The sequence below is a fragment of the Arachis hypogaea genome, chromosome 20 (genome assembly GCF_003086295.3).
Source record: "Arachis hypogaea cultivar Tifrunner chromosome 20, arahy.Tifrunner.gnm2.J5K5, whole genome shotgun sequence".
Taxonomy (NCBI): Eukaryota; Viridiplantae; Streptophyta; class Magnoliopsida; order Fabales; family Fabaceae; genus Arachis; species Arachis hypogaea.
Window position 1 is genome coordinate 52,612,344 of NC_092055.1, and position 72,089 is coordinate 52,684,432.

The window sequence follows — 72,089 nt, forward strand, 5'->3', positions numbered from 1 at the left end:
TCATAGGCTTTCTATCCTAGTCATGCAATGATTAATTCATCCTATTTAGTGTACTCCAACAAATAAGGAGAAAGTCAAACAAGATTACTCAATCATACCACAATTATAAACAAGAATTTATCTCATTACGTCATCTCCGACGATTGAGGAAGGTATCATGTTATTCTTATACTCGGAGAAAGTCTAATAAGACTAGCTAATCTCAATCCAAAAGTCCTAATCAACTCACTAATTTAATTAGCAAAAGATTAGCGTCGATGGAAACAATATTCCAAAAGTCCTAATCAACTCACTAATTAAATTAGCAAAAGATTAGCGTCAATGGAAACAATATTAGCTAACAACTCTAGATCACCAACATGAGTTGGGTTTTCATGACTCAAAATTGCCCAATTACTCTTTCCAAGCCAAGAATGCTCAAAATCTACTCTAAAGCCCAACCAAGCATTTTGTCAAACACTTGGTGGGTACAAAGGGAAAGCATGGTAAATAAGCAAGAATAGTAAAATCTACCAACTATAATTTGCAAGGAAACAAGAAATCAACAAAAGCAATCAAGATCAACATAAAAGAACATGGAAACATAAAAGTTGCATTAAAGAAAATTGAGATCCAACAAGGTTCATGAACATGAGAGCAACAAAATAAAGGAAATGATCAAGAGAAACTAAGAAGATTGAGATGTAATAACAAGAAATTAACAAGGGAAAACTAAATCAAAACAAGAATTGAAAGTGGATTTAAGAAAATTAAACCTAAACTATCCTAAATTCTAGAGAGAAGAGAGAGCTTCTCTCTCTAGAATTCTACCTAAAACATGATGAAAACTAAAACTATGACTACTTGGTTCATTCCCCCTTCAATCCTTGGGGTCAATAGCATCAGAAATAGGTTGGATTGGGCCCAAAATGAGCTGCAAAATCGCTGGGGGCGATTTCATTAAAGTGGACCCACGGCAGAATCGACACGTGCGCGTACATGGCGCGTGCGCGCCCCTGAACGCAAAGCAACATATGACAAAATTTATATCATTTCGAAGCCCCGGATGTTAGCTTTCCAACGCAACTAGAACCGCCTCATTTGGACCTCTGTAGCTCAAGTTATGGTCAATTGAGTGCGAAGAAGTCAGGCTTGACAGCTTTACGGTTCCTTCATTTCTTCATGAGTTCTCCCACTTTGCATGCTTTTCTCCTCACTTCTTCCATCCAATACTTGCCTTATGAACCTGAAATTACTCAACAAACATATCAAGGCATCGAATGGAATTAAAGTGAATTAAAATCACCAATTTTAGGGCCTAAAAAGCATGTTTTCACATTTAAGCACAAATCAAGGGAGAATTGCAAAACCATGCTATTTCATTGAATAAATGTGGGAAAAGTGGATAAAATCCCCCCAAAATAAGCACAAGATAAACCATAAAATCGGGGTTTATCACTTCCTCTGAAGAACAAGCCTATGACCCTGAGAATCCTGCAATGGAAGAGGTGAATTACATGGGAGAATCCTATGGAAACACCTATAATCCTTCATGGAAGAATCATCCAAGTTTCTCATGGAAAGATCAACAGAAGCCTAATCAAGGCTTCAGTAACAATAATGGTGGAAGAAATAGGTTTGGCAATAGCAAACCTTTTCCATCATCTTTTCAGCAACAGACAGAGAATTCTAAGCAGAGCCACTCTGACTTAGCAACTGTAGTCTCTAATATATCTAAGACCACTCTCAATTTTATGACTGAAGCAAGGTCCTCCATTAGAAATTTGGAGGCACAAGTGGGTCAGCTGAGTAAAAGAGTTACTGAAATCCCTCCCAGTAATACAGAAGAGAATCCAAAGAGAGAGTGCAAGGCCATCTACACGTCCAACATGGCCGAACCTGTAGAGAAAGGAAAGGCGTTGATTTCCAGTGAGGAAGACCTCAATGGATGTCCACTGGCCACTAAGGAGTTCCCTAATGAGGAATCCAAGGAATCTAAGGCTCATATAGAGACCATAGAGATTCCACTGAACTTACTGTTGCCAATCATGAGCTCAGATGAGTATTCTTCCTCTGAAGAAGATGAAGATATTATTGAAGAGCAAGTTGCTCAATATCTAGGAGCAATCATGAAGCTGAATGCCAAGTTATTTCGTAATGAGACTTGGGGGAATGAACCCCCATTGCTCATCAATGAACTAAATGATCTGGTTCAACTGAAATTACCTCAGAAGAAACAGGATCCTGGAATGTTCTTAATACCTTGTACTATAGGCACCATGACCTTTAAGAAGGATCTGTGTTACCTGGGGTCAGGGATAAACCTCATGCCCCTCTATGTAATGGAGAAACTAGGGATCTTTGAGGTGCAAGCTGCAAGAATCTCACTAGAGATGGCAGACAATTCAAGAAAACAGGCTTATGGACTTGTAGAGGATGTATTGGTGAAGGTTGAAGGCCTGTACATCCCTGCTGATTTCATAATCCTAGATACTGGGAAGGAAGAGAATGAATCCGTCATCCTTGGAAGACCCTTCCTAGCCACAACAAGAGCTGTGATTGATGTGGACAGAGGAGAGCTAGTCCTTCAATTGAATGAGCACTACCTTGTGTTTAAGGCTCAAGGATCTTCTTCTGCAACCATAGAGAGGAAGCATGAAAAGATTCTCTCAATATAGAGTCAAACAGAGCCCCCACACTCAACTTCTAAGTTTGGTGTTGGGAGGTGATGAGCGGATAATTTATACCCTTTCTGGCATTGTTGTTTATATAGTTTTTAGTATGTTTTAGTTACTTTTTACTATATTTTTATTAGATTTTATTCAAAAATCACATTTCTAGACTTTACTATGAGTTTGTGTGTTTCTCTGTAATCTTAGGTATTTTTTGGCTGAAATTGAGTGACCTGAGCAAAAATCTGATTCAGAGGCTGAAAAAGGACTGCAGATGCTGTTGGATTCTGACCCTCCTGCACTCGAAATGGATTCTCTAGAGCTACAGAAGCCCAATTGGCACGTTCTCAATTGCGTTGGAAAGTAGACATCCTGGGCTTTCCAGCAATATATAATAGTTCATACTTGGCCCGATATTTGGTAGCGCAAACTGGAGTTTAAACGCCAGCTCCTTACCCTTTTCTGGCGTTAAATGCCAGAACTGGCATAAAAGTTAGAGTTAAACGCCCAAACTGGCACAAAAGCTGGAGTTCAACGCCAAGAATAGCCTATGCACATGAAAGCTTCAGTGCTCAGCCCAAACACACACCAAGTGGGCCCCAGAAGTGGATTTCTGTACTATCTATCTTAGCTTACTCATTTTCTGTAAACCTATGTTACTAGTTGAGTATAAAAACTACTTTTAGAGATTTATTTTGTACCTCATGACATTTTACATCAGAATTTGTATTTTCTACGGCATGAGTCTCTAAACTCCATGGTTGGGGCTGAGGAGCTCTGCTGTGTCTCGATGAATTAATGCAATTACTACTGTTTTCCATTTAATCACGCTTGTTTCTATTCTAAGATATTCACTCGCACTTCAACTTGATGAATGTGATGATCCGTGACACTCATCATCATTCTCACCTATGAACGCATGCCTGACAACCACCTCCGTTCTATCTGCAATAGCTTGAGTGCATATCTCTTGGGTTTCTAATCTAAGATTAGAACCTTCGTGGTATAGGCAAGAATTATTGGCGGCCATTCCTGAGATCCAGAAAGTCTAAACCTTGTCTGTGGTATTCCGAGTAGGATCTGGGAAGGGATGATTGTGACGAGCTTCAAACTCGGGAGTGTTGGGCGTAGTGACAGATGTAAAAGGATCAATGGATCCTATTCCAACCTGAGTGAGAACCGACAAATGATTAGCCCTGCGGTGACAACGCAGCCGGTACATTTTCACTGAGAGGATGGATGGTAGCCATTGACAACGGTGATCCACCAACATACAGCTTGCCATGGAAGGAGCTTTGCGTGCGTGAAAAAGAAGACAGTAGGAAAGCAGAGATTCCAAAGACAGAGCATCTCCAAAACCTCAACCTGTTCTCCATTACTGCATAACAAGTATTTATTTCATGTTCTTTTACTTTTTACAATTAAAACTAAGAATCATTACTGATATCCTGACTAAGAATTACAAGATAACCATAGCTTGCTTCAAGCCGATAATCTCCGTGGGATCGACCCTTACTCACGTAAGGTATTACTTGGATGACCCAGTGCACTTGCTGGTTAGTTGTGCAGAATTGCAAAAGTGTGATTGTAATTTTGTGCACCAAGTTTTTGGCACCGTTGCTAGGGATTGTTTGAGTTTGGACAACTAACGGTTTATTTTGTTGCTTAGATTAGGAAAATTTTTCTTTTTGGTTTAGAGTCTTACGTTTAAGTTTAGTTTTATATTTTAAGTTTGGTGTCAATTGCATAAGTTTATTTTTCTTTTATTTTTTCGAATTTTTAGTGTTCAAAGTATAAAAATTTTCAAGTTTGGTGTCCTTTGTGTTTTAATTTTCTTAAAAAATTTTCAAAAGTTTCTTTTGGTGTTCATCTTAATATTCAAAGTTTTCCTGTTTGTTTTCTTTGTTTTGATATAAAAATTCTAAGTTTGTTGTCATTTTATTGTTTTTCTCTTTCCTCATTAAATTCAAAAATATTTTTTCTCTCTAGTTAACTGAATTTTCGAAATTTCCAAAAAATTTTTCAGATTTTTATTTTGAAATTTTTATTTTATCTTATCTAAGTTTTAAAATTTTGAAATTCAAAATCTTGTTTTTTCAAAAACCATATCCAAAGTTTTCAAAATTTTCTTAATTAGTCAATTATTTTAGTTTTTGAAACTTTTATTTTACTTTCCTGTTATTCTACTTTATTTTTTATTTAGTTAGTTGTTTTTAATTAAATAACATAAAAATAAAAATATAATTTATTTGCAATTCATATCAATCCCATTTTCTCCATCATGGACCTAAGTGGAAATGAACAGTCCAGAAGGACTCTGGGGTCATATGCTAACCCCATTACTGCTGCATACGGGAGTAGTATCTGTATACCTCCCATCAAAGCAAGCAGTTTTGAGCTAAATCCTCAGCTCATTGTCATGGTGTAGCAAAATTGCCAGTATTTCGGTCTTTCACAGGAAGAACCTACTGAGTTTATGGCACAGTTCTTGCAAATTACTGACACAGTACGTAACAAGGAAGTAGATCAGGATGTCTACAGATTATTACTGTTTCCATTTGCTGTAAAAGATCAAGCTAAGAGGTGGTTAAATAACCAACCCACAACATGCATAAGAACATGGAAACAGTTATCAGACAAGTTCCTGAATCAATATTTCCCTCCAAAAAGGATGACACAGCTAAGGCTGGACATCCAAGGCTTTAAACAAGAGGATGATGAGTCCCTTTATGATGCCTGGGAGAGGTACAGAGGAATGTTAAGGAAATGCCCATCTGAAATGTTTTCAGAGTGGGTACAGTTAGACATCTTCTACTATGGGCTTACAGTAAAAGCTCAAATGTCTATAGATCACTCGGTTGGTGGATCTATACACATGAGAAAGACAATTGAAGAGGCTCAAGAGCTCATTGATACAGTTGCTAGAAATCAACATCTGTACTCAAGCAGTGAGTCCTCCATGAAAGAAGAGGCTAAGGTAGCATCTACTGATCCTAGTCCTCAAGAACAAGTTGTTGAACTCAGTCAGCAATTGCTTCTTATGACAAAATAGTTAGCAGAATTTAAAGAGATGCTCCAAGACACTGAAAATGCTAACAAGAATATGGAAGCACAATTGAATCAGACAAGACAGCAGCTATCTAAACAGATAACAGAAGAATGCTAAGCTGTTCAACAAAGGAGTGGGAAGATGTTGAATAATTCAGCTCAAGGTAGTAGAAAGCCAAGAAAGGAACAACTGATAGAGGATGACCAAACCACCACCCAAAGTCCCTCTGAGGACAGTAAGAGCCCAGAGAGGAATAATTCTGGCGTTCAAACGCCAGAAAATGGTGAAAAATTGGCGTTAAATCCCCAGTGGATGCCCACTTCTGGCATTCAAACGCCAGAAAAGGGAGGGAATCTGGTGTTAAACACCTAATCCATGTCCTGTTCTGGCGTTCAAACGCCAGAAAAAGGTAGGAATCTGGCGTTAAACGCCTATTCATCCCCCTATCCTAGCGTTCAAACGCCAATGAGGGATCAGACACCTGCAAGTACTGATAATAACTCCCTCAAAAAGGCTTCTCAACTGGCCTCTGTAGGAAATAAACCTACAGCAACTAAGGTTGAAGAATATAAAGCCAAAATGCCTTATCCTCAGAAACTCCGCCAAGCGGAACAGGATAAACAATTTGCCCGCTTTGCAGACTATCTCAGGACTCTTGAAATAAAGATCCCGTTTGCAGAGGCACTTGAGCAAATACCTTCTTATGCTAAGTTCATGAAAGAGATCTTAAGTCATAAGAAGGATTGGAGAGAAACTGAAAAAGTTTTCCTCACTGAAGAATGCAGTGCAGTCATTCTGAATAGCTTACTAGAGAAGCTTAAAGATCCCGAAAGCTTTATGATACCATGCACATTAGAGGGTGCTTGTACCAAGACAGCTCTATGTGACCTTGGGGCAAGTATCAACCTAATACCTGCATCCACTATCAGAAAGCTTGGCTTGACTGAAGAAGTCAAACCAACCCAAATATGCCTCTAACTTGCTGATGGCTCCATTAAATATCCATCAAGCATAACTGAGGACATGATTGTCAAGGTGGGGCCATCTGCCTTTCCCACTGACTTTGTAGTGCTAGAAATGGAGGAGCATAAGAATACAACTCTTATTCTAGGAAGACCATTCCTAGCAACTGGACAAACTCTCATTGATGTACAAAAAGGGGAAGTGACCCTGAGAGTCAATGAGGATGAGTTCAAGTTAAATGCTATCAAAGCTATGCAGCATCCAGACACATCAAATGACTGCATGAGCATTGATATTATTGACTCTTTGGTGGAAGAGATCAATATGACTGAGAGTCTTAAATAAGAGCTAGAAGACATCTTTAAAGATGTTCAGCCTGATTTGGAGGAACCAGAGAAAACGGAAGAACCTCTAAAAACTCCTCAGGAACAGGAGAGGCCTCCTAAACCTGAGCTCAAACCACTACCACCATCCCTGAAATATGCGTTTCTGGATATCCTACCTATGGGTACCCAACCCGGTCCAACCCGTTCGGGTAGGGTAGGATACGCTACCCGCTGTGGGTAGGGTAGGGTACGGTCCGGGTATGCCTGCGGGTAGGGTAGGGTACGGGTTTAGCGTGTACCGTACCCTACCCTACCCGCACCTCAAATATAACACATATTTTATAAAAATTAGGTATATAGTGAAGGAAGTGAGAGTTAAACCCACAACCTCTCTTATGTAATGACTTACAATAAGTGAACAACCACTAAACTAGTTAGTTAATTTAGTAATTTAGAGCATTAGTTTGTTATTTTTTATGTTATTAATATGTATAAAATTTGATATGATTGAATTTTATATTTACTTTGAAAAATTTTTATATTTTTGCGGGTAGGGTAGGGTAGGGTAGGGTTTAGAACTTTAGGGTGTGGGTAAGGTTAGGATTGAGAGATTCTCAACCCGCGGGTAGGGTAGGGTAGAGTTTTAATAGAATTTTCAACCCGCGGGTAGGGTTAGGGTAGGGTCAAAACCCTACCCTACCCTACCCATTGCCAGCCCTAAGAGAATGACACTTTTCCTGTGATCATAAGCTCTGCCTTAGAGCCACAGGAAGAGAAAGCACTACTTCAGGTGATAAGGACACACAAGACAGCTCTTGGGTGGTCCATAAGTGACCTTAAGGGCATTAGTCCAGCCAGATGCATGCACAAGATCCTATTGGAGGATGATGCTAAGCCAGTGGTTCAGCCACAGATGCAGTTAAATCCGGCCATGAAAGAAGTGGTGCATTAAGAGGTCACTACATTACTCGAGATTGGGATTATTTATCCTATCTCTGATAGCCCCTGGGTGAGCCCTATCCAAGTCGTCCCAAAGAAGGGAGGTATGACAGTGATTCATAATGAAAAAAATGAACTAGTTCCTACAAGAACAGTTACAGGGTGGCGTATGTGTATTGACTATAGAAGGCTCAATACAGCCACCAGAAAGGATCATTTTCCTTTACCATTCCTAGACCAGATGCTAGAGAGACTAGCAGGTCATGACTATTATTGCTTTTTGGATGGCTATTCAGGTTATAACCAAATTGCAGTAAATCCTCAAGTTCAAGAAAAAACAGCATTCACATGTCCATCTGGAGGATTTGCCTACAGAAGGATGCCTTTTGGTCTGTGCAATGCACGTACAACCTTTCAGAGATGCATGCTCTCTATTTTCTCTGATATGGTGGAAAAATTTCTGGAAGTCTTCATGGATGACTTCTCAGTATTTGGAGACTCTTTTAGCTCCTGTCTTGACCATTTAGCACTTGTTCTGAAAAGGTGCCAAGAGACTAACCTAGTTTTAAACTGGGAAAAATGTCACTTTATGGTGACTGAAGGAATTGTCCTTGACATAAAATTTCGAACAAAGAAATAGAGGTGGATCAAGCTAAGGTAGAGGTAATTGAAAAATTACCACCACCCACCAATGTTAAGGCAATCAGAAGCTTTCTGGGACATGCAGGATTATATAGGAAGTTTATAAAGGATTTTTCAAAAATTGCAAAACCTCTGAGCAATCTGCTAGCTCCTGACATGCCATTTATCTTTGATACAGAGTGTCTGCAGGCGTTTGAAACTCTGAAAGCTAAGTTGGTCACAGCACCTGTCATTTCTGCACCAGACTGGACATTACCATTCGAATTAATGTGTGATGCCAGTGACCATGCTATTGGTGCAGTATTAGGACAAAGGCATAACAAGCTTCTGCACATCATTTACTATGCCAGTCGTGTTCTAAATAATGCACAGAAGAATTACACAACCACAGAAAAAGAGCTGCTTGCAGTTGTTTATGCCATTGACAAGTTTAGATCCTATTTAGTAGGGTCAAAAGTGATTGTGTACACTGACCATACTGCTCTTAAATATCTACTCACAAAGTAGGATTCAAAACCCAGGCTCATAAGATGGGTGTTGCTTATGCAAGAGTTTGATATAGAAATAAGAGACAGAAAAGAGACAGAGAACCAGGTAGCTGATCACCTGTCCCGGATAGAACCAGTAGTAGGAGCATCCCTCCCTCTTACTGAGATCTCTGAGACCTTTCCGGATGAGCAACTCTTTGCCATTCAGAAAGTACCATGGTTTGCAGACATTGCAAACTATAAGGCTGTGAGATTCATACCCAAAGAGTACAGTAGATAGCAAACGAAAAAATTAATTTCTGATGCAAAGTACTACTTGTGGGATGAACCATATCTCTTTAAGAGATGTGCAGATGGAATGATCCGCAGATGCGTGCCTAGAGAAGAGGCACAGAAGATCCTATGGCATTGCCAAGGATCACAATATGGAGGACATTTCGGAGGTGAGCGAACAGCCACAAAAGTCCTCCAATGTGGCTTCTACTGGCCTACCCTCTATAGAGACTCCCGAGAGTTTGTATGTAACTGTGATAGTTGCCAGAGAGCTGGTAATCTGCCTCATGGTTATGCCATGCCTCAGCAAGGGATCTTAGAGATTGAGTTGTTTGATGTATGGGGTATTGACTTCATGGGGACTTTCCCACCATCATACTCAAACACTTACATCCTGGTGGCAGTGGACTATGTATCTAAATGGGTAGAGGCAATTACCACACCCACTAACGATACTAAGACAGTGCTGAAGTTCCTCAAGAAGCATATCTTCAGCAAATTTGGTGTCCCTAGAATACTAATCAGTGATGGAGGGACTCATTTCTGCAATAAACAGCTTGACTCTGCTCTGACCCGATATGGAATTAACCACAAAATGGCAACTCCATATCATCCACAGACAAATGGGCAGGCTGAATTCTCAAATAAAGAACTAAAACGAATCCTGGAATGGACTGTAAGTACCCATAGAAAGGATTGGGCAAGGAGTCTGGATGATGCTCTATGGGCATACAGAACTGCATTCAAAACTCCTATAGGGACCTTTCCATACCTGCTTGTTTATGGAAAAGCCTGTCACTTGCCAGTGGAACTGGAACACAGGGCCTACTGGGCAACCAGATTCCTAAACCTTGATGCCAGGTTAGCTGGAGAGAAAAGATTGCTCCAGTTGAATGAGCTAGAGGAATTCAGACTCAATGCTTTCGAAAATGCAAAAATTTACAAGGAGAAAGCAAAAAATTGTCATCTAGAGTCTTTGAGCCAGGACAGAAGGTTCTGCTGTTTAACTCTAGGCTCAGATTATTCCTTGGAAAATTAAAATCTCGGTGGAAGGGACCATATGTGATCACAAGTGTGTCACCATATGGATATGTAGAGCTTCAGGATATTGACTCTGACAAAAAGTTCATTGTTAATGGACAGAGAGTAAAGCATTATCTTGAAAGCAATATTGAGCAGGAATGCTCAAAACTGAGACTAGATTAAAGCTCAGTAAAGTCCAGCTAAAGACAATAAAGAAGCGCTTGCTGGGAGGCAACCCAGCCATTAGAAAAGTTTATTTGTTATTTAAATAATAATTATAGGAGTTTGATATAAATTATCTTCAAGGTTAATTATCAATTACAGGAGTTCACAGAGTTACAGAAGGATTCAGAGCATAAAGTAGAGAAAAGGAGCTCACTGGCACGAAAACGCCACTAAAGGGTATTTTGGGCGTTAAACACCAAAATGGGTACCATTCTGGGCGTTTAACGCCAGTAAAGATACCATTCTGGGTGTTTAACGCCAGAGTTGCAACATCCTGGGCGTTTAGAAAAATGCCCAGTGATAAAGGATTTCTGGCGTTTAACGCCAGCCAGGGTACCTGGCTGGGCGTTAAACCCCAAAAATGGCCAATATATGAGCGTTTAACACCAGAAAGGACAGGGGGAGGAGATTTTGTTTCCACTTCAAATTTTTTCAAACTTTCATGTTTTAATTCATAATTTTCTGCATAAACATGTTACAAATTTTCATCGCTCACACTCAATCTTCAAAAATTCAATAATATTCTAAATCCCTTTTCAATTTTCTTTCAAATCCTTTCCAAATATTTTTCAAAAACTCATTTATCTTTTCAATTCCTTTCCAAATCTTTTCCAACTCATCATATCTTCTTTTAATTCTTGGATGCATCAACAAATTTTCAGATTTAACTTCCTTGTATCTTTTTCATATCTTTTGAATTTTAAAATCTTATCTTTTTCATATCATGATTTATTTTTTTCAATCTTATCTTTCTATCATATCTTTTTCAAAATTTTCGAAAACCCCTCCCCTCCACTTTTAAATACACATTCGGCCATCCCATACCTCCACCATTTGAATTTGATACTCCAAAACCACTTTGGAATCAAGAGAGGTTCTTAACCAAAGAACATGCAGACCATTATCACAAAATAATGAGTTTGAGGTCAGTGATCCCGGAAGTTAAGTTCGATCTGAAAGAAGACGAATATCCGGAGATCCAAGAACATATTCGAAACAGATGTTGGGAAATTTTAACCAATCCTGAAACAAAGGTTAGAAGAAACATAGTTCAGGAATTCTACTCAAATCTGTGGCTGATAGATAAGCAGAGAATGACTGGAATTGCCTTACATACCTTTCGAACTATGGTCAGAAGGAGGATTATTTACTTCCACCTTGACAAAATAAGAGAGGTCTTCAAACTGCCTCAACTACAAGATGATCCAGAATCCTTTAATAGGAGAATGGTGAGAGTAGATAAGCGTTTAAACCAAGTTCTAGAGGACATATGCCTCCCTGGAACTAAGTGGATAACCAACTCAAAAGGTGTCCCAAACCAACCAAGAGAGGAGATCTCAAACCAGTCGCTAGGGGCTGGCTGGACTTCATTGGGCATTCTATACTGCCCACTAGCAACCGCTCTGAAGTCACTGTCAAAAGAGCAGTGATGATTCATTGCATCATGCTGGGAAATGAAGTGGAGATTCATCATCTGATTTCTTGTGAGATCTATACAATTGCAAATAAGAACTCCACTGAAGCCAAATTGGCTTACCCAAGCTTAATCTCTCTGCTATGTAAAGATGCTGGGGTGAAGATGGGAGTAGATGAGTTCATCCCAGTCGAGCATCCAATCACTAAAAAGTCAATGGAGGGACAACAAGTGCAAGATAACTCCATCAAAAGGAGGGCGCAGGAGTTCCTCCCAAAAATCCCTCAGATTGACTACTGGACCCGCCTAGAAGCATCTGTCACCAAGCTGCAAGAAGCTATGGATCAACTTAAGGAAGAACAACAAAATCAAAATAGCATGCTTTGCAAGCTGCTTAAGGAACAGGAGAAGCAAGGGCGTGAGCTACAGGAGCTGAAGCGCCAGAAGCTCTCCCTTGAAGAGCCAGGCATCCCACAAATTGAAGGAGCATTTGCCTCTCCTAATGCAGGTTGTTAAGTCCTAATTCTGTGATAACTTTTGTTATTAGAGACCCATTTTAAGAGTCACATGAGCATTAGTATTAGAATCATTTATTTTTATGTCTTTAATTTCCTTTCTTTTATTATTGTCTGTCTGCTTTTATGCTTATTTCATGTCTTATTTCTATTCCATAACCAATAAAATTTAGAGTATATGTCTTAAAGCTATGAATAATCCCATAAATCCCTCACCTTTCTTAAAAGAAAAATGTTTTTATTTGCAAAAGAATAAGAAGTATATGAATTTCGAATTATATCTTGAAAATAATCTAATTATTTTGATGTGGTGGCAATATTTTTTGTTTTTTGGATGAATGCTTGAACAATTCATATTTTTTATATTGTTGTTTATGAATGTTAAAACTGTTGGCTCTTGAAAGAATAATGAAAAAGGAGAAATGTTATTGATAATTTGAAAAATTATAAAATTGATTCTTGAAGCAAGAAAAAGCAGTGAATATAAAGCTTGCGAAAAAAAAATTTTGGGAAAAAATAAAAGAAAAAAAGGAAAAAAAGAGAAAGCAAGCAGAAAAATCCAATAACCCTTTAAAACAAAAGGCAAGGGTGAAAAGGATCCAAGGCTTTAAGCATTAATGGATAGGAGGGCCCACAGGAATAAAATCCTGGCCTAAGCGGCTAAACCAAGCTGTCCCTAACCATGTGCTTGTGGAATGAAGGTCCAAGTGAAAAGCTTGAGACTGAGTAGTTAAAGTCGTGGTCCAAAGCAAAAAGAGTGTGCTTAAGAGCTTTGGGCACCTCTAATTGGGGACTCTAGCAAAGCTGAGTCACAATCTGAAAAGGTTCACCCAGTTATGTGTCTGTGGCATTTATGTATCCGGTGGTAATACTGGAAAACAAAGTGCTTAGGGTCACGGTCAAGACTCATAAAGTAACTGTGTTCAAGAATCAACACACTGAACTAGGAGAATCAATAACACTATCTAAATTCTGAGTTCCTATAGATGCCAATCATTCTAAACTTCAAAGGATAAAGTGAGATGCCAAAACTGTTCAGAAGCAAAAAGGCTACAAGTTCTGCTTATCTAATTGAAGCTAATCTTCATTGATAAGTATGGAATTTATTGTATATTCTCTTCTTTTTATCCTAATTTGTTTTTAGTTGCTTAGGGACAAGCAACAATTTAAGTTTGGTGTTGTGATGAGCAGATAATTTATACCCTTTTTGACATTGTTTTTTATATAATTTTTAGTATGTTTTTGTTACTTTTTATTATATTTTTATTAGTTTTTATTCACAAATCACATTTCTGGACTTTACTATGAGTTTCTGTATTTTTTTGTAATTTCAGGTATTTTCTGGCTGAAATTGAGGGACCTGAGCAAAAATCTGATTCAGAGGCTGAAAAAAGACTGCAGATGCTGTTGGATTCTGACCCTCATGCACTCGAAATGGATTCTCTAGAGCTACAGATGCCCAATTGGTACATTCTCAATTACGTTGGAACGTAGACATCCTGGGATTTTCAGCAATATATAATAGTCTATACTTGGCCCGAGATTTGGTAGCGCAAACTGGAGTTTAAACGCCAGCTCCTTACCATTTTCTGGCGTTAAACGGCAGAACTGGAATAAAAGTTGGAGTTAAATGCCCAAACTAGCACAAAAGCTGGAGTTCAATGCCAGGAATAGCCTATGCACGTGAAAGCTTCAGTGCTCAGCCCAAACACACACCAAGTGGGCCCCAGAAGTGGATTTCTGCTCTATCTATCTTAGCTTACTCATTTTCTGTAAAACTAGGTTACTAGTTGAGTATAAAAACTAATTTTAGAGATTTATTTTGTACCTCATGACATTTTACATCAGAATTTGTATTTTCTACAGTATGAGTCTCTAAACTCCATGGTTGGGGTTGAGGAGCTCTGCTGTGTCTCAATGAATTAATGCAATTACTACTGTTTTTCATTCAATCATGCTTGTTTCTATTCTAAGATATTCACTCGCACTTCAACCTGATAAATGTGATGATCCGTGACACTCATCATCATTCTCACCTATGAATGCGTGCCTGACAACCACCTCCATTCTATCTGCAATAGCTTGAGTGCATATCTCTTGGATTTCTAATCTAAGATTAGAACCTTCGTGGTATAGGCTAGAATTATTGACGACCATTCCTGAGATCCGAAAAGTCTAAACCTTGTCTGTGGTATTCCAAGTAGGATCTAGGAAGGGATGACTGTGACGAGCTTCAAACTCGCAAGTGTTGGGCGTAGTGACAGACGCAAAAGGATCAAAGGATCCTATTCCAACCTGAGTGAGAACCGACAGATGATTAGACCTGTGGTGACAGCACAGCCGGACCATTTTCACTGAGAGGATGGATGGTAGCCATTGACAACGGTGATCCACCAACATACAGCTTGCCATGGAAGGAGCTTTGCGTGCGTGAAAAAGAAGACAGTAGGAAAGCAGAGATTTTGAGGACAGAGCATCTCCAAAACCTTAACCTGTTCTCCATTACTACATAACAAGTATTTATTTCATGTTCTTTTACTTTTTACAATTAAAACTAAGAATCATTACTGATATCCGGACTAAGAATTACAAGATAACCATAGCTTGCTTCAAGCCGACAATCTCCGTGGGATCGACCCTTACTCACGTAAGGTATTACTTGGACGACCCAGTGCACTTGCTGGTTAGTTGTGCGGAATTGCAAAAGTGTGATTGTAATTTCGTGCACCGGAGGCTAACACTAAGCTCTGAATCACTGTGAAGCTCTTTAAGAGCTTCACCACAAGCTATTGACATTAAAGAAGCACTTATTGGGAGGCAACCCAATGTTATTTAATTATATTTGTTTATTTTCCATTGCTATTTTATGTTTTCTTTAGGTTGATGATCATGTGAAGTCACAAAAACAACTGAAAAGTCAAAAACAGAATGAAAAACAACATTAAAAATAGCACACCCTGGAGGACAAGCTTACTGGCGTTTAAACGCCAGTAAGGATAGCAGAATGGGCGTTTAACGCCCAGCCTGGCAGCATTCTGGGCGTTTAACGCCAGAAAGAGCTGACTGGCATCTGGCTGGCGTTAAACGCCAGAAATGGGCATCTGGCTGGCATTTAACGCCAGAAATGGGCATCTGGCTGGCGTTTAACGCCAGAAATGGGCAGCAGACTGGCGTTTAATGCCAGGAAAGGTAGCAGAGCTGGCATTAAATGCCAGAATTGACACACAATGGGTGTTTGAACTCCAGAATGGTGCAGGGACTCAAATTCCTTGACAGCTCAAGATCTGTAGACCCCACAGAATCCCCACCTACTGTAACAACCCTGATTTTCGAGTATATCATCAAGCATCTAAATCCTCATTATCATTATGTCATCCTTAAGTTAGAACCTCCTCTGAGGCAAGCTCGATAATGCAATCGCGAAGAACCTTATTTTTGAACCGTATTAGTTGGCAGTTTTGATTCTGATTTTCGTAAATAGTCTCTGTTTGACGAACCGGACTCGACTCATGAGAGGAGAGAGATAATAGTATAATATTATCATTATATTAGTATTATAAAATGCTTGAATGATATTATAAGGTTACCTGGTCTGTTTTAGTTAAAAACAGAAAATCGGTTTAACCGGGTTCACAATTTACTGGTGCAGCTTAGCACCAGCACTCTCTGATGACTTTAGCAATGATAAGGCCTCATTATTCATGTTTTATTCTCATAATAAATATGTTACTAGTGTCATTTATGCTAGTAGCTCAGAAAATAATTTTTAGAGATGTTTTTTCAAGTGTTCCGATACATCTAGTTTTAGTAGTTATACACCTGAGATATTTTAATATTATTTTAATCCACCTCCAAGCCAACCAATCACAACTCACCCTACACCCCCAAAACCCCCAAGGCTGGTTCATTTTCATCTTGTGGCCGAAATTCTCAAGAGAGAAAAAGAGAGAAAAGTTCTTAGTTCCAAATCTTCAAAGCTTGATTTCTGCTGAACTAAAACTCAAATCAAAATTCCAATCCGACCAAAATGATCCTCTCTTCTTTCTCTACATGATCATATGACTTATCAAGGCTGGAATCAAGGTGAGTTGGCTGCACCATCTCTCTTTTGATTTGGTTTCAAGAAAACATGGTTAAATATGTGTTTTCTTGATGTGATTTAGGAGGAAAAAGTGCTTAAGGACCACCTGAAAGTTTAATCGAATTAGGAGCAGCAAAACCAGGTAGGGTGTCCCGAAATTAATCTTGATTATTTGTGTTTGAGTTGTGTAAATGTTGTATGATTTGGCTGTGCTAAAAATTGGTTGCATATATGATTGATTCTTGGTGAAAATTTGGTGAAATTTTGATAAAATTTGATGAAATTCAAGCTTTAAAGTTCATGTTCTTGGGCAGCTGGAAAAACGAAACCCTAAGCTTAAATTGAGGTTCAATTTTTGTTAAAATCATGTAGAAAAGATGGGGTTTTAGTAGCTTCTAATTTATTATGAATTATAGTAAAAATCGGTTGCTGAAAAACGGGTAAAAATAGAGAAGGAATCTGAAGGATTTATGAAGAACATGAAGAACAATTTGAGTGTGATGAAGAATAATGAAGAACACCTTTTTGATTCATAAAAGGGCAAGGAAGTAATTAATTTGGTGTTTGGGGGGTTATTTGATAATTTCTGAAAGTTAGGGTGGTAAAAGTAGAAATATTAAAAGTTACGGGTGGTAAAAAGTGAATTTTAAAGGTTAAAAGTAAAAGTAAGTTAATTTTCGAACATTTAATGATAAAATAATAAAAAATAATAAAATATTGCGGAAAAGGCAGTTTTCTGTAAAAGCTTTAGAAAGACAACTTTAAGCGCAGAATTTCATAATTACCTTCATAAAACACTTAGGGAGTGGTAATAACATGATAGTGAGGCAAAGATAAAGAAAAGATAAAAAGTTGAAGAAAAGATAAAAATCGAAGAAAAAGTCTGTAAAGTCTTAACGACAGAAAAACAGACATAGACTAGTGAACGAACTAGGGCAACTTAGTTAGTACTTGAGTTACGACTATGGTTAGGTATTATATGAAAAATTAAACTGTTTCAGTATAAATTTAATGAAACTATACTTGGGACAGACTAACTATTCATACCGAAATTTACATAAGCTGTAAATATATACGTTAAATAGAGAAATCAGAGCAGAGTAGAGAAACACAGAAAACAGAGTAACCAGAGTAAAGTAAAGAGATAAAGAGAAAAAGAATAATATAGATACAGATGAAAAGAGTAATCGGAGAAGAGAAAAGGGATACAGATAACAGAGTAATTAAAACAGAGTAAAGAGATACAAAGGAAAGAGAAACCAGAACAGAGTAAAGAGATATAAAGAGAAGAGTATAAGAATAAAGAGTTAAGCCTTGTAGCATGATGTTCTGTTGGATGTTCATCTGCTGCTTTTCCATTGGCCCTAGAGGTCCTGTAGGCCCAAGTTCACCTACAGTGAGTTGTTATTCCTGTAGGCCGAAGTTCACCTACAGTGAATATCAATTGTGTATCTCAGGGTGTTGCTCCTGTAGGCCGAAGTTCACCTACAGAGAGTTGTGATACCTGTAAGCCGAAGTTCACTTACAGGGGCACTATTTCTGTAAGCCAAAGTTCACTTACAGAGGTGTTATTTCCGTAGGCCAAAGTTTACCTACAGAAAGTTGTTGTGTTGTGTTTAGACTATCCCTGTAAGCTGAAGTTCACTTACGGGAGTGCTATTTCTGTAGGCCCAAGAAATGTGTTTATTCATTTGTTGCGCTAAGGCAACGCCGGATATACTTGTATGATGATCTACTGCGTGAAGGCAGTCAAATAGATAGTGGTGCGACCACTGAGAACGCTTTCCTACGGTACAGATCCATATTTTATTTCTGTAAGGCAGAGGGGTTATTTCCTGCTACCGAAGTACCGTGACCACCTGTTCCATTTCTGTAGTGGCAGAGGGGTTATTTCCTGTATACAGAAGGTGTGTCGGCTTACATCCTGCAGTGGCAGATGTGTTATTTCCTGCGTGCAGTGGACCCTGTGATGGCAGAGGGGTTATTTCCTGTACACAGGGGTATACCCAATAGGAAGCCTTATCCAGACAGAGGTTGTTGGATAACGTCGGGAGCGGGTTAGTAACCGATAGATGAGATCATTACCTGCGCTAGTGCTAGACATGCATCATACTTGGCTGTGCATTTTCCTTTGTTATGATTGTTGTATGAATGTATGCTTTCCTTGTTTGTATTCTATTCTCTGTGTCTGTGTTGTATTTTCTTGTATTTTTCTGTTTGGGTTCTGTTTTTTATTTTCTCTATTTCCTCTAATTATATGTATCTTCTATTTACTGCTTCTTGTATTCTGCTATTGGTCTGCTAAACAACATGGAGTTAATGAACTTAACTAATAACCCCGACCCTACTAAGAACTCCCCAGTTCTTACCCCTTCTCTCTCCATTCCCCCTTCAGATGGAAGCATGAGTACCCTTCCGTATTTGCTGATGACTGTTCTGCAAAGAGAATTCCGCTCTAGGTAGTCTTCTGAGTCTAGAGTGAACTCTGTTACCTGTTTATATGTATATACTGTGAGGCCAGCCAACGTCTGCACCCTGCTTATCTACAAACTTTAACCTAAGTCCTCCGTACGATGTTGCTGTTATGTGGCCACTCGATGAAGTACTTGAGAGACGTTCTTTGATGACATATGATCATGCAGAGGATTAGTAGACAACCTTCCACCTTTTGATGACGATCCACCTGACTTGAGTTTTGAAGACCTAGAACGTACTTTCTCTCGCTTTAGTAGTTTAGAGGGACTAGGTGAGTATAGAGTCTAGGCTAGCTTGGGTGCCAGCTTAGGGACTTCTTGAACAGGTCAGGACCTGGGATGTTGTATGTATATATGTATATAGTTATTATCTAGCTATGTCTAGGGGTGTTCTAACTAAAAGTCTATACTCAAATAAAGGATGGATCACCGAATATTGTGAACTGCTTGTGATGTATTTATGTGTGGTTGTTTATAATTGTTTTATATATTATCTGTTGTGAATTGATTATGAATGATACAGTTTGCTAATCCAAACGTTTTTTTAAAAAAAAGTACCTCGTAAAATAACTACGCTTTTAACAACGAATAAGGCTCATATAATAAATATTAGATAATAATTAGGTAGACAAGTTGGTAGCGCTCAGTTTCTAGTATGATCATGACGTACCGGAAATTGGGTCATTTCAATTTGGTATCAGAGCAGTTCGTTCCCAGTAGAGCATGGGGAGTGGACTGACTATGCTTCATTGCATACTCTGTTGTGTGTCTCACGCTGTTAGGGTATCTTCAAGATACATTTGGCATGAATATCTATGAGTGCTCATTTTGGGAATGTTCGTACTTAACTTGAGATATTAAGACTGATCACCTTAATGTTGATTGTTTGGTGCGGATAAGACCTCAATGACTGTGAATAGGCATGGTTTAATCGAGATCCGAACGACGAATCGATGTGAGACCAACTATCCTAATAGCTGTTATGATATACATGGCAATGACTATGTTAGATTTGGATGCTATAAGGAACGGACCTATCTCTTCGTCAGGATGGCTTGAAGAACATAGATTGTTTGAAAATAGATTCTGCACCTGGCTGATATTTTGAGGGCCAAATTTTCTTTTAGGAGGGTAGAATGTAACAACCCTGATTTTCGAGTACATGAGATCTTTTCTGAAAGTACGGATTTCTCCGGAAGATCAGTAAAGGGAACACCTCTGTTATATCATCAAGCATCTAAATCCTCATTATCATTATGTCATCCTTAAGTTAGAACCTCCTCTGAGGCAAGCTCGATAATGCAATCGCGAAGAACCTTATTTTTGAACCGTATTAGTTGGCAGTTTTGATTCTGATTTTTGTAAATAGTCTCTGTTTGACGAACCGGACTCGATTCATGAGAGGAGAGAGATAATAGTATAATATTATCATTATATTAGTATTACAAAATGCTTGAATGATATTATAAGGTTACCTGGTCTATTTTAGTTAAAAACAGAAAACTGGTTTAACCGGGTCCACAATTTACTGGTGCAGCTTAGCACCAGCACTCTCTGATGAATTTAGCAATGATAAGGCCTCATTATTCATGTTTTATTCTCATAATAAATATGTTACTAGTGTCATTTATGCTAGTAGCTCAGAAAATAATTTTTAGAGATGTTTTTACAAGTGTTCCGATACATCTAGTTTTAGTAGTTATACACCTGAGATATTTTAATATTATTTTAATCCACCTCCAAGCCAACCAATCACAACTCACCCTACACCCCCAAAACCCCCAAGGCTGGTTCATTTTCACCTTGTGTCCGAAATTCTCAAGAGAGAAAAAGAGAGAAAAGTTCTTAGTTCCAAATCTTCAAAGCTTGATTTCTGCTGAACTAAAACTCAAATCAAAATTCCAATCCGACCAAAATGATCCTCTCTTCTTTCTCTACATGATCATATGACTTATCAAGGCTGGAATCAATGTGAGTTGGCTGCACCATCTCTCTTTTGATTCGGTTTCAAGAAAACATGGTTAAATATGTGTTTTCTTGATGTGATTTAGGAGGAAAAAGTGCTTAAGGACCACCTGAAAGTTTAATCGAATTAGGAGCAGCAAAACCAGGTAGGGTGTCACAAAATTAATCTTGATTATTTGTGTTTGAGTTGTGTGAATGTTGTATGATTTGGCTGTGCTAAAACTTGGTTGCATATATGATTGATTCTTGGTGAAAATTTGGTGAAATTTTGATGAAATTTAATAAAATTCAAGCTTTAAAGTTCATGTTCTTGGGCAGCTGGAAAAACGAAATCCTAAGCTTACATTGAGGTTCAATTTGTGTTGAAATCATGTAGAAAAGATGGGGTTTTAGTGGCTGCTAATTTATTATGAATTATAGTAAAAATCAGTTGCTGAAAAGACTGAAAAACGGGTAAAAACAGAGAAGGAATCTGAAGGATTTATGAAGAACATGAAGAACAATTTGAGTGTGATGAAGAAAAATGAAGAACACCTTTTTGATTCATAAAAGGGCAAGAAAGTAATTAATTTAGTGTTTGGGGGGTTATTTGATAATTTCTGAAAGTTAGGGTGGTAAAAGTAGAAATATTAAAAGTTACGGGTGGTAAAAAGTGAATTTTAAAGGTTAAAAGTAAAAGTAAGTTAATTTTCGAACATTTAATGATAAAATAATAAAAAAATAAAAAAATATTAAATAATAATATTTAATTAAAAATAATATTTTAATAAAAATAATAAAATAATGCGGAAAAGGCAGTTTTCTGTAAAGCTTTAGAAAGACAACTTTAAGCGCAGAATCTCATAATTACCTTCATAAAACACTTAGGGAGTGGTAATAACATGATAGTGAGGCAAAGATAAAGAAAAGATAAAAAGTTGAAGAAAAGATAAAAATCGAAGAAAAAGTCTGTAAAGTCTTAACGACAGAAAAACAGACATAGACTAGTGAACGAACTAGGGCAACTTAGTTAGTACTTGAGTTGCGACTAGGGTTAGGTATTATATGAAAAATTAAACTGTTTCAGTATTGACTTAATGAACCTATACTTGGGACAAACAAACTATTCATACCGAAATTTACATAAGTTGTAAATATATACGTTAAACAGAGAAATCAGACTAGAGTAGAGAAACACAGAAAACAGAGTAACCAGAGTAAAGTAAAGAGATAAAGAGAAAAAGAATAATATAGATACAGATGAAAAGAGTAATCAGAGAAGAGAAAAGGGATACAGATAACAGAGTAATTAAAACAGAGTAAAGAGATACAGAGGAAAGAGAAACCAGAACAGAGTAAAGAGTTATAAAGAGAAGAGTATAAGAATAAAGAGTTAAGCCTTGTAGCATGATGTTCTGTTGGATGTTCATCTGCTGCTTTTCCATTGGCCCTAGAGGTCCTGTAGGCCCAAGTTCACCTACAGTGAGTTGTTATTCCTGTAGGCCGAAGTTCACCTGCAGTGAATATCAATTGTGTATCTCAGGGTGTTGCTCCTGTAGGCCGAAGTTCACCTACAGAGAGTTGTGATACCTATAAGCCGAAGTTCACTTACAGGGGCACTATTTCTGTAAGCCAAAGTTCACTTACAGAGGTGTTATTTCTGTAGGCCGAAGTTCAACTACAGAAAATTGTTGTGTTGTGTTTAGACTATCCCTGTAAGCTGAAGTTCACTTACGGGAGTTCTATTTCTGTAGGCCCAAGAAATGTGTTTATTCATTTGTTGCGCTAAGGCAACGCCGGATATACTTGTATGATGATCTACTGCGTGAAGGTAGTCAGATAGATAGTGGTGCGACCACTGAGAACGCTTTCCTACGATACAGATCCATATTTTATTTCTATAAGGCAGAGGGGTTATTTCCTGCTACAGAAGTATCGTGACCACCTGTTCCATTTCTGTAGTGGCAGAGGGGTTATTTCCTGTATACAGAAGGTGTGTCGGCTTACATCCCTGCAGTGGCAGATGTGTTATTTCCTACGTGCAGTGGACCCTGTGATGGCAGAGGGGTTATTTCCTGTACACAGGGGTATAGCCAATAGGAAAGCCTTATCCAGACAGAGGTTGCTGGATAACGTCGGGAGCGGGTTAGTAACCGACAGATGAGCTCATTACCTGCGCTAGTGCTAGACATGCATCATACTTGGCTGTGCATTTTCCTTTGTTATGATTGTTGTATGAATGTATGCTTTCCTTGTTTGTATTCTATTCTCTGTGTCTGTGTTGTATTTTCTTGTATTTTTCTGTTTGTGTTCTGTTTTCTATTTTCTCTATTTCCTCTATTTATATGTATCTTCTATTTACTGCTTCTTGTATTCTGCTATTGGTCTGCTAAACAACATGGAGTTAATGAACTTAACTAATAACCCCGACCCTACTAAGAACTCCACAGTTCTTACCCCTTCTCTCTCCCTTCCCCCTTCAGATGGAAGCATGAGTACCCTTCCGTAGTTTGCTGATGACTGTTCTGCAAAGAGAATTCCGCTCTAGGTAGTCTTCTGAGTCTAGAGTGAACTCCGTTACCTGTTTATATGAATATACTGTGAGGCCAGCCAACGTCTGCATCCTGCTTATCTACAAATTTTAACCTAAGTCCTCCGTACGATGTTGCTGTTATGTGGCCACTCGATGAAGTACTTGAGAGACATTCTTTGATGACATATGATCATGCAGAGGATTAGTAGACGACCTTCCACCTTTTGATGACGATCCACCTGACTTGAGTTTTGAAGACCTAGAACATACTTTCCCTCGCTTTAGTAGTTTAGAGGGACTTCTTGAACAGGTCAGGACCTGGGATGTTGTATGTATATATGTATATAGTTATTATCTAGCTATGTCTACGGGTGTTCTAACTAAAAGTCTATACTCTAATAAAGGCTGGATCACCGAATATTGTCAACTGCTTGTGATGTATTTATGTGTGGTTGTTTATAATTGTTTTATATATTATCTGTTGTGAATTGATTATGAATGATACTGTTTGCTAATCCAAACGTTTTTTTAAAAAAAAGTACCTCATAAAATAACTACGCTTTTAACAATGAATAAGGCTCATATAATAAATAATAGATAATAATTAGGTAGACAAGTTGGTAGCGCTCAGTTTCTAGTATGATCATGACGTACCAGAAATTGGGTCGTTACACCTACCCCACCTCTTCTTCTCTCCTCTTCACACCTTTCCATAACACTTCCCCAAACACCCTTGACCAATCCCTCAAAACCTCTTCCCCAAACACCCCTCACCTATCAAATCCTACCCTCTTCCCCACAACCTCTTCACCACTCACATCCATCCATCATTAAACCCCACCTACCTGACCATTCAAATTCAAACCATTTCCCTCCCAAACCCAACCCCTCATACACGGGTACCCTCTCTCCCTTACCCTATAAATACCCCTCCTTACCACCTTCATCTTCACACAATATACACACTACTACCCCCTTGGCCGAATTCACACCCCCTCCATCTCCTCCATTTCTACTTCTTCTACTCCTTTCTTTCTTCTTTTTTGCTCGAGGACGAGCAACCATTCTAAGTTTGGTGTGGAAAAAGCTAAAGCTTTTTATTTTCCATAACCACTAATGGCACCTAAGGCCGGAGAAACCTCTAGAAAGAGGAAAGGGAAGACAATTGCTTCCACCTCTGAGTCATGGAAGATGGAGAGATTCTTCTCAAAGGTCCATCAAGACCACTTCTATGAAGTTGTGGCCAAGAAAAAGAAGATCTCCGAGGTCCCCTTCAAGCTCAAAAGGAGTGAATATCCGGAGATCCAACATGAGATTCGAAGAAGAGGTTGGGAAATTCTCACAAACCCCATTCAACAAGTCGGGATCTTAATGGTTCAAGAGTTCTATGCTAATGCATAGATCACTAAGAACCACGACCAAAGTGTGAACCCGAACCCAAAGAATTGGCTCACAATGGTTCGGGGGAATTACTTGGATTTTAGTCCAAAAAATGTGAGGTTGGCATTCAACTTGCCTATGATACAAGGAGATCCTCACCCTTTTACTAGAAGGGTCAACTTTGATCAAAGGTTGGACTAAGTCCTCATGGACATTTGTGTGGAAGGAGCTCAATGGAAGAGAGACTCAAGAGGCAAGCCGGTTCAACTAAGAAGGCTTGACCTCAAACCCGTGGCTAGGGGATGGTTGGAGTTCATCCAACGCTCTATCATTCCTACAAGTAACCGGTCTGAAGTTATAATAGACCAGGCTATCATGATCAATAGTATCATGAATGGAGAGGAAGTAGAAGTTCATGAGATCATATCCCTAGAACTCTACAATGTGACAGATAAGCCCTCTACTTTGGCAAGGTTAGCCTTCCCTCATCTCATTTGTCACCTATGCAATTCAGCTGGAATTGTCATAGAGGAAGACATCCTCATTGAAGAGGACAAGCCCATCACTAAGAAAAGGATGGAGCAAACAAGAGAGTCCACTCATGGACCACAACAAGAGCATAAGGAAATTCTTCATCATGAAATCCCTGAGATGCCTCAAGGGATGTATTTTCCTCTACAAAACTATTGGGAGCAAATCAACACCTCCCTAGGAGAATTAAGTTCCAACATGGGACAACTAAGGATGGAGCACCAAGAGCATTCCATCCTCCTCCATGAAATTAGAGAAGACCAAAGAGCCATAAGGGAGGATCAACAAAGGCAAGGAAGAGACATAGAGGTGCTCAAGCACTCCATAAGATCTTCAAGAGGAAGGACTAGCCGCCATCAATAAGGTGGACCCATTCTTTAATTTCCTTGTTCTTATTTTTTCTGTTTTTCGAAAATTATGCTTTATGTTTTGTCTATGTTTGTGTTCTTATTACATGATTATTAGTGTCTAGTGTCTATGTTTTAAAGCTATGAATGTCCTATGAATCCTTCACCTTTCTTAAAATGAAAAATGTTTTTAATTGCAAAATAACAAGAAGTACATGATTTCGAATTATATCTTGAAATTAGTTCAATTATTTTGAAGTGGTGGCAATACTTTTTGTTTTCTGAATGAATGCTTGAACAATGCATATTTTTGAATTTGTTGTTTATGAATGTTAAAATTGTTGGCTCTTGAAAGAATGATGAAAAAGGAGAAATGTTATTAATAATCTAAAAAATCATAAAATTGATTCTTGAAGAAAGAAAAAGCAGTGAATAGACAAAGCTTGCAAAAAAAATGGCGAAAAAATAAAAAAAGAAAAAGAAAGAAAAAGAAAAAGCAAGCAGAAAAAGCCAATAGCCCTTTAAACCAAAAGGCAAGGGTAGAAAAAAGATCCAAGGCTTTGAGCATTAATGGATAGGAGGGCCCACAGGAATAAAATCCTGGCCTAAACGGCTAAACCAAGCTGTCCCTAACCATGTGCTTGTGGCGTGAAGGTGTCAAGTGAAAAGCTTGAGACTGAGCGGTTAAATTCATGGTCCAAAGCAAAAAGAGTGTGCTTAAGAGCTCTAGGCACCTCTAACTGAGGACTCTAGAAAAGCTGAGTCACAATCTGAAAAGGTTCACCCAGTTATGTGTCTGTGGCATTTATGTATCCGGTGTTAATACTGGAAAATAAAATTCTTAGGGTCACGGCCAAGACTCATAAAGTGGCTGTGTTCAAGAATCAACATACTGAAATAGGAGAATCAATAGCACTATCTGAATTCTAAGTTCCTATGGAAGCCAATCATTCTGAACTTCAAAGGATAAAGTGAGATGCCAAAACTGTTCAGAAGCAAAAAGGCTACGAGTCCCGCTCATCTAAGGGGAACTAAGTTCATTGATAAGTTTGAAATTCATTGTATATTCTCTTCTTTTTATCCTATTTTGTTTTCAGTTGCTTAGGGACAAGCAACAATTTAAGTTTGGTGTTGTGATGAGCGGATAATTTATACCCTTTTGGCATTGTTTTTACATAGTTTTTAGTATGTTTTAGTTACTTTTTATTATATTTTTATTAGATTTTATTCAAAAACCACATTTCTAGACTTTACAAGGAATTTGTGTGTTTTTCTGTGATTTCAGGTATTTTCTGGCTGAAATTGAGGGACCTGAGCAAAAATCTAATTTAGAGGCTAAAAAAGGACTGCAGATGCTGTTGGATTCTGACCTCCCTGCACCCTGACTTTGACGAGCTTCAAACTTGCGAATGTTGGGCGCATTGACAGTGTGCAAAAGGACAATGGTCCTATTCCGATGCTAGCAGGAACTGACAGATGATTAGCCGTGCGGTGACAGTGCATATGGATTTGTTTTCATCCGAGAGGATCATACAGCTTGCCATGGAAGGAGGTAATGCATGGTTAGAAGAAGGCAGTAGGAAAGCAGAAGTTCAGAAGCAACAAAGCATCTCCAGACGCTTATCTGAAATTTCCACCAATGAATTACATAAGTATCTCTATCTTATTTTCTATTTTATTTATATTTTAATTATTAAAACCTCATAACCAATTGAATCCACCTGACTGAGATTTATAAGGATGACCATAGCTTGCTTCAAGCCAACAATCTCCGTGGGATCGACCCTTACTCACGTAAGGTTTATTACTTAGACGATCCAGTGCACTTGTTAGTTAGTTGTGCGAAGTTGTGAAAAGTGTGAATCACGATTTCATCGCACCATACCTCGCAGTAGAAAATTGGTGCATGAATTGTGAATAACACTTTTCACAACTCGTACCACTAACCAGCAAGTGCACTGGGTCGTCCAAGTAATACCTTACGTGAGTAAGGGTCGATCCCACGGAGATTGTTGGTTTGAAGCAAGCTATGGTTATCTTACAACTCTTAGTCAGGATATTAATTAGTGGTTATCAATTGACTTGCAAATGAACAAGAGAGCATGAAGTAAAGGTTACTTGTTATGCAGTAATGGAGAATATGTTGGGGTTTTGGAGATGCTTTGTCTTCTGAATTTCAGCTTTTCTCTTGTATTCCTCTTCCCTCATGCATGCAAAAGTGCAAAGTTCCTTCCATGGAAAGCTGTGTGTTGGTGGATCACCGTTGTCAATGGCTACCATCTGTCCTCTCAGTGAAAAGGGTCCACGTGCGCTGTCACTACACGACTAATCATCTGTCGGTTCCCACTCATGCTGGAATAGGATCCATTGATCCTTTTGCGTCTATCACTACGCCCAACACTCGCGAGTTTGAAGCTCGTCACAGCCATCCAGTCCCAGAATCCTACTCGGAATACCACAGACAAGGTTTAGAGTTTCCGGATTCTCATGAATGCTGCCATCAATCTAGCTTATACCACAAAGATTCTGATTAAGGAATCTAAGAGATACTCATTCAATCTGATGTAGAACAGAGGTGGTTGTCAGAAACACGTTCATGAATTGAGGAAGGTGATGAGTGTCACGGATCATCACCTTCTCTATAATTAAGCGCGAATGAATATCTTAGATAGGAACACGCATGTTTGAATGGAAAACAGAAATAGTTGCATTAATTCATCGGAACACAGCAGAGCTCCTCACCCCTAACAATGGAGTTTAGAGACTCATTCTGTTAGAGATTACAAAGTTCAGATCTAAAATGTCATGAGATACAAAATAGATCTCTAAAAGTTGTTTAAATACTAAACCAGTAGCCTAGCTTTACAGAAAATGAGTAAACTATGATAGATAGTGCAGAAATCCACTTTTGGAGCCCACTTGGTGTGTGCTGGGGCTGAGACTTAAGCTTCTCACATGCCTGGGCTGTTTTGGGCGTTCAACTCCAGGTTGTAACCTGTTTCTGGCGTTGAACTCTAACTTGTAACCTATTTCTGGCGCTGGACGCCAGACTGCAACATGGAACTGGCGTTGAACGCCAGTTTATGTCATCTATCCTTGAGCAAAGTATGGTTTATTATATATTGCTGGAAAGCCCTGGATGTCTACTTTTCAACGCAATTGGAAGCACGCCAATTGGACTTCTGTAGCTCTAGAAAATTCATTCCGAGTGTAGAGAGGTCAGAATCCAACAGCATCAGCAGTCCTTTTTCAGCCCGAATCAGATTTTTGCTCAGCTCCCTCAATTTCAGCCAGAAAATACCTGAAATTATAGAAAAACACACAAACTCATAGTAAAGTCCAGAGATATGAATTTTTCCTAGAAACTAATGAAAATATACTAAAAACTTAACTAAAACATCCTAAAAACTACATGAAATTAACCCCAAAAAGCGTATAAAATATCCGCTCATCACAACACCAAACTTAAACTATTGCTTGTCCCCAAGCAACTAGACAAATAAAATAGAATACAGATAAGTCACGAAGCAATAATATCTCAGAGTTCTTGAGTGAAGCTCAGATTCTAATTAGATGAGTGGGACTAGTATCTTTTTGCTTCCGAACAGTTTTGGCATCTCACTTTATCCATTGAAGCTCAGAATGATTGGCATCTATAGGAACTTAGAATTCAGATAATGTTATTGATTCTCCTAGTTCAGTATGTTGATTCTTGAACACAGCTACTTTATGAGTCTTGGCCGTGGCCCTAAGCACTTTGTTTTCCAGTATTACCACCGGATACATAAATGCCACAGACACATAATTGGGTGAATCTTTTCAGATTGTGACTCAGCTTTGCTAAAGTCCCCAATTAGAGGTGTCCAGAGTTCTTAAGCACACTTTTCTTTTTGCTTTGGACCTCGACTTTAACCACTCAGTCTCAAGTTTTCACTTGACACCTTCACGCCACAAGCACATGGTTAGGGACAGCTTGATTTAGCCGCTTAGACCAGGATTTGATTCCCTTAGGTCCTCCTATCCACTGATGCTCAAAGCTTTGGATCCTTTTTATTACCCTTGCCTTTTGGTTTTAAGGGCTATTGGCTTTTTCTGCTTGCTCTTTTCTTTTTTTTTTTTTTTTGCAAGCTTTGTGTTCACTGCTTTTTCTTGCTTCAAGAATCATTTTTATGATTTTTCAGATTATCAATAACATGTCTCATGTTCATCATTCTTTCAAGAGCCAACATATTTAACATTCAAGAACATCAAATTTCAAAGACATATGCTCTGTTCAGGCATTCATTCAGAAGGCAGAAAGCATTGCCACCACATGTAAACAATTAGAATTTGTTTTATTAAAGACTCGAAAAATATTGCCTCCTTATTCTAAAGAAAATCTTCTATTTTATTCATGTTTAATGATGATGAGAAAAATAAATTATAGCTTAATTGGAGATAAAATCACTACTAATTACTACTATAACTTCTAAGGTAAAACTCAAATAAGAACAATTATCACAGAGTTAAGGCTAAGATTAGAACTCAACAACCTTGAGTTTGGGATGTGGATGTTCCTCTAGTCTGTGGGGTGCTTGGTCCTTCAAGAGATAACTTCTGACGCTTCAGTTCTTTTAAGTCACGCCCTTGCTCTTCTTGTTCCCTGAGCAGTTTGCAGAGCATACTATTTTGATTTTGCTATTCTTCCTTTATTTGGTCCATAGATTCTTGCAACTTGGTAACAGATGCTTCAAGCTGTTCCTAATATTCAAATTGAGGGACTTTCGGGAGAAATTCTTGCGCCCTCCTCTTGATGGGGTCATCCTGCACTTGTTGTTTTTCCATTGTGGTTTTAGTGATTGGTTGCTCCACTGAGATGTACTCCGTTATTCCCATCCTTACTCCAGCATCCTTGCAGAGCATAGAGATTAGGCTTAGATAAGCCAACCTGGCATCCTTGGAGTTTTTGTTTGCAAGTATGTAAAATTCAGATGGAATCAATTGATGAACTTCCACTTCTTTTTCCAACATAATGCAATGGATCATCACTGCTCTTTTAACGGTGACTTCAGAACGGTTGCTAGTGGGCAATATAGAACGCCCAATGAAGTCCAGCCATCCTCTGGCGACTGGTTTGAGATCTTCTCTCTTGAGTTGATTTGGGACACCCTTGCTGCTGGTGGTCCACTTGGCTCCAGGGATGCATATATCCTCTAGAATCTTATCCAGGCCCTTGTTTATTCTCATCATTCTCCTATTGAAGGAGTCTGGGTCATCTTTCAGCTGAGGTAGCTTAAAGATCTCCCTGATTTTGTCAGGATGGATGTGAACAATCTTTTCTCTGACCATAGTCTGATAGTCATAGAGGACAGTTCCAGATATTCTCTGCCTGTCTGTTTGCTACAAATTAGCGTAGAATTCCTGAACCATATTCCTTCCCACTTTTGTTTCAGGATTAGCTAGGACTTCCCAGTTCCTGTTTCGAATCTGCTCTTGGATATCCGGATATTCATCTTCCTTCAGATCGAACTTGACTTCCGGGATCACTGATCTTAGACCCATTATTTTGTAGTAATGGTCTGAATGTTCTTTGGTTAAGAACTTCCCTTGATTCCAAAGTGGTTTTGGAATACTCTCTTTCTTGCCTCTTGGAGTGGTTTGTTTTCCTTTAGGAGCCATGATCTTAGTGGGTATAATTTAGTGATCACGGATAAACACACCAAACTTAGAGGTTTGCTTGTCCTCAAGCAAAAGAAAAGAAAGGAGAGGGATAGAAGTAGATCTAGTATCGAATGGTGGATGAGAGGAGGGAGGCCGAATGTTGATTTAAAAGGAAAGGGGGTGGGTTTTCGAAAATTTTAAAAAAGATAAGATAGAAGATATGATTTATAAAAAAAATTAAGTATGATATGAAAAGATGTGATTTAAAATTGAAAAGATATGAAAGATATTTGAAAAAGATAAATTTGGATTTTGAAAAAAATAATGTGGAGATTTGAAAAAGATATTGATGAGTTGAAAGGATTTTAGAAGGAAAAAAGATAGATTTGTTTTGGAAATTTTGAAAAAGAGTTGGATTGGATTGAAAAAGAATTTGTGTTTATGGATTAAGATACATTTGATATTTTTAAAGTAGGGTTTTTAGAAATTAGGGATTTTAGAAATCAGGGTTTATAACATGTTTATGCAAGAAATCATGAATTGAAACATGAAAATTAAAATTAAAATGAAAAATATGAAGTAAAACGAATTTACCTCCTCCCCACCATCCTGGCGTTAAACGCCTAAACGCTGCATGTTTGGGCGTTTAACGCCCAATTGCTGCTTCTCCTGGGCGTTCAACGCCCAGCTATTGCTTCTTTCTAGCGTTGAACGCCAGGAACTCCTTTGTCACTGGGTATTTTTCTAAACACCCAGGACGCTGTAAATCTGGCGTTAAACGCCCAGAAGGAGCTTCTTTCTGGCGTTCAACGCCCAGAAGATGCTTCTTTCTGGCGTTTAACACCCAGATAGCTATCCTTACTGGCGTTCAACGCCCAGTGGGTGCTTCTTTTGGGCGTTGAACGCCCAAAACAGGCTTTTACTGGCGTTTTCTTGCCAGTGAGCTCTCTGACGTTGGGATTTTTACCAGTAAAGAATTTCATAAAAATAGTCGCATTGTAGATATAGTCTCTAAACCGACAGAAATCCCTTTGTACAAACGTTTTGGTTGTCACAAGTAACAAACCCCTTTAAAATTGATAACCGAGTATTTAAACCTCAGGTCGTCTTCTCAAGGAATTGTAGGGAAGTATGTTCTTATTATTGGTTATGCAAAGGTATGTTTTGGGGTTTTTGGATTAAGGTAAAAAGTTAGAAAAGCAATGGCAGAGGGAATAAAATAATAACAATAAACATAAACTCTTGGCAAGGTATTAGAAATTGGAAGTCCAGACCAAGTTATCCTTATCAATGATAATGAAAATTGAATCTTAATTTCACTTAGTTAACCCTTACTTAAAGCAGAGGAAGGTCAAGTGACTAATTAGTTTGATCTTCAAATCCTAGTTAATTCCTAAGAAAAGATTGGGATTATTGAAGTTCAATTCAATTGGTAAGATAACAATTATCAATTATGCTGTTGAGTTGGATAACTCTTGAGTTACTGATTTCTTAACCAAAACCAAAAGGGAAAAAGTAATCCACTGGAATAAAAATGCCTTCAGATGGGAAGCAATAATCATGTAAATAAAAGAAAGCAATAATAACTGAAATACTTCAAATAATATTAACTCAAAGAAAATCATAACATGAATGCCATAAGCCAATTACTCAAAAGATAAATATCAATTAAAGTACTAAGGTGAATAATAATAGAAATGAAATTAAATAGAAAGGAACATTAAACCTGGGATCGAGAGTCACTCTTAAAACTAAGAGAAGTCCTAAATCCTAATCCTAAGAGAGAGAGAGGAGAGAACCTCTCTCTCTAAAACTACATCTAAAACATGAAAAATGAATTATGAGAGCCTCTCATGAATGGATGCATTCCCCCACTTTATAGCCTCTAATCTGTATTTTCTGGGCCGCAAACTGGGTCAGAAATAGCCCAGAATTCGCTGGTTGCGAATTCAAATGCGCTGATTTCCGTCACTGCAACGCGGCCACATGAATCACGCAATCGGGTCACCTAGCGTCAGGGGAACTATAGTATATTATATATCAAATTGAAGCCCCAGACGTTAGCTTTCCAACGCAACTAGAACCGCGTCGTTTGGACCTCTGTAGCTAAAGTTATAGCCGTTTGAGTGCGAAGAGGTCAGGCTGGACAGCTTAGCAACTTCTTCATCTTCTTGTATTCCTTCTACTTTTGCATGCTTCCTTTCCATCCTCCAAGTCATTCCTGCCCTATAATATCTGAAAACACTTAACACACATATCAAGGCATCTAATGGTGATAAGAGAGGATTAATAATAAGCAAATATAAGATCAAAGAAGCATGTTTTCAATCAAAGCACATAATTAGGAAGGCAAATGTAAAACCATGCAAATAGTATGAATAAGTGGGTAAAGAGTAGATAAAAACCACTCAAATGAGCACAAGATAAACCATGAAATAGAGGTTTATCAACCTCCCCACACTTAAACAATAGCATGTCCTCATGCTAAGCTCAAGAAAAACTATAAAGGTGAAGAGGAATGATAGAATGTATGAAATGCAACCTACCTATATGAATGCAACTACATGCAAAAATGTTTCTACCCTACTTGGTTAAAAGCAAATAAGTTCTCCAAGACAAACATAAATCAGATTTCACTAATTCAAATCATACAATAAGAGACAAGTAAACTTGTAAGAAGATAGCTCATGAAAGCAAGGAACATAGAATTAAGCACTGAACCCTTACTGGTAGTGTATATCACTCTAATCTCTCAAGTGTATAGGGTTAATCACTCTACTCTTCTCTAATCATGCTTTCTAAACCTTGTTCTTCATCTAACCAATCAACAAATATTTAATGTACCAATGCAAACATCATGAGGTCTTTTCTAGGTTGTAATGGGGCTGAGGTAAAGGTAAGGATATATGTATGGCCAAGTGAGCTATAATATGAATCTTTAATTAACCTAAGCTCTCACCTAATATACATATACTCTATATACTTTTAAATTCATGCCTAGCTACCCATAATTCCCACTTTTGTATAATTCCCATACTCATGTACCAAATTTTTGATATTTCTTTACTTTTGTCACATGTGCATTGATATTTTTATTAACTTAGCATTGGGGTAATTTTGTCCCCTTTATTTATTTATTTATATTATATATTTTTTTCTTTTTTTCTTTTTCTTTTTCTTTTTTTTCTCTTTTTCTTTTTTTTTCTTTTTTTTTTGTAGAGAAATAAATATAACTTATCAATACACATGGATTTTCTATTATTTTTCTATTTTGGTTTTTCATGAGTAGATTCCCAAATTCTCAATATTCAAATAAATTAGAAACATGATACATTTCCTTATTAACCCATGTTCCCACAGTTTCCCCACACTTAATTGTTACACAATCCCTATCTTAAGCTAACCAAAGATTCAATTGGGATATTTAATTGTTTTTCTGTTTTAAGGCTAGTGATGTGGTAAAATACAAAACAAATGGGGATTAAAATAGCTCAAAGTGGCTGACAAGGGTGATTTAAAGGGTAGGCTTATTTGGGATAAGTGAGCTAAAATCAAACAATGGCCTCAATCATATGCAAGCATGTAAATACACTAAATAATGGACATATAGATTAGAACAAAATATAGATTACAATCATAGAGAAGGAAACACACAGGAAAAAATTTATGGTTAAATAATGTAACCATGTAAATAAGCTCAAAATCTCATAGGTTATGTGTTCTTTGGCTCAAAAATCATGTTCCAAATACAACTTCAAACAAGTTTTATCACAAAAAAATTTTAATAATTGATTTAAATTAGTGGAAATTTTCAAAAATAGGGTCTTAAAAAAAATTATTATTTTAACCAAGCAGTGGCTAAATGCATAAAATCAAATAAACATGCAATTAAATATGCAAATGCAATAATGAAAATAGAATAAAACAATGGTGTTGAGATAGAAGAGTGACTAACCCATGGAGATCGGTATCGACCTCCCTACACTTAAAAATTGCACCGTCCTCGGTGCATGCTGAGATTTGCAGGTGGATGGGTTGTTTCAACTGTGGCTCTTTTTGTTCCTTTCCTTGCCGGTGATTTGGAAGTAGCTTTCTCTTTACCCTTCTTGGTGGCCATCCTGAAAAGGGAAAAAGAAAGTGACTTTTAAAGCTAAGGGTTAGAGCAAGGAAGAGAGCGGGAAAGGTGGTAATCAATGCACAATAAAGAAGAATGACATTGACATACGCTCATGAGTACATGTTAAAAGTCATCAATGGAAAATAGCTAGTACATATGATGACAAGTGAATGCAAGGTGTTTATTGGCATGCTGGCAAAGGCATGAGTAGTATAGATCCAGCATTCAATGTCCAAGTTAGATTACCAAGTCTTTCAAACTATCAACATGTTTGTAATAACAATTATATGTAATCAATAAAACATGAAAGGGGTTTTGTGAAAAACAACAGGCATTAATAGTAGAATAATTTAAAATAGTGTTCCATGCCATACGGGCTTTTTCACAAATACATAGCATGCATGGTAAATAAGTTATTGAATATATTAAATTGAACATGCAAGCAACCCTTTAAAAAGTAATATATAATTGTCAAACCATTTTAATAATCCACAAAAATAAGACCCAAATAAATTTCCAACACCAATGAGAATAATGCAATGAATGAAATACGCAAATAAATGAAGTAAAATAAAATGAAAGATAAGAAGAATGAGAAGGGAAAGAAATAAAGTAAGAAAGAAAGAAGAAAGAAGAAAAGATAGAAGAAATTAGGATTAGAGAAGAAAAGATAAGAAAATTGGCACCAATCTGGATAGGTTGTGTGACGCTGGCGACGCGGTCGCGTGGGTGACGCAGTCGCGTGGTGCGCAATAAGGTCAGGCGATGCGGACGCGTAGGGCACGCGATCGCGTGACTTGATTTGTGCTAGTGGCGCGAGTGCAGCCTTGCGATCGCACAACTCTCTGTTCGAAACTTGGTATTGCCAAAATCCAGGGTGACGCAGTCGCGTGGTCGACGCGACGCGTGAATGGCCTTATTTCCAATATGACGCGGACGCGTGGGTGACGCGTTCACGTGGCAGGGTTTATGCTGCTAGCACGGGTCCAGCCCAATTCCAGCTCAACTTTCGGCCATACACCCTTGTTACGTCGATTTATAGGGCCACGCGGTCGCGTGGGAGACGTAGACGCGTGGGGAAGCTATTTTGCAAATGACGCGGCCGCATCAGCGACGCGGTCGCGTGGATCAATTTGTGCCATTAGCGCGCCTCCAGCCACACTTTCGCGTGAGTCTCTGTTCAACCTTATTTTCTTCCAAACGCACATACGACGCGGACGCGTCGGCGACGCTGTCGCGTCGCGTGCGAAAATCCCTTTTTTTTTATCTGAAAGAAAAAAATGAAGAATGCAGTGTTAATATGAATGTGATGCAAAACTCCAGGTTCAATATAATAAAATAAAATAAAGCTCGAAAACAAATGAAACTAAATAAAAATGAAAAAGGAATGATCCTACCATGGTGGGTTGTCTCCCACCTAGCACTTTTAGTTAAAGTCCTTAAGTTGGACATTTGAAGAGCCTCCTGTTATGGTGGTTTATGCTTGTACTGATCCAGGAATCTCCACCAATGTTTGTGATTCCAATGGCCTCCGGGGTCCCAAACTAGGCGCAGAAAGCCTTCAAGTAAGTTAAAGCAAGTGACAAGGCCCCAAGAGTGTTGATTGTTGGAATGAATTCCGGGGTCCCAAACCTTGCTTTTGTACCCGTCTTCGAGTTGATTATCATGATTCCATCCGGGTGGCAAGCAATCTGAATTCTCACTAAAGCGGCCAACCAACTTCCTAGACCCATTCAGTTGAGCTTTACACCAACCTTTGCATTTAAACTTTAAGTATACAACCATGTTGAACCTTGCAGGACAGTTCTTACCACTGACCATCTTCCTCTTACTCTTAATGCCACAAAGAGTTCTAAGTTGACCATCCGTCTCCAGTAGCCCATATTCAAGTGGGGTTAGAAAGCTAAGGGATATGAATTTTACCCACTTGAATATTGTGAAGGATGATGGCAACTTAGGGGGAGGCATCTTTAATGGAATCGCAAGCTCCACTCCCTTGTGCTCTTTTCTGATAACCACCACCTCTTTGCAAGCTTCTTCAATTTCAACCTCTTCCTCTTGGTAGCTCTCTTCCAATTCAATCTCCTCTTCATTGCTTTCCAAGGGCATGGGAGGTTGTGCTTCTTCTTCTTGAATCTCCATCACTTGATCAACCTCTTCCAAGTCTTCAATTGTGATATGCCTTGGAGGTTGTACACCCTCCTCAACGTCAATTGCAATCATCTTGGAAGGAGGCTCTATGTTTTGACTTTTCCAAGGAGGTTCAGCATCTCCTAAGTCTTCAACCAATTCTTCTTCTTCAATAATTCTGGCTTCCTCTACTTGTTCCAGTACAAAGTCATGCTCCGTACTGTTCACTGGAGTTTCTAGTATCTCCTTCATACTACGTTCTTCATTAGATTGTCCACATGAAGCCATGGGGGTTCCTTGAGTGTCCGAACATCGGGAAGCTAATTGACTCATTATTGCTTGCCCCAATTGATGAATGGTTGCCTGAAATCGATCCACTATTTCTGTGAAACGATCCTTTGTCTCTTGATGTACTCGGCTTTAATAAATAGGATCATAGTGCTCTTGGATTGATGGATATGGAGATGATGAATATTGAAGTGGTGGTTCTTGTGAGTAATTGGGTTGGAATTGGGGTGGTTCTATATATGGTTCATATGGCTCATAAGGTGGTTGGTATGGTAGTTGAGGGTTAGGGTCATATGGAGGTGAATGGCGGAAAGGGGCTTGTGAGTTTGGTGGTCCAAAGTTATGTTAATGAGAGGGTTCATAGGCATATGGTGGTGGTTGTTGATAATCAAAAGATTGCTCACCATAGCCATTGCCTTGATATGCATCATAGAATGGTTGTTGATAGTCCATTGGAGGTGGTTGTTGCCATGAGGGTTGATCAAATCCTTGTGGCTCCTCCCATCTTTGATTGTTCCAACCTTGATGCCTATTTTCATTATAGTTTCCATTCCTAACAACAACATTGGAATCAAACTTGAAGCGAGAGGGGTGAGAATTCATAGTAGCTAATAAAAAAATTAAAAACAAAAATAAATTTAAATTTAAATTAAAGGGTTATTTAAATTTTGAATTTGAAAATTAAATTTTGAAATTTTGAATTTTAAATTTTGAAATTTGAATTTTTGAAATTTGAGATTTGAAAATTTTTAAATTTGAATCTTGAAAATTTTTAAATTTGAATTTTGAAATTTGATTTTTGAAATAAGATAAGATAAAATAAAAATTTTAAAATAAAAATCAATAACCCCTTAACTTAAGAAAAAGCAAAAATAAAAATAAAAAACAAATAAACAAGAAAAAATAAAATATTTACAATAACCAATAATAAGGCACACGTTTGCAATTCCCCGGCAACGACGCCATTTTGACGTTGGGATTTTTGCCAGTAAAGAATTTCATAAAAACAGTCGCGTTGTAGACATAGTCTCTAAACCGACAGAAATCCCTTCGTACAAATGTTTTGGTTGTCACAAGTAACAAACCCCTTTAAAATTGATAACCGAGTATTTAAACCTCGGGTCGTCTTCTCAAGGAATTGCAGGGACGTATGTTCTTATTATTGGTTATGCAAAGGTATATTTTGGGGTTTTTGGATCAAGGTAAAAAGTTAGAAAAGCAATGGCAGAGGGAATAAAATAATAACAATAAACATAAACTCTTGGCAAGGTATTAGAAATTGGAAGTCCAGACCAAGTTATCCTTATCAATGATAATGAAAATTGAATCTTAATTTCACTTAGTTAACCCTTACTTAAAGCAGAGGAAGGTCAAGTGACTAATTAGTTTGATCTTCAAATCCTAGTTAATTCCTAAGAAAAGATTGGGATTATTGAAGTTTAATTCAATTGGTAAGATAACAATTATCAATTATGCTGTTGAGTTGGATAACTCCTGAGTTACTGATTTCTTAACCAAAACCAAAACGGAAAAAGTAAATCCACTGGAATAAAAATGCCTTCAGATGGGAAGCAATAATCATGTAAATAAAAGAAAGCAATAATAACTGAAATACTTCAAATAATATTAACTCAAAGAAAATCATAACATGAATGCCATAAGCCAATTACTCAAAAAATAAATATCAATTAAAGTACTAAGGTGAATAATAATAGAAATGAAATTAAATAGAAAGGAACATTAAACCTGGGATCGAGAGTCACTCTTAAAACTAAGAGAAGTCCTAAATCCTAATCCTAAGAGAGAGAGAGGAGAGAACCTCTCTCTCTAAAACTACATCTAAAACATGAAAAATGAATTATGAGAGCCTCTCATGAATGGATGCATTCCCCCACTTTATAGCCTCTAATCTGTATTTTCTGGGCCGCAAACTGGGTCAGAAATAGCCCAGAATTCGCTGGTTGCGAATTCAAATGCGCTGATTTCCGTCACTGCAACGCGGCCACATGAATCACGCAATCGGGTCACCTAGCGTCAGGGGAACTATAGCATATTATATATCAAATTGAAGCCCTGGACGTTAGCTTTCCAACGCAACTGAAACCGCGTCGTTTGGATCTCTGTAGCTAAAGTTATAGCCGTTTGAGTGCGAAGAGGTCAGGCTGGACAGCTTAGCAACTTCTTCATCTTCTTGTATTCCTTCCACTTTTGCATGCTTCCTTTCCATCCTCCAAGTCATTCCTACCCTATAATATCTGAAAACACTTTACACACATATCAAGGCATCTAATGGTGATAAGAGAGGATTAATAATAAGCAAATATAAGATCAAAGAAGCATATTTTCAATCAAAGCACATAATTAGGAAGGCAAATGTAAAACCATGCAAATAGTATGAATAAGTGGGTAAAGAGTAGATAAAAACCACTCAAATGAGCACAAGATAAACCATGAAATAGAGGTTTATCACTCTCTTTCTCTGTTTTGTGTGCTGAATCCTTCTGTAACCCTGTGAACTTATACAATTGATTCTTTACCTTAGTAGCAATGAACTTTATATAAACAAATAAAATTAAGATTAGGGCAAAATAACAGAAAAAGTCTTCCCAATGGCTGGGTTGCCTCCCAGCAAGCGCTTCTTTATTGTCTTTAGCTGGACCTTGCTAAGCTTTTAATCTAGCTTCAGCCTTGAGCACTCTTGCTCAACATTGCCTTCAAGATAGTGCTTGATTCTCTGTCCATTAACAATGAACTTCTTATCAGAATCAATGTCTTGAAGCTCCACATAACCATATGGTGATACACTTGTAATCATATATGGTCCCCTTCACCGGGATTTCAGTTTTCCTGGGAATAGCCTGAGCCTAGAGTTAAACAACAGAACCTTTTGTCCTGGTTCAAAGATTCTAGATGACGGTTTTCTGTCATACCACCTTTTAGATTTCTCTTTATAAAGCTTGGCATTTTTGAAAGCAGTGAATCTGAATTCCTCTAGCTCATTCAGCTGGAGCAATCTTTTTTCTCCAACTAATTTGGCATCAAAGTTTAGGAATCTGGTTGCCCAGTAGGCCTTATGTTCCAGTTCCACGGGCAGATGACAGGCCTTACCATACACAAGCTGGTATGGAGAGGTTCCTATAGGAGTCTTGAATGCTGTTCTGTAAGCCCACAGAGCATCATCCAACCCTCTTGCCCAATCCTTTCTACGGGTACTGACAGTCCATTCCAGGATTCTTTTTAGTTCTCTTTTAGAGACTTCAGCTTGCCCATTTGTCTGTGGATGATATGGAGTGGCCACCTTGTGGCTAATCCCATACCGGACCATGGCAGAGTAAAGCTGTTTGTTGCAGAAGTGAGTGTCCCTATCACTGATTAGTACTCTAGGGACACCAAACCTGCTGAAGATATGTTTCTGGAGGAATTTCAGCACTGTTTTAGTATCATTAGTGGGTGTGGCAATGGCCTCTACCCATTTTGATACATAATCGACTGCCACCAGAATATAAGTGTTTGAGTATGATGGTGGGAAAGGCCCCATGAAGTCAATTCCCCATACATCAAACAACTCAATCTCCAAGATCCCTTGTTGAGGCATGGCGTAACCATGAGGCAGATTACCAGCTCTCTGGCAACTGTCACAGTTACGTACAAACTCTCGGGAATCTCTATAGAGGGTAGGTCAGTAGAAGCCACATTGGAGGACCTTGGTGGCTGTTCGCTCACCTCCGAAATAGCCTCCATATTGTGATCCATGGCAATGCCATAAGATCCTCTGTGCTTCTTCTCTAGGCACACACCTACGAATTATTCCGTCTGCACATCTCTTAAAGAGGTAGGGTTCATCCCACAAGTAGTACTTTGCATCAGTAATTAATTTTTTCTTTTGTTGCCTACTGTACTCCTTGGGTATGAACCTTGCAGCTTTATAGTTTGCTATGTCTGCAAACCATGGTGTTTCCTGAATGGCGAATAAATGCTCATCCGGAAAGGTTTCAGAGATCTCAAAAGAGTGGGGAGATGCCCCTTCTATTGGCTCTATCCGGGACAGATGATCAGCCACTTGGTTCTCTGTCCCTTTTCTGTCTCTTATTTCTATATCAAACTCTTGCAGCAGCAACACCCATCTTATAAGCCTGGGTTTTGAATCCTACTTTGTGAGTAGATATTTAAGAGCAGCATGGTTAGTGTACACAATCACTTTTGATCCTACCAAGTTTGATCTAAACTTGTCAATGGCATAGACCACTGCAAGTAATTCATTTTCTGTGGTTGTGTAATTTTTTTGGGCATCATTTAAAACACGGCTAGCATAATAAATGACATGCAGAGGCTTGTCATGCCTCTGCCCCAGTACTGCACCAATGGCGGGATCACTGGCATCACACATTAATTCGAATGGTAATGTCCAGTCTGGTGCAGAGATAACTGGTGCTGTGACCAGCTTAGCTTTCAAAGTTTCAAATGCCTGCAGGCATTCTATGTCAAACACAAATGGCATGTCAGCAGCTAGCAGGTTGCTTAGAGGTATTGCAATTTTTGGAAAATCCTTTATAAACCTCCTATAGAATCCTGCATGCCCCAGAAAGCTTTTGATTGCCTTAACATTGGCAGGTGGTGGTAATTTTTCAATTACCTCTATTTTAGCTTGATCCACCTCTATTCCCTTGTTTAAAATTTTATGCCCAAGGACAATCCCTTCAGTCACCATAAAGTGACATTTTTCCCAGTTTAAAACCAGGTTGGTCTCTTGGCATCTTTTCAAAACCAATGTCAAGTGATCAAGACAGGAGCTGAATGAGTCTCCTTATACTGAGAAGTCATCCATGAAGACTTCAAGAAATTTTTCCACCATATCAGAGAAAATAGAGAGCATGCATCTCTGAAAGGTTACAGGCGCATTGCACAGCCCAAATGGCATCCTTCTATAAGCAAACACTCTAGATGGACATGTGAATGCTGTTTACTCTTGATCCTGGGGGTCTACTGCAATTTGGTTGTAGCCTGAATAGCCATCCAAAAAATAGTAATAATCATGACCTGCTAGTCTTTCTAGCATCTGGTCTATGAATGGTAAAGGAAAATGATCCTTTCTGGTGGCTGTATTGAGCCTTCTGTAGTCAATACACATGCGCCACCCTGTAACTGTTCTTGTAGGAACCAGTTCATTTTTTTCATTATGAACCACTGTCATGCCTCCCTTTTTGGGGACAACTTGGACAGGGCTCACCCAGGGGCTATCAGAAATAGGATAAATAATCCCAGCCTCCAGTAATTTGGTGACCTCTTTCTGCACCACTTCCTTCATGGCTGGATTTAGCCGCCTCTGTGGTTGAACCACTGGCTTAGCATTGTCCTCCAATAAGATCTTGTGCATGCATCTAGCTGGGCTTATGCCCTTAAGGTCACCTATGGACCACCCAAGAGCTGTCTTGTGTGTCCTTAGCACTTGAATTAGTGCTTCCTCTTCCTGTGGATTTAAAGCAGAGCTTATGATCACTGGAAAAGTGTCACCTTCTCCCAGAAATGCATATTTCAGGGATGGTGGTAATGGTTTGAGCTCGGGTTTAGGAGGTTTTTCCTCTTCCTGAGGAAATTTCAGAGGCTCTTTCAATTCCTCTGAATCCACAAAATCAGGCTGAACATGTTTAAAGATATCTTCCAACTCTGATTCGATACTTTCAGCCATGTTGATCTCCTCTACCAAAGAGTCAATAAGATCAACTTTCATGCAGTCTTTTGGTGTGTCTGAATGCTGCATGGCATTGACAGCATTCAACTTAAACTCATCCTCATTAACTCTCAGGGTGACTTCCCCCTTTTGGACATCAATGAGAGTTCGTCCAGTTGCTAGGAAAGGTCTTCCTAGGATGCGAGTAGCACTCTTGTGCTCCTCCATTTCCAGCACTACAAAGTCATTCGCCCTGACAATCATGTCCTCAATCACGCCTAATGGATATTTAATGGAGCCATCAGCAAGTTGGAGACATATCCGGGTTGGTTTGACTTCTTCAGTTAAACCAAGCTTTCTGATAGTGGATGCAGGTATTAGATTGATGCTTGCTCCAAGATCACATAAAGCTGTCTTGGTTCAATTACCCTCTAGTGTGCATGGTATCAGAAAGCTCCTGGGATACTTAAGCTTTTCTGGAAAGCTTTTCAGAATGACTGCACTACATTCTTCAGTGAGGAAAACTCTTTCAGTTTCTCTCCAATCCTTCTTATGACTCAAGATTTCTTTCATGAACTTGGCATAAGAAGGTATTTGCTCAAGTGCCTCTGCAAACGAAATTTTTATTTCAAGAGTCCGAAGATAGTCTGCAAAGGGAGCAAATTGCTTATCCTGCTCCTCTTTGTGGAGTTTTTGAGGATAAGGCATCTTGGCTTTGTATTCCTCAACCATAGTTCCTGCATGTTTACTTCCTACAGAGGTGGTTGGAGAAGCCTTTTTAGAGGGGTTGTTATTAGCACTGGTGTGTGTCTGATCCCTCACTGGCATTTGATTGCCAGAGTCAGAAGCTGGAGTGGCGTTGGACGCCAACTCCTTACTTGTTCCTGGCATTTGAACGCCAAAACTGTGCTTCTTTTTGGCGTTCAACGCCAATTCCTTGCTTGTTTCTGGCGTTGAACGCCAGGACTGAGCATGGTTTGGGCATTCAACGCCAGCTTTCCACCCAATTTCTGGCGTTTGATTGCCAGAATTATTCCTCTCCGGGCTCTTACTATCCTTAGATGGATTTTGGGTAGTTTGCTCATTTCTTGGCTTCCTTCTACCTTGAGGTGGGGCATCTAATGTTTTCCCACTTCTCAATTAAACTGCTTGGCACTCTTCTGTTATTTGTTTTGACAGCTGCTGCTTTGTTTGCTTTAATTGTAATTCCATATTTATATTAGCCATTCTTGTCTCTTGTAGTCTCTCCTTGAATTCGGCTAACTTTTTTTTTAGAAAATCCAATTGCTGATTGAATTTAGTAGCTTGTTCTGCAGGACTCAGTTCAGAAGTGACTATTCTAGCCTCTTCTTTCATAGAAGGTTCACTGCTTAGGTACAGATGCTGATTTCTGGCAACTGTATCAATGAGCTCTTGAGCTTCTTCAATTGTCTTTCTCATATGTATAGACCCACCGGCTGAGTGGTCTAGAGAAGTATGAGCTCTCTCTGTAAGCCCATAATAGAAGATGTCTAACTGCACCCATTCTAAAAACATTTCAGAGGGGCATTTTCTTAGCATCTCTCTGTATCTCTCCCAAGCATCATAAAGAGATTCATTATCTCCTTGTTTAAAGCCTTGGATGTCCAGTCTTAGCTGTGTCATCTGTTTGGGAGGGAAGTATTGATTCAGGAATTTTTCTGACAGCTGCTTCCATGTCTTTATGCTAGCTTTAGGTTGGTTATTTAACCACCTCTTAGCTTGATCTTTTACAGCAAATGGAAACAGTAATAGTCTGTAGACATCCTGATCTACTTCCTTGTCATGTACTGTGTCAGCAATCTGTAAAACCTGTGCCAGAAACTCTGTAGGTTCTTCCTGTGGAAGACCGAAATACTGGCAACTTTGCTGCACCATGATAACGAGCTGAGGATTTAACTCAAAGCTACTGACTCCAATGGAGGGTATACTGATTCATGATGGAGAAAGGGAGATGATGTAAAATAAAAAAAATATTTTTATTTATATATTTATTTCAAAAATAAAATAAATTAAAATAAAATAAATAAAAAATGGGTGAGGATTTTCGAAAAGTGAAGAGAGAGAAAGAAAAAAATTATGGTTGGGAAGTTTTGAAAAAGATATGATTGAAAGGATTTGATTGGAAAAGATTTGACTTGAAAAAGATATGATTTTTAAATTTGATGACTAATTTAATGCTAATTTTTTCGAAATTTATGAGTGGAATGAAGAAAAGATATTTTTTTGATTTTTGAATTTTATGATGAAAGAGAAAAACACACAAAAGACACACAACTTAAAATTTTTAAATCTAAAGCTCCTTGTTTTCGAAAATTTTTGGAGGGAAAACACCAAGGAATACCAAACTTAAAAATTTTAAGATCAAAACACAAGAAAGACTCAAGAACACCTTGAAGAATCACAAGAACAACAAGAATATGAAGGTAGAACACCAAACTTAAAATTTTTAGAAAACCAAAATAAAATTTTCAAAAACCAAAGAGAAATCAACAAGAAAACACCAAACTTAAAGTTTGGCACAAGATTTAATAGAAAAATTATTTTTGAAAAAAGAATTTAAAAAGAAGATTCCCAATTACCAAGAACATAGACCAACGCTCTAGCCAATTGGGCAGTAAATGTAACACTTGTTTTGAAGAAGTATTTTTAATAACTAAGAATAAAATTTTTTTGAAAACTAATATTTTGAAAAGGCACACGAAAACAAGAAAAGAAACAGAAAAGGAAAAACTAAAGATCAAACAAGAAAAATAAATAAGAACAACTTGAAGATGAAGGAAGAACAAAGAACACAAATTTCGAAAATTTTAAAAAGAAAATTTTTTTCCTAATCTAAGCAACAAAATAAACCGTCAGTTGTCCAAACTCCGGCAACGGCGCCAAAAACTTGGTGCACGAATTGTGAATCACACTTTTCACAACTCGTACCACTAACCAGCAAGTGCACTGGGTCGTCCAAGTAATACCTTACGTGAGTAAGGGTCGATCCCACGGAGATTGTTGGTTTGAAGCAAGCTATGGTTATCTTACAACTCTTAGTCAGGATATTAATTAGTGGTTATCAATTGACTTGCAAATGAACAAGAGAGCATGAAGTAAAGGTTACTTTTTATGCAGTAATGGAGAATATGTTGGGGTTTTGGAGATGCTTTGTCTTCTGAATTTCAGCTTTTCTCTTGTATTCCTCTTCCCTCATGCATGCAAAAGTGCAAAGTTCCTTCCATGGCAAGCTGTGTGTTGGTGGATCACCGTTGTCAATGGCTACCATCTGTCCTCTCAGTGAAAAGGGTCCACGTGCGCTGTCACCACATGGCTAATCATCTGTCGGTTCCCACTCATGCTGGAATAGGATTCTCATGAATGCTGCCATCAATCTAGCTTATACCACAAAGATTCTAATTAAGGAATCTAAGAGATACTCATTCAATCTGATGTAGAACGGAGGTGGTTGTCAGACACACGTTCATGAATTGAGGAAGGTGATGAGTGTCACAGATCATCACCTTCTATATACTTAAACGCGAATGAATATCTTAGATAGGAACACGCATGTTTGAATGGAAAACAGAAATAGTTGCATTAATTCATCGGAACACAGCAGAGCACCTCACCCCCAACAATGGAGTTTAGAGACTCATGCCATCAGAGATTACAAAGTTCAGATCTAAAATATCATGAGATACAAAATAGATCTCTAAAAGTTGTTTAAATACTAAACCAGTAGCCTAGGTTTATAGAAAATGAATAAACTATGATAGATAGTGCAGAAATCCACTTCTGGGGCCCACTTGGTGTGTGCTGGGGCTGAGACTTAAGCTTCTCACGTGCCTGGGCTGTTTTGGGCGTTCAACTCCAGGTTGTAACCTGTTTCTGGCGTTGAACTCCAACTTGTAACTTGTTTCTGGCGCTGGACGCCAGACTACAACATGGAACTGGCGTTGAACGCCAGTTTACATCGTCTATCCTTGAGCAAAGTATGGACTATTATATATTTCTGAAAAGTCCTGGATGTCTACTTTCCAACGCAATTGGAAGTGCGCCAATTAGACTTCTGTAGCTCCAGAAAATCCATTCCGAGTGCAGAGAGGTCAGAATCCAACAGCATCAGCAGTCCTTTTTCAGCCCGAATCAGATTTTTGCTCAGCTCCCTCAATTTCAGCCAGAAAATACCTGAAATTACAAAAAAACACACAAACTCATAGTAAAGTCCAGAGATATGAATTTTTCCTAGAAACTAATGAAAATATACTAAAAACTTAACTAAAACATCCTAAAAACTACATGAAATTAACCCCAAAAAGCGTATAAAATATCCGCTCATCAGAAATCAGGCAGTAGCCTTAGCACTGGTCAGGGAGGACGAAAGTGGACAACAACCTATATACTTCATCAGCAAAGCACTACAAGGGTCCGAACTGAACTACCAAAAAATAGAAAAATTTGCTTATGCTCCCATACCCAAAGGTAGGCTATTTGAGTAAGTAAGCTATATGAAATGATGGCCTTAATCATATAAATGCATGTATACATGGAATAATGGACATAAAGAATCAAACAAATCAAAGATTACAATCATAAAAAGAGAATAATACACACAAGAATGAAAATAAGTGGTTATAAGATGTAACCACACAATTAGGCTCAAAGCTCACATGCTTGTGTTCTTGGCTCAAAAACCATGTTCCAAAATAAATTCTTCAAGCAAGTTTGTCACAAAATTTTTTTTTTTTTTCAAATTGGTAGAGTGCCCTAAAAATAATTTTTCTTGGAAAAGAAATCATCACCCTAACCAAGTAGTCCTAACATAAAAAGAGGTGGTAAAATATGTATAAATTCTAACTAACATGCAACCTATCATGCAATGCAACAACTAACTAACAAAGACAAAAATTAAGAATTGGTGTTGAAAAAGGAAGTTGTTACCCATGGAGATCGGTCGGACGACCTCCCCACACTTAGAAATTTGTACCGTCCTCGGTGCATGCAAAGAAGAGCAAGGTGGATGGGTTGCTACAATTGATGAGTTTCTTCAAAGGGTTGTGCGGGTGAACTTGTTTGTTGCCCCATTTGAAGCTTTTCCATTCCTTTCCTTCTTGGTGGCCAACCTCAAAGGAGAGAAAAGAAAGAAAATTAAGCCTACAACAAAGATATGAAAGCAATTAGAACATAGGCGGCGGCTAATGCCAAATAAAAGTAAGGTTCTCACCATATGTTAGCTACGCATGTAAGTGAGAAAATAATACAGGCAAAGGGCATATCAATTAATACTTGATGCAAGAAGAAAGTCAAAGCATAAGTGAATAACATGAAGAGCATGTCGAGCATCAAGTTCAAACAACAATTAACACAAACAAGATTAGTGATAAGCATGAGACCATTTGGTCCCATCCTAACTCAATGATGATGAGGTATAAAAACAAGGAATCATGAGTTAGGAAGGACTAAAAGCACTAATCTTGTGTGTAGAGCGAATATTACAATTAATGCAACAAGTCACAGAGCACCAATACTGACCAAGAAAGTCTCAACAATTGAGTAAGAGAATTCAACATCATTATTAAAATAAGAAACTTAGAAAAGAAAATAAGAACAAGTTATAAAAACAAAATTAAAATGCAATGAATGATAATATGCAAATGTAACATATAAAAGAAGATGAAAATAAGAAAAATAAAGAGTGAAAATTTTGAAAAGAAAGTAAGAAAGGAAGAAAGAAGAAGAAAGAAAGAGGAAGAAACTAGAAGGAAAAGAAGAGAAGAAGGGAAAAGGAAAACAGGGCAGAACAGGGGAAAAAACAGGGCGCGGAGGCCGACGCGAACGCGTCACGCACGCGTGTGCATGGGTGGACAGGCGAGACAGGCGACGCGGACGTGCATAGCATGCATACGCGTGGATGTGAAGTTGGCGACCGACGCGGACGTGTCATGTACGCTTGCGCGTCAGGTCGCAGGCTCAGAATATGAACAACTTTAGCACAACTCTCTGGTTTTTGTACCAGGAGTGTGAGATGCACCACCGGCACACGCGCGCACAGTGCGCTCGCGCGCAGATGCCTTTTTTTTTACCGGTGCGGACGTGTCATGCATGCTTACGTGCTGATGCGCAGTTGGCCAAAGGACGCATACGCACCAGGTGCGCGCACGCGTGGGTTGCAGGCACAGAATAAGCACAAAATGGGCATAACTCTCTGGAACATGTACCAGGAGGGCAGGTGGCGCTATCGGCGCACACGCCCACAGCGCGCGTGTGTGCGCATTGCGCGATTAGCTTGAAGGGCTCGTACGCGACAAGTGTGCGTACGCGCGGGTGGTTTGTACTTCAGGCATGGTGCTGGCGCAGTGTAGGCGCAATTCTCGGGTCAATGTATGGAGGGGTGAGATTTTTTTAATCCATGCGTCCGCGCACACGGTGAGCCCGCGTGGATGGTCGAAAATGCTTGAGGCACGCGTACGCACCAGGTGCGCGCACGCGTGGATTGGTGCTCTGTTTTTCAATTTTTTTCCAAGTTCTTACACCAAATCAAGCATTCCAAACCTCCAAACAGCTACCCAAACACCATAAAACCTTATTTAACCTAATCTACTACCAAATATACTCAAGAAACTCAACAAAACATGAAATTAAACTAATTACCAATATGTACAAAAGGGAAAAATGAAAAGAATTTACCATGGTGGGGTGTCTCCCACCTAGCACTTTTGTTTATTGTCCTTAAGTTGGTCTTACGGGGAGCTCCTCTTAAGGTGGCTTGTGCTTGAAGCTATCCTTGAACATCCACCAATGCTTGAATCTCCAATAAGCCTTAGTCTTCAAAGATGATAACTCCAAGCCTTGATGGAGTTCCACACAAGCCATGGGCTCCCAAATTTGATTCTCCTTGTGCGATCCGGGATCCCACACTTTATTTTGACACCCATCTTTAAATTGATCATCATGATTCCAATTGAGTGGAATGACCTTAAAATTCTCAATTAAGCATCCAAACATTTTCCTAGACCCATGCAATTTGGTTCTACACCAACCATTGCTATTCAACTTTGAGCATGCAACCATCATGAACTTAGAGTGATGTTTCCAACCATTACACAACTCTCTCTTACTCTTAACTCCACAAAGAGCTCTAAGTTGACCATCATTTTCAATCAAACCATATTCAAGTGAGAAAGCAAAGCTTAGGGATAAGAATTTTACCTACTTGAATGTTGTATTGGATGGTGACTTAGGAAGGGGTGGTCCTAATGATCTTGTAAGTTCCACTCCCTTGTGCTCTTCTTTGATTATCTCCACCTCTTTACAAGCTTCTTCAACTTCAACCTCTTCCTCTTGGTGGCTCACTTCCAATTCAATTTCTTCTTCATTGCTCACCAAGGGCATGAGAGGTTGTGCATCTCCTTCTTTGACTTCAATTTCAAGCCCAATGGGAGAGGATTCAATTGTAGATAGGAACTCCTCAATGATTGAATCCATCTCTTGGTCAACCTCTTCAAAGTCTTCACCCATGATATGTCTTGGAGGTTGTACACCCTTCTCAACATCAATGTCAAGCTTCTTGGAAGCGGGCTCTATGACTTTATATTCCCATGGACTTCCAACATCTCCTAAGACTTTAACCACTTCTTCCAGCTCAATTACCTTAACTTCCTCCCCTTGTGGCAATTCTTGCTTCAACTCCTCTTCTTCACCTTGAAGCTGTAAACTTACTCCCTCACTATGCTCCTTGATTGCTTCTCCACATTCAACAATGGGAGGGCCTTGGTTTCTTAGGCTTAGTTGGGAGGAGACCATATTGCTAACGGCTTCTGCTAGGATAGCCATCTTGGCTCCTAGCTCCTTAAACTCCTTTTCCGTCCCCTCTTGTTGCCTTAGAATATGAAACTCAAGATCTCTTAGTTCTTACGTGAGGGCTTTATCGGGGGGCAGTGGTGGAAGAGAGGGTTCATTGTTTGAAGGGAAGGCATTATAGTTGGAAGGTGGTTCATTTTGGTAAGGGTCTGGAGTTGGTGTATATTGAGGTGGTTCTTGAGAGTAGTTCTGTTGGGATGGTGGTGGTTCCATGTATGGTTTATATGGTTCATAAGGTGGTTGGTATGGTGGATAAGGATTAGGGTCATAATGGGGTGTTTGGTGGTAGGGTGCTTGGTGCACGAAATTGTGATCATCAACAATGGCGCCAAAGGACTTGGAGCTCTCAAACGTGAATCACACTTTGTCACAATTCCGCACAACTAACCAGCAAGTGCACTAGGTCGTCCAAGTAATAAACCTTACGTGAGTAAGGGTCGATCCCACGGAGACTGTCGGCTTGAAGCAAGCTATGGTCACCTTGTAAATCTCAGTCAGGCGAATTCAGATGGTGATGGAGAATTGATAATTAAAAGATAAATAAAACATAAAATAAAGATAGAGATACTTATGTAATTCTTTGGTTGGAATTTCAGATAAGCGTACGAAGATGCTTTGTTCCTCCTGAACCTTTGCTTTCCTATTGCCTTCTTCCAATCATTCATACTCCTTTCCATGGCAAGCTTTATGTTGGGCATCACCGTTGTCAATGGCTACTTCCCGTCCTCTCAGTGAAAATGTTCTACGCACGCTGTCACCGCACGGCTAATCATCTGTCGGTTCTCGATCATGTTGGAATAGGATCCATTGATCCTTTTGCGTCTGTCACACGCCCAACAATCGCGAGTTTGAAGCTCGTCACAGTCATCCCTTCTCAGATCCTACTCAGAATACCATAGACAAGGTTTAGACGTTCCGGATCTCAGGAATGGCCACCAAATATTCTAGCCTATACCACGAAGGTTCTAATCTTAGATTAGAAACCCAAGAGATACACATTCAAGCTTGTTTGCATGTAGAACGGAAGTGGTTGTCAGTCACGCGTTCATAGGTGAGAATGGTGATGAGTGTCACATAATCATCACATTCATCATGTTTTTGGGTGCGAATGAATATCTTGGAGAAGAAATAGACTTGAGTTGAATAGAAAAATAATAGTACTTGTATTAATTCATGAAGAACAGCAAAGCTCCACACCTTAATCTATGGTGTGTAGAAACTCCACCATTGAAAATACAAAAGTGATAGTGGTGTAAGCATGGCTGAATGGCCAGCTTCCAAGGTCTAGGGACTAAACGTCCAAAGATGAAAATACAATAGTATAAGGTCCTATTTATAGAGAACTAGTAGCCTAGGGTTTACAAAAATCAGTAATTAATGCAGAAATCTTCTTCCGGGCCCACTTGGTGTGTGCTTGGGCTGAGCATTGAAGCTTCCATGTGTAGAGACTTTTCTTGGAGTTAAACGCCAGCTTTTGTGCCAGTTTGGGCATTTAACTCCAGGTTTTGTGCCAGTTCCGGCATTAAACGCCAGAATTCTTGAGCTGACTTGGAACACCTGTTTAGGCCATCAAATCTCAAGCAAAGTATGGAGTATTATATATTGCTGGAAGGCCCAGGATGTCTACTTTCCAACGCAATTAAGAGCACACCAATTGGGCTTCTGTAGCTCTAGAAAATCCACTTCGAGTGCAGGGAAGTTAGAATCCAACAGCATCTGCAGTCCTTTTTCAGCCTCTGAATCAGATTTTTGCTCAGGTCCCTCAATTTCAGCCAGAAAATACCTGAAATCACAGAAAAATACACAAACTCTTAGTGAAGTCCAAAAAAGTGATTTTTAAATAAAAACTAATAAAAATATAATAAAAACTAACTAAAATATACTAAAAACATACTAAAAACAATGCCAAAAAGTGTATAAATTATCCGCTCATCAGTGCTTGTGAGTAAGGTAGTTTAAAATCATGTTGAGGGGGTGGTTCATAGGCATGTGGTGGTGGTTGTTGACAATCACAATAAGGGTCACCACATCCATTAGATTAATATGCATTAGGATTAGAGTTATACCCATAAGAGTCCGGAGGTTGTTGTTGCCAAGAAGGGTGATCAATCCCTTGAGGCTCCTCCCATCATTGATTGTTCCATCCTTGATGCATGTTGTCATTGTAACTCCCATTTCCTACAACATAATTTGAACCAAACATAACAAAAGGCAAATATATTCACATATTCACAATAGCCAACAATATAACACCATTGCAATTCCCCGGCAACGGCGCCATTTTGATTTAAGAAAGTTGTCGTGTCGGTCTAGATTTTCTTCTTATAGAAAGAATTACTTCGTTGTAAGCATAGCTCCAAACCGACAAACAATTCTCCCAATCAAAAATAATGAGTTGTCACAAGTACAAACCCCAATGAATTTATAACCGAAGTATTTGAACTCCGGGTCGTCTCACAAGGAATTGCAATGAAGTGATTAATTATTGGCTATGAAATATTTTGATGCTTTTTGGGATAAGAGACATGAAATGTAAATAGCAATGAAAATAAACTAACAACTAAAAAGGTCTTGGCAAAGGTTGGCGGTCAAGGATCTATATCCTTATCACTAACCACAACATGAGAATTGGCAAGGATCAACCCCATTAAGTCATCCTCTAACTAATAAAGGAAAGTCAAATGAGCTATGTCAATCCAAGTCCATAAGTCCTAATTCTACACCAAATCAATTAGAGAGATCTAGCGTTAATGGCTCCCAATCGTCAATCACTTGGACATTAGTAACTCAAGAGTTCCTAAGTTACCTTCCCAAGTCAAGAGCATAAAATTCTACTCTAAAATCCAACCAAACATTTTATCAAACACTTGGAAGGCAAAAAAGGAAAGCATGGTAAAAGTGCAAGAATAATAAATCTACCAACTATCAATGCAAGGAAAGTAAATTCACAACTCAAATCAACAATTAAAAGAACATCAAACATAAATTTCATAAAAGAAAATATCCAATTCCAACAAGAGTTCATGAACATAAAAGAGGTATAAAGATAAAATTAACACTACAAATCTTGATAATGAAAGAGTAGAAGTAAGAAATCATAAAGGAAACAAGATAAAAACATGTAATTAAACCTAAATCTAGAAGAAATTAACCTAACCTAATTCTAGAGAGAAGAGGGAGCTTATCTCTCTAGAAACTAATCTACATGATGCTAATGCTACAAACAATTGCTCCCCCTTGCCCAAGCTTGAATTCTATAAGAAATAGCATCAGAAATGAGTTGGGTTGGGCCCAAAGTGCTTTAGAAATAGTTGGGGGCGATTTCACTTTAGTGGGCCATGAGTAGCATCGGTGCGCACGCATACATGGCACGTGCGCACTACTATATGTGAAGCAACATATGAAAAAATTTATATAATTTCGAATCCCTGGATGTTAGCTTTCTAACGCAGCTTGAACCGCCCCATTTGGACTTCTGTAGCTCAAGTTATGGTGGATTGAGTGCAAAGAGGTCAGGCTTGACAGCTTTACGGTTCCTTCATTTCTTCATGAGTTCTCCCACTTTGCATGCTTTTCTCCTCACTTCTTCCATCCAATACTTGCCTTATGAACCTGAAATCACTTAACAAACATATCAAGGCATTGAATGGAATTAAATTGAATTAAATTTAGCTATTTTAAGGCCTAAAAAGCATGTTTTCACATTTAAGCACAAATCAAGGGAGAATTGCAAAACCTTTCATTGAATAAATGTGGGAAAAGGTGATAAAATCCCCCAAATTAAGCACAAGATAAACCACAAAATTGGGGTTTATCAACCAGCACAGATGATCTCGTCCGAGATCGACCTACAGTTTCAGGTAACCCTCGGAACAGAATCCTTGCACGAATCTTCTTAATGTTCTCAGTAGTCTCTGCTATCACATCAGGACCCAAAACGCTTGCTTCACCGGATTCATACCAACAAAGTGGAGATTGGCACTTTCGTCCATACAAGGCTTCATACGGAGCCATCCCAATGGTCGCATGAAAGCTGTTGTTGTACGCAAACTCTACCAATGGCATGTAATGATCCTAACTCCCGGGTTGATCCAAAACACATGCTCTCAGCATATCCTCCAACATTTGAATAGTCCTTTCCGACTGTCCATCGGTTTGTGGATGATATGTGGTACTAAGACATAGCTTCGTACCAAAATCTCTTTGAAAAGCTCTCCAAAACCTTGAAGTGAATCGGGGATCACGGTCCGATACTATGCTCGACGGCACACCATGCAACCTTACTATCTCCTTTATATACAACCTTGCTAACTCCTCCATAGAACAGTTCACTCGAATAGGCAGAAAATGAGCAGATTTGGTTAAGCGATCCACGATCACCCAAATCGCATCAAATCCCGACCTAGTCCTCGGTAAACTGGTCACAAAATCCATCGCGATTCCTTCCCACTTCCACTAAGGAATCTCAAGAGGTTGTAGCATTTCTGACGGCTTCTGATGCTCTATCTTCACTTTCTAACACGTTAGGCACTTGGATACCACTGTTGCTACATTACCTTTCATCCCCGGCCACCAGAACATCCTCTTCAAGTCATAATACATCTTTGTGCTTCCGGGATGAATAGAAAATCCACTGTTGTGAGCTTCCAACAATAAATCTTGTCTCAAACTTCCGACATCAGGTATACAAATTCTTTTCTTGTATCTCCATAATCCTTCACCATCCTTAGTGAGTTCTTCACGCCTCTTCTCACCAACTGGTTCAAACAATTGCTAAAGCTTATGCTCATCTTCTTGGGCCCTTTGTATCTCTGATTTAAACGTGCTTGAGATTTATAGCTGGTTCAAACAAGCCCTTCCGGCAACTTCACCAATATCCAGCTTAAGATCCACAAACTTATCTACTAGCTCTTCTTCCTTAATCCTCATCCAAGCTATTGTTAAAGATTTCTGATTCAACACGTCTGCCACCACATTTGCCTTTCCAGGGTGATAACTCAACTCGAAATCATAATTTTTAAGCAACTCCATCCACCTCCTCTGACGCATGTTAAGCTCCTTCCGATCGAAGATGTACTTGAGACTCTTATGATCAGAAAAGATGCTAAACTTTACTCCGTACAAGTGGTGCCTCCAAATCTTCAAGGCAAACACAATCGCTGCTAATTCTAGGTCATGAGTGGGGTAATTCACCTTATGCGGTCTCAGCTGACGCGATACGTAAGCCACTATATTCTGATGTTGCATCAACACGCAACCCAAACCTTTTAGTGACGCATCACAATATACTTCAAACGGTTCATGTGGTTCTGGTAAGGTTAGAACAGGTGCTGAAGTTAATCTCTGCTTTAAAGTCTAAAAACTCTCTTTGCACTCCGACGTCCACACAAATGGCACCTCTTTCCTCGTTAATTTCGTCATCGGTAGCACAATCTAGGAGAATCCTTCGATAAATCTCCGGTAATATCCGGCTTAACCCAAAAAGCTCCTGACTTCTGTCACAGTCGTCGGTCTTTCCCATTCCATCACCGCTTCTACCTTCGAAGGGTCTACGGCTATTCCTCCTTTGCTCACCACATGACCTAAGAACTTCACTTCCTCCTTCCAAAACTCACACTTTGACAACTTAGCATACAACTTTCGCTCATTTAAGATTTGCAACACAATCCTCAAGTGTTCCTCATACTCCTTTGCCATCTTAGAGTAAACCAAGATGTCATCTATGAAACCCACCACGAATTTATCCAAAAAGGGACAAAAGACTCTGTCCATGTAATCCAAGAAAATAGCAGGTGCATTCGTTAACCCAAAGGACATTACCGCAAACTCGTAGTGTCCATAGCACGTCCTGAATGCAGTCTTAGGGATATCATCCTCTTTCACCCTTATTTGATGGTAACCGGATCTCAGATCTATCTTAGAAAGAACTCCATCTCCTTGCAATTGATCCATCATGTCATCTATTCTTGGCAGCGGGTACTTGTTCTTCACAGTCACTTTATTCAACTGTCGGTAATCCACATACAGTCGCATTCCTCCATCCTTCTTCTTTACCAATAAAACTGGCACTCCCCACAGTGATACGCTCGGTCGAATAAACCTCTTTATCAGAAGCTCTTCCAACTGAGTCTTTAATTCTGCCAGCTCTATCGGAGACATTCTATACGGCGCAATCGACACTAGTCCGGCTCCTGGTACCAATTCAATCACGAATTCAATTTCCCTTTGAGGTGGGAACTCAAGGATATCTTCTGGGAACATTTCTGGAAAATCTTTAACCACCGGTATCTGATCTAAGTTCTGGGCATCCCCCAACGCATTAGCAGCCAACAGGATATAACCCTGACACTCCTCACCACTACAATGCACTATTACAGAGTTCAAGTAGTACCCCGTAGCTACCACTGCTCCATTCTCTCCTCCCGGCATAAATCGAATTGTCCGTTCAAAGCAATCCAACAAAACCCAATTCCTCGACAACCAATCAAACCCCAAAATTATTTCCAATCCAATCATTGGTAAACAGATTAAATCATGCACAAAGTCTCTACCCTCAAGTTTGAAACCTACTTGTCTACAACCTGACCTAGTCATAACTGTTTGATGCAGAGTATGTACATGCAGATCAAATGGTAACTCTGACACTTTCAAGCCTAATTCCTCAACTTTAGCAAATGAAATAAACGAATGCGATGCTCCAGTATCATATAATGCAACTAAGGACTTATCACCAATTAGACATATACCTCTTATCAACATATCCGCCTTGGAAGCATTTATGAACAGATTTTTGCTAGTAAGGAATTCACAAATAAATCCTCGTTGCAAGTATTGTTTCTAAACTAACAATAATTCTTTCATACAAAAAATTGTTTGTCACTAAACAAACCCAATGAAATTAAACCGAAATATTGAAACCTCAGGTCGTCTCTCAAGAAATTGCAGGGAGGTGTTCTTGTTATTGGTTATGAATTTTCTGAGAAATTTTTGAATGAGGAATGGAAAAATAAATGATTATAAATTAAAGCAATGAAAATAAATAAGAGGTTTTATGCAATTGAAATAAAAAGCCTTGGCTAGGAAAAGATTAATCGGATGTTCTATCCTTGTTGGATTTCCCAAGATTAATAGTAATAGGCTGTTGTTTCTACTTAGTTATCCTTTACTAATAAAGGAAAGTCAAGTTGGCAGCCAACTTCTATTCACAAGTCCTAATCCTCTCCCTTGGGAAGGATTAGCGTTAGTGGCCAGAGAGCCAATCACAAATTAACTCTTGAGTCTTCCAACTCAAGGGTCTCCAAATATTAATCAACTCCAAAGCCAAGTTGGAAAAATCTAACATAAATTGAAAGCATCAATAAATTGAAGAAAGAAATCATAAATATGAAATACCTCAAATTGCATTAAATAGAAAATCAAATTAAACATGAGAATTCATAAACCAAATTGGGAAAATAAATAAACTAGAATACTAGAACAAATAAAAGTAGAAGAGAAACTAAATCAAAAGAATATTGAACCTGAACCAAAGGGAAAATTGAAAGAAGAAATCCTAAATCCTAAAACCTAAGAGAGAGGAGAGAGCCTCTCTCTCTCTCTAGAAACTAAAATTGTGAATAATGGGAAGTATTGTCCTTGATTCCTCCACTCTGTAGCCTCTAATATGTATTTTCTGGGCCAAAAATGGGTCAAAAACAGCCCAGAAATTGCCCCCAGCGATTTCTGCAGTTGCAGTACGTCGTGCATGTCGCGCGTACGCGACAGCTGCGTGTGCGCATCGCCTAGCTGCATGGCCAATATGGAATAGTATATATCATTTCTAAGCCCCGGATGTTAGCTTTCTAATGCAACTAGAACCGCCTCATTTGGACCTTTGTAGCTCAAGTTATGATCGATTGAGTGCGAAGAGGTCAGGGCTGACAACATTAGCAATTCCTTCAACTTCTTGTATTCTTTCCACTTTTGCATGCTTCCTTTCCATCCTCTAAGCCATTCTTGTCCTATAATCTCTGAAAATACTTAACACACATATCATGGCATCGAATGGTAACAAGAGAGGATTAAAATTAGCTAAATTATGACCAAAGAAACATGTTTTCAATCATAGCACAAAATCAGGAAGGAAAATGTAAAACATGCAATTTACATGAATAAGTGTGAGAATAGTGGATAAAATCCACTCAATTAAGCACAAGATGTACTACAAAATAGTGGTGCATCAAGCATCCTTGGCATTCACAGCAAAAACTCGCCCCTGGTGCTGACCTTGACCCGCAGTTGGGTTCTTCCCACGTGTACAATCCCTCGTAAAATGACTAGGCAAGCCACAGTTGAAGCACCCACCTATACCAATCTTGCAAGAATCATATAGATGAAAACATCCACAACGATCACAAGCTAAATCCGAAGAACTCTTTCTCTGATTTCCTCTCCCTTTTCCACGCTGAATCTGATCATGGGTGTTCTTTCTAAAGCCTCCCTGACCTTGAGGCGCATATCCTCCTCTCTTGAAGCTTTGCCCTCTCGGATGAAAATACTTGCCATGCCCCCGACTAGAGCTCCCTCCATGAGTGTCCTTGGATGCTGCCATGGTCTTGGCATACTCTTCCACTACTCTAGCCTTGTTCACTAAGTCAGAGAAGACACGAATTTCCATATGAGCCACAGTAGTCATAATGCTATCCTTTAAACCCCTCTGGTACTTAATGCACTTCCAGCTCTCGTAAGTCTCCGGGGCACCTTGACAAACCCTAGAAAACCTACAGAGCTCCTCAAACTTGTTGGTGTCATCCGCCACAGATAAGGAACCTTGCTTCAGCTACATTAGTTCCATCTCCTTTGCTTCCCTCGCAGACTCAGGGAAATATTTCTTGTAGAAGGCCGTTTGGAACACCTCCCATGGAATATTGGCGTTCTGAAGTTGTAGCAAGCGATACTTTGCTTGCCACCAGGGCTGGGCCTCTCCCGCTAGCTGATAAGCGGCAAACTCAACATATTGATTGAGGGGAACATACTGCACCTGTAAAGCACGCTCCATAGCCTGAGACTAGTGATCCGCTTCAGTAGGATTAGTGGACCCTCAGAAAGTTGCCGGATGAACCTTGAGGAACGTCGCCAAGGTCATCGGAACACCTCCCGTGTTATCGCCATTTCCCTCAGCATTATCATTGGCGTTTCCTTCTCCGTTTCCATTGCCATTCCCCACCGGTGGGCCTAACCTCTGCATAGCTTGCAGAGTCACAGCAGCATTAGCTTCCATAGTATTAGCGAGATTCTCCATTTCCGCCATGAATTCGGCATGATTGTCAGCTGGTTGCTCATTCCTACTTTCTCGGGTACGTGTTCGACCTCGCCCACGAGTGGCCATGTAGGGTTCCTATCTACACCAAACATTCGATATCAAGGTGATCAGTCTCAATATCAAAAGTCTAATGCTTCAATTATCCCAAACAGGCACTCACAAACAAGCATGCTATGCATATATCAAGTAGATAACCTAATAGCATCAAAGAAAAAAACACACAGAGTATGCAAAGAAGCACAATCGGTCCATCCCTCAGGCTCACGAGGACGAACCGCTCTGATACCACTAAATGTAATACCCTAATTAGCCTAAGCTTTACCTCGCGTCGTAAACCGAGCGTTAATCAGAGATTACGACAGTTCTAAGCTCATACATAATATATATATATATATATATATATATATATATATATATATATATATATATATATATATATAAGGAATAGTATAATCTAGAAGGCCGATGAAGGACATAGCTCAAATTTTGGATTTGAAAAGCGCAAAATGTACTAACGAAGCTACTAGCTTAAAACACAAGGTACAGATAAGATATATCAAAAGATAGTAGTATAATATCATAAGAATCTAGTCACGGCTCGTGGAGTTTAAGCCGGCTAGCCATATACAAGTATACAGAACCATATAGTGAAAATAGCTTATACAAGTTTTGTTCTCTCAAATGTAAGCCTCTAGGAAAAACAAAATAGAAAAGGAGAGATGTATAAACAAATTAAACCAAAAAAAAGACTGCAAAAGAATCCAAGATCCTCCGCTTCTGTCACCATCCAAAGCAACTCACCGAGGTGGGTTGTGACCTGCATCTGAAAAATACAACAGAAATATGGTATGATAACCGGGGGTTCTCACTATGGTAACAGTGCCCAGTGATGTAGGATATAAGATCCCGGGATGCCAAAGGCAATCCTGAGCTCCATATCCATCACATGATTCATCTTAAAGCATTCTAAAATAAATAAGCATAATTATATGAAACCTTAACATAACTAAACAGGGTACTCTATCTTAGGGGAATACTATTCTAACAGAACACCGCTGTCCCACAGCCTTCACCAACCTATCCTCCGTGCGATCCCATCGCCACCGCCTTCCCAACCTCCTCAATCATAGTAGAAAGCACAATTAATAACAATGCAAGTAATTCACAAGTAAAAGAATACAGGGCAAGTAGATCAAGTAAGCAAATAGGCATGTTATTCAATTAGGCATACAATTACAAGTCGGAAAAGCAAACAAACAAATAGAAAATGCATATGATGAATGCCTGCCCTACTGGCTGTGATATCACATTGTCGGTTCAACTGCCAACCCGACACATCTCCATGGAGACGTCGCCCTTCGGATTTTCTCATATGGGAAGCCCCGAGATATAGTGCCCGGATCACTGTCCAGGTACCAGCGCCTGCACGCTCTATTGATCCGAAGGGGTGTGAGCGGGATACTCTTGTTACAGACCTCACATCTCAACGCATGCGGGATGAACCACCACCCTTACGCTGCCGCCGCTACCTCGACAGGCAGGATCCAATCGCCGTCCCTGCCGGTCGCATAGCGTCTCATATTCTCAGTAAAAATAATATTTCAGTGGTTTTCAGAAAACATATTCAGTATACATGGATCCATCATCTCATTCAGAGTTCGCGACCCACCTCAACCACTGCCCATTCATAACTCAGTTTCCAAATATCAACAATTCATCACCCCTCATCTCATATATCAATCATCCTTCACCTAACGTCAAACCATTCTCAGCACGCCAGAAACATAGGCCTCCATTTTCTAATTTATCATAAAATCATCTACTAGAACCCTTAGGTTATATCCCATGTTCTAATACTCAAAACTAGGCCCAAAAGTCTTAAAATGGTGTTATAGAAGCTTAAAACCTTGTTAGGAAGGTAAAATAGTTGAAAACAAGTAAAATTTGAGAAACGGGGCGTGTGCGGCCACACAAGGGTGTGTGCGTGTGCACGCCCAGGAGATTTTAAAATGTGTGTGTACACACAGGGGTGTGCGTACGCACAGGTGGAAAAACTTACAGAATCTGTTCACTCGCACAACCTGTGCCAGCGCCCCTAACAAACTGGCCTTCCCAACGTGTGCGTTCGCACAGGCCTGTGCGTCCGCACAGGTTGAAATTCTTCCTTAGATATGTGCGCGCACAAGCTGTGCTAGCACTGCAAACAGAATGCATTTCCCTACCTGTGCGTGCACACAGGTGTGTGCATCTGCATAGGTCAAAATTTTCGCAGGGTGTGCGTCCACATAAGAGTGTGCGCTCGCACATATCAGAAATCATGAAATTCTGCAACCTTGTAGAATTTCAGATTTTTAACACCAACTTTGAATGATCATAACTTCCTCTACAAAATTCCAATTTTCATAAACTTTATATCGATTTAAAGAGTTTTCAATGATCTTAAATCTAAACAAATTTCAATCAATTTCTAAAACTAAGGTAAAAGTTATGATCGAACAAAGTTCACTAAAAACCCAAATTTTACCAAACTTCACAATTACCAACATTTCTTACCATACACATTCCAACCTATACCAAACCATTCAAAACTCCATTTCTCATCAAATTCCACACTCTAAGACATATTACACCATTTTTACTACTCTTTCCTTTACATTTCAACATTCTCAACCTTGAAAAGTTCCAATAGCTCCTAAAGCCATAATAATCAAACTATATGCATACAAATCACCTCAAATCAACCTAGCGTTCCAATTAAACATAAATTCACAAGGGTTTAGTGGCTCTTATCTTTTTCAACCGATTTGGATGTCAAAACCCAAAGCTAAGCAAAGATTATAGTGAACCTAAACATCCAAAATCACAAAAACTCACTTAATCACAAACCCTATGAACCGAAATTTTGGAGAGAAGAATAGAAAAGATTTCGTGGTTACCTCTCCAATTTCTTGTATGGGTTTTATAGATCTATTCACAAGGAATGTGTAGCCGCAAACGGTGCGGCGATCGAAGCTCTATAGCTCAAGATATGAGCTTCGGATGATAATGATGAATAGTGTGAATGGAGTCTCTCTTCTCCTTCTCTTCTCAGCTGGTAGTGTGTGTTAGTGAGTGTGGTGTGGCTGATGGGTTCACTTAATGAACCCTTTTATATGTTAGGCTTGGGCCCCACTTGGGCCCGGTCTAATCCGTTAGCGTTTTTAGCTCGTTTGGCCTAACTTCGGGCCAAACCTCTAAAATTAACGCCCGACTTTCCATTTATAATGTTTTTCTAAGATTTTTGACGGTTTTCACTTTTTCTTGTGCGGTACTCGGTAGACTTGAACCAGTTCAACCGGTTCAACGGCTGGTTTGTGGTTTTTTGCAGTTTTTCACAGAAGGCACATTTTCTGACTCAGAAAGACCCACTGAATCCAAAAATCACCCTTAAATCCTCAAATTTTCACTCTAAATTTTTGGAGTCTAATTTGGGCAATATTAATTACGTAATTAATCGGTTGATTAGTTACAATTCTTACAGGAAGCATGCAGTCATGCGTATGCACAACTCTTTGTGCGTGCGCACAAGTGGAAAAATCATGTGTGTGTACGCACACATCTGTGCATACGCACGAGTGCCAGCACGTGACCTCATTTAATGCAATTCACTGGCAGCAAATTTTGGGCTTCCAGAACCCAATCCAACTCATTTCTGAAGCTATTTCAACCCTAATTCAAGAGGAGGCAAGAGGACGGCAATTAGGTTTAGCTTTAGTATCATGTTTTAGGTTATTCTAGAGAGAGAAGCCTTCTTTTCTCTATAGAATTAGGATAGGTTTAGTTAATTTTCTCTTAGATTGATGCTTTAATTCTTGTCTTGATTTAGTTTCTTTACTAATTCTTCTTCTAGCTTCTTACTTCTTTTAGTTTTACTTGTCATTTCTTTTATTTAGTTATTTTATTCTTAATGAACTCTTGTTAATATGAATTTCTATTAATGCAATCTAATGTTTCTTTGTTTATTGTTATTTAATTGAGTTGTTATTATTATTTGCTTGCATTTAGTAGCTTTAGAATTTATTATTATTGCAATTTAATATGATTTTATTTTCATGCACACCAAGTGTTTGATAAAATGCTTGGCTTAGTTTTTGCTTAGTTTTTCCTCACTCTTGGCTTGGAATTGAGGACTTTGGTGACCTTTAGTCATTGATGTCCATTCTTGATTAATATATTAGGGTAGTTAGTTAATTTGGTTTCCATTAACGCTAGTCTTTCACTAAGTTAATTAGTGAGTTGACTAGCACTTATGGATTGAGATTAATTATGCCTATTTGACTTATCCTCAATGTTTGGGTTGACTAAGTAGGATTGACTCTTCATAATCATCAGATGTTTGTGGTCAATGGCTAGGATAGGTAACCTTGACTCTTAATCCTTGCCAAGAGGTTTCTTAGCAATTGAATTTTCCTTTCTCTTGATTAATTGCCTTGAGTTAAATTGCTTTAATATTTAGTTATTGCACGCTTAATTAATTTCTTGCTATTTTTACATTTCTTGCTTCTTGCCATCAACCCCCATTCCCTCAAAGCCAATAATGGAGCACTTCATTGAAATTCATAGGGAGAATGACCCGGGACTTAAAACTCGCGGTTATTTTGTGTTGATTGTGACATCTTTTAAGTAAACTTTGATGTTGGGATTCCATTGTCGGTTTGGACTATGCTATAAACGAAGAAGTTATCTTTTCTGGAGTGAAATTCTAAACCGGCACAAATCCTACTGATCAAGTTTTTGGCGCCGTTGCCAGGGAGTTGTAATGGTGTTATGTTATTGACTATTGTAAATCTGTTAATATGTAAATATCTTGCTTCTTTTTGGTTGTTTGCTTGATTTTGTTAGTTGTTAGGAGTTTGTTTTAGTTTTCCTTATTAGCTTTTGTTTTTATTTTCTCTTTTCTCTATGAATTCTCACACCTTTGGCTTGGAGTTTGGTTGTTACGGTGTTGTAGGAAGTGAGAACCTCAATGATGGAATGCATCATGGATTGTGGGATAAATTGTGTGAGGAGCCATATGCTTCTAGGCAACCCTCTTGGCAAGAACCTCTCCCATATCCTTCTAGCTACTATCCACCTCTTGATGCATACCAATACCAATCAAACCCTCAACATTATAATCAATCTTACTTACAAGCCACATCACACTATCACCAAACACCTCCACATGAGCATACCCTATACCCACCATACCATCAACCTTATGTACCTCATGAACAACCTATTGAACCACAGTTAGAACCACCACAATTCCAACACCAATACCCCACACCACCTCAACAATCTTACCAATTGATGCACCGCTATTTGATGGTGCATCCTATGCTGAATTTAGGGGATTTTATCACCTTTTCCCATATTTATCCACTAGAATATCATGGTTTTATGATTGTCTCCCTAATTTGCGCTTAAGAGTGAAAACATGCTTTTTAGGCCCTTAATTGCTAATTTTGATTCACCTTTGATTTCACTAGATGCCTTGATATGTTTGTTACTGAATTCAGGATGGGAAGTCTAGGAATGGATCAAAGGCATGGAGAGGAAAAGCATGCAAGTGGAGAACTCATGAAGAAACAAGGATTTGGGATGCTGAGATCGACGCGCATGCGTGAATTTGTGAGGTCGCATGGCGACGCGCACGCGTACATGACGCGTACGCGTGGATAGCAATTTGTCAAGCGACGCGTATGCATGACCTATGCGTGCGCATCGGTGATCGCACGTGACCCACTTAAAGTGAATCCGCTGGGGGCGATTTCTGGGCTTACCAGGCCCAAATCTAACTCATCTCTGATGCTATTTAACCCAAGGACTAAAGGGGAATCAACAGACATTACACATTACATCACATTAGTTTAGATTAGTTTAGTTTTGGAGGAAAAGTTAGTTTCTAGAGAGAGAAGCTCTATCTTCTCTCTAGATATAGGATTAGGTTAGGTTAGAAGTTCTTAGATCTAGATCTACTTCTTCTCTTGCTTCAACTTTCCTTTTGCTTTATGAATTCTTATGTAGATTTCTATTTCTCTTTCAATACAATTTATGATTTCCATATCTTTTCCTGTTGCTTTGATTTTCTATTATGAATCTATTGCCTTTGTAGTTAGATCTCTCTTTAATTCTTGCAATTCATGTTGTCTACCTTTATTGCCTTCTATGTGTTTGTTGAAATGCCCCTTTTAGTTATGAGTTAGGTTTTGTTCTTCTTGGCCTAGGTAGAGTAATTGGTGACTCTTGAGTTATCAAACTCCTTTGTTGATTGATAATTAGAAGTTGCTAATTGACTTGAATGCCACTGGTGCACGAAATTGTGATTCACAACTCCGCACAGCTAACCAGCAAGTGCACTGGGTCGTCCAAGTAATACCTTACGTGAGTAAGGGTCGATCCCATGGAGATTGTTGGCTTGAACCAATCTATGGTTATCTTGTAAATCTTAGTCAGGAAATCAATTATGATTATCAGTTTGAATTGCGGAAAATAAGAGAGCATGAAATAAATACTTGTTATGCAGTAATGGAGAATATGTTGAAGTTTTGGAGATGCTTTGTCTTCTGAATCTCTGCTTTCCCCCTGTCTTCTTCTTCACGCACGCAAGGTTCCTCCTATGGCAAGCTGTGTGTTGGTGGATCACCGTTGTCAATGGCTACCATCCGTCCTCTCATTGAAAAGGGTCCAGGTGCGCTATCACCGCACGGCTAATCATCTGTCGGTTCTCACTCTTGCTGGAATAGGATCCATTGATCCTTTTGCGTCTGTCACTACGCCCAACCTTTGTGAGTTTGAAGCTCGTCACAGTCATTCAATCCCTGAATCCTACTCAGAATACCACAGACAAGGTTTAGACTTTCCAGATTCTCAAGAATGCTGCCAATGGATTCTAGCTTATACCACGAAGATTCTGATTAAGGAATCCAAGAGATATTCATTCAATCGAAGGTAGAACGGGAGTGATTGTTAGGCACGCGTTCATAGATTGAGAATGGTGATGAGTGTCACGGATCATCACATTCATCATATTGAAGTGCGAATGAACATCTTAGATAGAAACAAGCGTGTTTGAATGGAAAACAGAAATAATTGCATTAATTCATCGAGACATAGCAGAGCTCCTCACCCCCAACAATGGAGTTTAGAGACTCATGCCGTCAAAGAGTACAAATTTCAGATCTAAAAATGTCATGAGGTACAAAGTAAACCTCTAAAAGTTGTTTAAATACTAAACTAGTAACCTAGGTTTACAGAAAATGAATAAACTAAGATAGATGGTGCAGAAATCCACTTCTGGGGCCCACTTGGTGTGTGCTGGGGCTGAGACTTAAGCTTTACACGTGCCTAGGCTGTTTCTGGAGTTAAACGCCAGGTTGTAACCTGTTTCTGGCGTTTAACTCCAATTTGTAACCTGTTTCTGGCGTTTAACGCCAGACTGCAACACGGAACCGGCGTTGAACGCCAGTTTACGTCGTCTATCCTTGAACAAAGTATAAATTATTATATATTGCTGGAAAGCCCTGGATGTATACTTTCCAACGCAACTGAGAGTGCGCCAATTGGACTCTTGTAGCTCTAGAAAATCCATTCCGAGTGCAGAGAGGTCAGAATCCAACAACATCAGTAGTCCTTTTTCAGCCTGAATCAGATTTTTGCTCAGCTCCCTCAATTTCAGCCAGAAAATACCTGTAATTATAGAAAAACACACAAACTCATAGTAAAGTCCAGAAATAGGAATTTTTCCTAGAAACTATTGAAAATATACTAAAAACCAATTAAAACATACTAAAAACTACATGAAATTAACCCCAAAAAGCGTATAAACTATCCGCTCATCACAACACCAAACTTAAACTGTTGCTTGTCCCCAAGCATCTAGACAAATAAAATAGAATACAAATAAGTCAAGAAGCAATAATATCTCAGAGTTTTTGAGTGAAGCTCAGATTCTAATTAGATGAGCAGGACTAGTAGCTTTTTGCTTCCGAACAGTTTTGGCATTGGTAAACCCATATTTCATGAGTTCTTTTGTGCTTAATTTGAGTGATTTATACAATCCTTCACCTACTTATTCACATTAATTGCATGGTTTTACTTTTCCTTCCTTATTATGTGATGTAAATGAAAAAAATATTTTTCCTAAGCTTTAAAATTAATTAATTTAATTACCTTTATTTCCATTTGATGTCGTGATTAGTGTGTTGAGTAGTTTCAGATTTTCTAAGGCAGAATGACTTAAAGGATGGAAAAGGAAACATACTAAAATGAAAGGAGAAAGCAAAACGGAGCTTTAAGGAAACTGGTATCCACGCGATCGCATGGATGACGCAAATCGCGTGCCAGAAGCGAAGATGCAGCGACGCGGCCGCATGACTGACGCGACCGCGCGCCGTAAGCAGAACGCATACGACGCAGACACATGACTGACGCGACCGCGTGGCAAGAAAAAGCTCCGAATGACGCGACCGCGTGACCCACGCGGACGCGTGATAGAGGCCACGTATCAAAATTTACAGAATACGCCCCCAGCGAATTCTGAAGCTCTTTTTGGCCCAGATCCAAGTACAGACAGCATAGACCAGAGGTTATAAAGTGTTGGAATGCACCTATTCAAAGAGGAGCTCGCATATTTTATTTTTCAATGATTTAGATTTAGTTAAGAGGGAGATCTTCTCTCTCTCTCTTAGGATTTAGGATTTCTTCTTGTTTTAAGAGTGACTCTCAATCCAGGTTTTACGTTTCTTTGTTTTAGCTTCCTTTTACTTTTATTTATTCCAACACTTGAATTGATCAGTGAATTTATGAATTTCTTCCATGTTACAGACTGTTATTTGAATTAATGATAATTGAGGTATTTTCAGTTTATGATTGTTCTCTTTGATTTAAGTTACCATTGCTTCCCATCTAAGGACATTTTTATTATTCTAGCAATTTTACTTTTTCCCTTTTTGGTCCTGGTTAAGAATTCAGTAACTCAACAGTTATTAAACTCAACATAATTGATAATCGTTATCTTGCTAATTGAGCTGAACTTAAGTAATCCCAATCTTTTCTTAGGAAATAAATAGGATTCAAAGGTCAATTTAATTAATCCCTTGACTTTCCTTTGCCCTAGTAAAGGTTGACCAAGTGGAGTTTAGATTCAACTTTCATTATAGTTGGGAGAGATAACTACGTTGGACCTCCAACTTCTCTTACCTTGCCAAAAGTCTGCTTTACAGTATTTATTTATTTTAATTGCCATTTACTTTACTTGTCATTTAAATTACTTGCTTCTCATCTTCTAAACCCGGATTACAACCTTTATAGCCAATAATAAGAACATACTTCCTCGCAGTTCCTTGAGAAGACGACCCGAGGTTTGAATACTCGGTTATCAATTTCTAAAGGGGTTTGTTACTTGTGACACCCAAAACGTTTGTACGAAGGGATTTTTGTCGGTTTAGAGACTATATCTGCAACGCAACGTTTCTATGAATCTCTTTACTGGTAAAAATCCCGACGTCAAAATGGCGCCGTTGCCGGGGAACTGCTAACGTGTGCCTTATTATTGGTTATTGTAAATATTTTTCTTTTGCTTGTTAATTTATTTTTGTTTTTCCTTTTTATCTTTATTTGCTACTATGAACTCTCACCCCTCTCGCTTTGAGTATGGTTCTAATATTGTTAAGGGAAATAGAAGTTACAGCAGGAATGTGCATCAAGGTCAGACAAATCAAGGATGGATGGAACCAAGAGGATCTAATCAACCCTTTTGGCAGCAACACCCTCCGAGATATCCTGGACAAAGACCATTCTACAGTGCATACCCAGCTGAACGACATGGTGGACAACCTTGTAACTACCAACAAGCCCCACCCCGTGCATATAAACCATCCTTTCAACATAACCTCGAACCACCACACTCACAAGCTTCTCTTCACCATTCGCCACCATATGATCCTTCCTTACCCCAATACCAATCTAATCACTCCCAATCACCACCACTTTCCTTTGTATCATGTCCAAGTCCAGCAACCCGAGAAGCAGAGGCTCGCCTAAGAGAAACAGTAAATAAATTTCAAACAACCATTCAACAACTGGAGCAAGCGATAATTCGATGGGTTTCTAGGCGCTCAACTACACAAGGATCACCCACAATTCCATGTGGACAGTCCAATGAAGAGCAGAGCATGAAGGAAATACCAGAAACTCCAATGGACAAGACAGAGAATGAATTTGTACTAGAACAATTAGAAAAAGCTATCATCGCTCAAGAAGAAGAGTTGGTTGAAGACCTAGGAGATGCTGAACTTCCATGGGAATCCAGAATTGAGGAAAACTCTGTCTAGGATGCTACAGTTGATGCTAAGGAGGATACCGTACAATCTCCAAGGCAAGACATTTATGAGGAATCAGACGGAATAATCCAAGAAGCAATTTCCCTTGATGATGATAGTCACAAGTCTAGCCCTCTTGGTGATGAACTTGCATCCGCAAGTGAATTCTCTGAGATCGAAGAATCTTCCCCAAGTGAATATGAAGATGATGCATAGGTAGATTTCTCTCAACCTCCAATCTATGACTCAAGTGATGAGGAAGACACCGAAGACCTTGACCAGGACACAGATACAATTGAAGATCTTTGCAAAGAAGTGGAGGAATTCACAGAAGAGCACAAAGAAATGGAACTTGCAGAACCACCAAAAACACCTATCCCAAGGCCATTACCACCTAATACAAGCTTCAAGTGGGTACAATCCTTAACTTATAACTTTACTTATTCACTTGAATACGGTTTGCTTGAAACAGATGGCCAGCTTAGAGCTCTCTGCGGCTTTAAGAGTAAGAGGGAAATGGCTGGTACTTAGAGCTGGTGCACAAGGTTCAATAAGGTTCCACGCTTCACCTCGAAGTACACGGATTGGTATCATGCTCAATTGCATGGATCACAGAGAATGTTTGGTCACCATGGTGAGATTCTACTTTTTAAACCGCTCGGATGGAGACATGTAGATCAAGACGGAGGCGGATTTAAAAGCAAGACTTGGAATCCTGGAGTTTATTCTGACATTTGTCATCCCGGGAGCCTAACAATATATTTGAAGCTGTTCGGAAGCTTTGCATGCCTAGTTTGGGACCCCGGAGGCTATTGGCATTCCAAACACTGGTGGAGATTTTTGGATGAATTTAAACATAAGCCGCCATAACAGGATACTCCTCCAATGTCCAACTTAAGGACTTTAACTAAAAGTGCTGGGTGGGAGACAACCCACCATGG